The sequence below is a fragment of the Sciurus carolinensis genome, chromosome 7, assembly GCF_902686445.1.
Source record: "Sciurus carolinensis chromosome 7, mSciCar1.2, whole genome shotgun sequence".
Taxonomy (NCBI): Eukaryota; Metazoa; Chordata; class Mammalia; order Rodentia; family Sciuridae; genus Sciurus; species Sciurus carolinensis.
This window is the reverse complement of record NC_062219.1, coordinates 128,156,312-128,213,872: the sequence shown is the minus strand read 5'-3', so window position 1 is coordinate 128,213,872 and position 57,561 is coordinate 128,156,312. Positions and strand designations below refer to the sequence as shown.

The window sequence follows — 57,561 nt, the reverse complement described above, 5'->3', positions numbered from 1 at the left end:
TTCTTCCCTCTTCCCACCTGCTCTCCTGGTTCATCCAGCTCTCTCTCCAAATCCTCCAGTACAGCCACTGCCTCATCTCCATTCATAGGGCGGTGCTGTCTCACCCAGGCCTGCAGTTCATCAGGCAGGATCATCAGAAACTGCTCCAGCACCAGCAGCTCCAGGATCTGCTCCTTGCTGTGCATTTCTGGCCGCAGCCACTGATGGCAGAGCTCCTGGAGTCTTTGAAGAGCCTCCCGGGGACCAGTGGTCTCCTGATAGCAGAACTGCCTGAAGCGTCTACGGAAGATCTCTCTGGTATGAAGGTTATTTCTTGACCGACCAGATTCTTGCCCACAGGCACAGTCCTTCTCTTCCTCCTTTACCTTCACTGCCAGAAGTCCTCCCTGCATCAACTCAGTCTGAAGAGCCAAGGTTATGGCCATTTCAGGTTTTACTACTCAAAAAGGAAGCTATTCTTGATAATTCCCCTTTAATCTTTTCTTCTGGAAATATTGAGTGAGATCTAAAATATAATTCACAGAGAAAAAATATAAAAATGTAGAAAACCTAATGACAAGCAGGCACTGGGAGTATTTATATTCAAATAAGTCATTTTGGCTTATGAAGAAAGAACACTGAATGCATAAAGGTAAGAACCATGCAAACACTAATGCGGGTGAAAGGGTAAGGAAAACACAACAAAGCTCCCACAGTTTACTGAAGGAAGACACCATTTTGATCATCTTAATGAAATAATTCAAATCAGCCTTATCAGCCTTAGTACAGTGGGTTTTTATTTGAATCAAGATACAAGATTCATAGTTTTTAGTTGAATGGAGGTAGACAAATACTTGGGCCCAAGTGGTCACAGATAACACTTAAGAATCAAGAAGAAAAGGAAACCAAAATGGAGGATGGAAGTTAAAATAAAGAAGATAAAAAGAGGGCTGGGGCTATAGCTAAGTGGTGGAGTGCTTGCCTAGCATGTTTGAGGCACTCCTTAGCACTATAAAAACAAGAATAAAGAAAGAAGATAAAAAGAATGAGAAGCAAAGAAATGCACTTGGAGAGGCAGTCCCTCCAGTCAGATGAAATAAGGAGGAAAGAGATCTTTCTGCCTAAACTTTTCATATACATACACACTTATTCACTTAGCAAATATTTATTCAGAGACAATACTATATTCTAAGTAGTGTCCTAGGCATGAGGATACAGCTGTAAGCAAAACAAAGTCCCTAGTCTCATGGAATTTACATTCTAAAAACAATAATAACAGACATTTATAGTGCCTTTAATGTAATAGTCATTGTCTTAGATAATTTATATTAGTCCACTTAATCCTCAAAAAAAAAAAAGAGTAAGGTACCATTATTACCCCCATATTGCAGATAAGAAAATTGAGACACAGAATTTAAGTTACTTGTCCAAGTTTCATAGGTAGTAAGTGGTGAAAGCCACAATTCAAACCCAATAAATCAGATTTCAGAATTCTTAGCCTCAGTCACTGTCTCTACACCACTGTCGCTATCAACTGTTATACTAGTATCTATATGTGGGGGAAAGGAGGGAACAAGAACAGGAAAGGGGACCACAGGAGACAGATAATAATGAAATGTATATAAACCAGTAATAAATATTTTGAGAAAATGAACGTAAAGGATATAGGGGGAAGAAAGATTGCTATTTTATATGTGGTAGTCAAAGAAGGATCTGTGGTAATAGCTGAGCAGAAGTGAGGAGCAAGTCACATGGCTTTCTGGAGAAAGATTGTACCATGCAAAAGAACACTTGAGTACAAATTCTTGGACGTGGGAACATGCCTAGATTTTTCAAGGAAGAGCTAGTATGAACAATGGCTGGAACAGAGAAAGCAAAAGGAAAATGACAGGAGATAAAGCAGGGAGGAAGGCAACATCCTCTCCCAAGTGTTCATCCATTTCAGCCCACCCTATTGCTCATTCCAGCTTTTATATCATGTACTCTATGAGCTACGTAATTTACTCTCAGTTACAACCTATCTTGTGCCGTTACTTCCCTTCACAGTTTTTTCAATCCAAAGAATACTGAGGAATATAAAATTCCTTCAAGTTCTCCCCAGAAATATGTAGTATTTAAAAATTGGAATGAATCTTTCAGTTATTTCCTGTGCATGTTATCTCACACATAGTGGATATAAGCCCATATTTTCCCTATTTATCTGAGATAAGCAGAAGGTAATAGGTAACAGTGGACACAGGCAAATCTGGTTGTGAATTCTGACTAACCTTGGGCAAGTTAACTTTTTTGAGCCCCAATCTCATGTATGAAATGAAATAATGCATATAAAATGGTTTTGCACAGATCAAGGCACGCAATAAATATGCAAATTAACCCTTTAATGAGATAATGGACAATTTTGGTACAATGGTGTTTAATCAATAGTAGTTACCCTTAGGGCCAAGACTAAACTTTTTCATTTGCTCAAAGAAGATGGCAGGACAAGCAGGAAACCCATGTGTACCCACAAACAGCCATTTTATGGCTGTTTCTTCAGATTTCCACACACTCTTAGACATTCCTGTCTTCGGATATATTTTCTAATCTTAAATCCTAATTAGAAGCCCAGGACTACCAAGGTTCAAAAGAGTGAGGACTAGATTAAATTCGAGAAGTAAACTCGTGGGTTGTGGCTGTAAAGACATCACAGAAATAACAAACAGAGTCAGCATAGCAAAGGTTTTAAGAAAGCAGATGCTGAGCTAAACTGCTTAGATATGAATCCTGGATACACAAACCCCTTACCAACTGTATGACCTTGAGCCATTTATTTAACCTCATTTTCTTCATGAATGTTGAGGGGGAAAAGGGTGGAGGGAATCTACATAATAAAGGTGGTTATTACATAGAATTATGAGAATAAATACTTGGAAAGTGCTTTCAGTAGTGCTTGACCGGCTCTTAGTAAATGCTATTTAAATACTCGTTTAAAAAAAAACAAACAGCCACCAGACATCAAAAACCTTCATGTGAATCAGATGAACATACTATGTGAATGGGAGGCTCTGACCTATTTTAAAAACTATCCTAGTTCGTTGTTTAAAATAAGTCGATAGTAGAGAATGACAGACTTCAGAAAATACATTCCTCCTCTATATCCGAATGTATTTGGATTCCAAGCTGCAGCTGGGGACGGTTCGTAGGGCACCAGTACTAGGACAGAGGTTAAGGGCTCTGGAAGAGCCTAAGCGGGTGGTGGGCAAAGACGTTGACTTCAGCCAACAAGGTCCTACCGGGCTGGAGCAGCCTCTTCTGCCCCTCGCTTGCCCCGTCGATCTCTAGCAAGAAGCCCCCTCCACCTTCTCCCCACACCCGGCCCGTAGTCGCAGCGCACAAACCCGCCCCTTCCGAGGGCGCTCAGCGGTAGTCCCACTCCGAGGCTCACCCAGGCATCCGTGAGAGAAGACGCTACCCAGCCCAGGTCTGACCACCTCTGAAGCCTTGACAACCGCAGCCAAGAGAAAGATAAACTACAAAGGCCGGAAGTGCGTCACAGCGACTGGCTTTCCGAGGAACAGCGGTCCTGGCAGCGTTCCTTCTAGGAAGCCCGGAGGTTTCCACACGTCTGTGATTACCTTGCTGAATCCCCGCTCTTCCAAGGGACGGCGTGATGGATAACAGCTAGCATATACTGCTTTACACATGCTAATTCACTTACTCTAAATAACAACCCTGCGAATTAGCCTCATCTAACAGATGAGGAAATCGAAGCACATTCCTGCATCATTTGTTGGCATTTCCTGCAAACCAAACCGTCCCTTTTCCTCCCTCATGTTGTTAAAATGAACTGATGTGTTCTCTTAAAATTCAATGTTATAAATACTCTTATTATTTAATGTTGAAATTATTTCAAACTTGGTTCCTTTCAGAGCCCTTTCAAATTGATTTTTATGTCCTTTGATACGTTCTCATCAGTTTCTGTGCGCTTTATTTTCCCACACAAGAGATTCCAGTCTCATTTTACACTTTCCTGCTCAAGACCAAGAATCCTTCATTGCTCCATGAAGGTATGGTTCCTTTAAGTGGAGAACTGTATACAGAAACCCAAGAGATGGTTTTGTAGGCCCTGTTAGTGGATAATAAGAGCTGGGGGAAAGATAACACGGGTTTTTTTTGTTTTTGTTAAGTATAGGTCAGCTTTTTTTTTTTTATTCCTCTGTTTTATTTTTATGTGGTGACCCAGTGCCTCAGAGGTATGAATGCTAGGCTAACACTCTACCACTGAGTCACAACTCTAGTCCTACATGTATTTTTCTTTAGGATTCTTTGTCTTGTTTTGTTTTTGGTGGTGCTGTTGATTGAACCCAGGGCCTTGTGCACATGAGGCAAGCACTCTACCAACTGATCTATATCCCCATCCCCTTTCATCAGAATTTTATAGGATACTTTCTATATACAAATCCAGAGAATTATTTTTTCATTTTATTTTCATTTTAACCATTATGCATTTGCTTTTCCTTTTACCCACAGTGAAAACATTGCCCCCGATGACCTCAATATATTCACTCAATTTTCTCTACCTTATAAACAAAGTAGTTTCAAAATTAACAATAGCAGTATCAGTAGCAACAATATGTATAGTATGTACAGTTCAAAAATTTTTGTGTATTTTATTTGTTCTTGAGCTATATTTCTAAGGGACTCTAGTCAGAATATTGTATATACCTTATTTAATTCTTTTCTCTGTATGGTTATATTACAAACTTGGTATATAGTTAGGATCATTTGTTTCTGTTTTTATTTAATTTCGGAATTTGCTTTTCTAAATAGACTAAAATGATGTGTCTATTTATTACCAATCTCTCTAAATAGACAATGTGAAGAAATAAGTAATTCTTAAATTATGAATGGAGGATTGTAGGGGATTTTTTTTTTTCTCTTTGAAGAAATCCTTCGAAACACACCCGAAGTCCCATCAGTTTGGGAAGTTGAGGCAGGGGGATTGCCAAGGAGGACAGTCTCAGCAATTAGTGAGATCCTGTGTCAAAAATAAAATTAAATAAATAAATGAATAGGGCCAGGGATGCAATTCAGTGATACAGCACCCCTGGGTTCAATTCCTAGTAAAATATCATTTAAAAATAGAGTTCAACTGTATTTTTTCACAGAACTTTTAAATCTAATGATTACTATTATTATTGAAAGAAATTAAGAGTTTTCTGACTCAGGATTCCTGGAATTCAACCTAGGACTTTTTCACCTTTGAGCTTCTGAGTTGTTGCAATTACAGAGTATGCTTCAAACGATTTTGTTAAGAGAAAAAAAAATTCCCTACAATCCTCCTCAGTTTTCTGAATAACTGGAGTTACAGGTATGTCTCAAAGTCCTGGCAGTTTTATTTTATTTTATTTTTACAGTCTGCATTTTGATTCATTGTACACAAATGGGGTACATTTTTTTCTTGTGCCCCACCTCTTTCCTTTCTCCTTGCTTTATCCCCATCCTGGTCTAAATATCCACTAGAACACCTTTGTATCTCCTACTTATAGTATTGTTACTTGTATCCCTTATTCTTTCATTTATCTGCCCACTGATCTTTCAGCACCCACTTGAGAATTGGTACATGTACTCCAGAGTTTGAAATGTCATACCTTTGTTTGGCACTATTGAAAAAATTGCCTACTGAATAAGTATTTTCTCCCTTTCATCAAATAACAGACTTTTATCTAGGTATATTGGCACCTGGAATAAAGATTACATTTCTCAGCTATCCTTGCAACCAAGTATAGTCTTGTGACTAAATCCTGCCTAATTAGATACAAGAAGAAATCTGTTCATTCTTAAAAGGTTCCTTGCTGGGAGTCGGGAAGCTGGCTTAGCAAGGCACAGTAGCCTATGTCTGTAAATCCTGGCTACTTGGGAGACTGAGGCAGGAAAGTCTTTTGAGCCCAAAGTTTGAGGCCAGCCTGGGCAACATAGCAATCCCCTGTCTCAGGGGAAAAAAGTTTACTTAACTAGGATAATCCTTCTTTTCTACTTTTCTACAGACTGAAATACAGAATTGATTGGCCAGAGCTTTAACAGTCACAGGAAAAGAAATTGTATGCAGAGGACAGGAACGAGGTGGGTATTGGATCTATAATTCCATGGAGCAAAAACAACTCCTCTGTAAATTTTGCTTTTATATCTCTTTTATATGATAGGACTGCATATTTTATAGTTTTCAGGCCTTTGTTATTAATAGCTAATCATAAATTCTGATAGTTATCTATGTTTTGAGTCCCTATTTAAGATTTTCTTTCCCTTATTTTTAAAAAGTGTGACCTTCATCTCTGATTAAACCCAGAATCTGTTTCCTTCCCACAAGCACTAATATCTAGGGAATATAAATTTGGGGGTAAGGGGGCAGAGAATTAGAAATGAATTATGTTTACAATGACAGTATAAATGTTGGTAGTCGGAAAAAAAAGGAAGCGAGAAAAGGAAAAAGAGAGAGATGAAGAGAATAGAGAAAAAGTACGTACAGAAAAGGAGCAAGAGAAAACTTGGGCAAGATTGATATTACACATGAACTCAAGATTGATATTGTATTAGGTGGTTCATCAGACATTCAGTAAGTCATAATGTTCAAAACACTATATTGAGCTGGGTGTGGTGGCATGCGCCTTTAATCCCAGTGGCTTGGGAGGCTAAGACAGGAGGATCATGAATTCAAAGTCAACTAAGCAGCTTGATGAGGCCCTAAGCAACTTACCAAGACTCTGTCTCTAAGTAAAATATATTAAAAGGACTGGGAATGTGGCTCAGTGGTTAAGCACCCCTGGGTTCTATCCCTGGTACCAAACAAACAAACAAAAACCCCACTATATTGTCATCACAGTCTTACTTGTCCATAGCTTGAGTACCTATCCCATTTGGAGGATTAAGCTCTCACTTAGAAGCCTGAATGAAGTTCAACATCTGAACACTTGTAAGTATACTGGCTAATCACATCAAAAGGACAGCTCTATCATTAACATTACAATGTCAGACTCAACAGAAATAATAGTGAGGGTCCTAAGACTTACTTAGTCCCTGAAATAAATTCATTTTCATACGAAAGCCATACTGAAGGAGGATATTTCTCTGGTTGGCTTATGGCTTTCCCTGATTTGAGCCCTGCTGCATGTCCTCTAATCCAGTGAGATTCCTAGGTTACTTTTTAAAAATTTTTTGTCTTATTTCACCTTTTGTTTCAGGAAGATCTTGGAATTCCTGTCCAGCTCCAGCTGATTTTTCTCTTCATGACCATAAAATAAAGGTACCTAGCTGAGCCCAGTGGCTTGCACCTATAGTGTCAATCACTGTGGAGGTTGAGGCATGAGGATCACTTCAGCCCAAGAGTAAGAGACCAGCCTGGGAACAATAACAAGGTTCCATCTCAAAAATAAATAAAAGGAGCACTTCTTAGGATTATTCTACCTGGATGTATATCACACAATGATATCAGCAATTTAGAGAATCCTCTGGAAAGGAGCTCCCTCTGACTCTCCTTACAGTCTAGCATATGTCTGGGACAGCATCATAGGCTCCCTCCTCAGGTAGGGTGACCAATGCCTCCTTGAGCATTAGTCTTTTTTCAATATCTCCAGAAAGGGAATTGTTCTTCTCTTCCTCAAGGAATAATACCTAATTTTTAGAAGACAAACCATTGTCACCAGATTTAATGAAATCACACAAGTAAAGCTTCCCAGGCTCTTAAGGGTAGGTGGCCAATGGTCACCGATCTTTATTCCAAGGTCATTTTTAATGACACATTAGAGTAGCACTACACCACCTCTGGGAAGCTCACCATTCAGAAGGCTCGTTTATTCTAAATGGGGTTACAGTAAGAAATATATAAAATCTAGTTGCTGATACAACAAAGAGGGCATTCAAGATGTGAAGAGGGAAGAACAGAAGATAAAGACATAAAAGCTCATGTGGTGTTAAAGTGGCTAGGGAATGTAAGATCAATATAATAGGAATGGAGAGCACCTGGAAGATAGTAAGGGAAAATAAACAAATAACCCTGGAAATATTGGGATCAATTTATGAAGCATGCTCTTGAATGTCACACTGAGATATTAAGTACAGAGGTATGACAGCATTTTTTAAATTACTTAATAGTAGAGGTGAAAAGGACTGTAGAGAAATTGTATGTTCTAATTACACAACTCATAAAGAGGAGTCATCTAAGTCTAAGCAAGTGTGAATGACTTGCCTAAGATCACACAGTGGTTTTAGAGAATACTAGAACCTAGTACTTTCCTTACACACTATCATTCCTCTTTTTTTTCCCCCCAGTAGTGGGGATCAAACACAGGGCTTTATACAAGCTCAGAGTGTACTCCACCACTGAGTTACATCCCCAGCCCTATCACTCCTCTTTCTAAAGCAGTATCTCAGATAAATTACTAAGGTGTTAATCACAACGTATTTCTAAAGCAAAGGAAAAAAGTAAGGAAGAAAAAGCAATGCCCAAACCTTTAACTACTCACTTGAGATATGTGATGGCACTTTCGATTCTGGATTGTGGGTGTGTAATTTCCTATAAGTTTAATTGTGACTAGGATGAAATTGGCCATTCTGAAGCTTTATATTTTAAACTAGCTATCCCTGAGACCTGGAAATAGAAAATTGGTCTTAGTTAACCTTGAGAGAGAATCTAGTTTGTGGCTACTCTGATGTCAGAGGAGTTTGACATTGAAAGTGCTCAAGCAATTTCTCTGAATTCTGCAAAGAAAAATATCATTTTTACTACAGTGATTAAAGCAATGTGGTTTTGATTAATTATATGTGTGTGTTTAATGTTGAAAAAGACCTGACTTGTTTGAAGGATTTTCCACACTTATTACATATATAGGATTTTTCTTTGTTGTGGATTCTCTGGTGTTCAGTGAGATATGAGTTCAGATGAAAGATCTTTCCACACTAATTACGTTGATAGGGTTTTCCCCTAGTGTGAATTCTTTAATGTCTTGTAAACTCAGCACTTCCACTGAAGGCTTTTCCACATTTGTCATGATGTAGGACAGATGAGGCTGGACACCCTAGAAATTTTCAGGAAGTAGGTATATTTTAACTGCAGTGGTCCAGAGGGGCTAATGCCTAAAAATCTCTGTACCCTTGGTCTAGAAATTCTTTTATATTTGTACTCAGTGGGGTGGTTACATGACAGGTACTCTTTGTCCCATATTCTTAGGCTAAACAGGGATTTCACAAGTTTTTACCAAGAAAATAGAAATAGTTACTTTTTGTACAGCAAACTCTCTTAAGACAGAGTCTACCATACCTTTTGTCTGCAAACCTGGCATTTACAAGAAAAGGAAGCTTCAAACCACAATAATCTTTCTACAGAAATCGTGTTGACACTCTTGGTAAAATATTGTTGACAAGGAGATTGATTATGGTGGGGATCCCTGGAGAAGCTTATATATTACAATTGTGGTAAGGGTCTCTTTGGTGGGGATAACTGGTGGTTGCGTAAGTCACACTCAGGGTTTCTCCTGAATGAATTTGCTGATGTTTAGTAAGGTTCGAACTTTCCCTGAAAGTCTTCCCACACTTCTTGAACTGTGTAACATTTTATTAAGATATGGTATCTCTGATGCTGGGTAAGTCCTGTGCTTTTACCAAAGATTTTACCACATTAATTGCACTCAGAGAGTTTCTCCCCTCTGTGATTTCTCTAATGTTTCATAAGGATGGAGTCTCGGCTAAAACTTATGCCACAGTGATTATATTGATAAGGTTTTTCACCAGTATGAATAGGGAGGTGTTAAAAAAAGGTCGAGTTTTGACTAAAGGCTCTGCCACATTCTTTATACTGTTTAGATTCTCTGATGTCCAATAAGATAGATGCTGCACATGAAGCTTTTCCCACATTGCTCACATCTGTGTTTTCACTCCTTTGAATTTCCTTGATGCCTCTCAAACCTGCCTTTGCATTCTGCAAAACAGTTGGTATGGACAATGTTCCTGCCTCTGCAGAGCCTACTGAATCTGAATCTCATCCTCTCTGACTCCACTCCTTGGGATGCTTCCTGCTTTGGAGCCCATTTTCCAGGAAATAAATCATGCAATTGTCATTTTCTTTTTAAACTTTTCATTATAGAAAATCTTAAACATATGTAAAAGTAAACAGAATTAAAATATCACCTTTATGAACTGATGAAAGAGTAAACTCCTGAGGTATCATTTATTTCTTTTTTAGCTATGCTCTCCCAACAATCAAGAAATATCTCTTCAGTTAAGGAAGGAAAGTGCTATAAAGAAAAGATGAAAAACATATTCTGTGAATAGATGATCTATGTAATGCTTACTAAGATGGAACTGGGAACAATCCTTACCACCAAAAAGGTGAGCAAATCATCAAAGCATATTGAAAAAGTCTGTATGGAAAAAAAAAGACTTAAAATTACAAATGTTATAGCAGAAAGGTAAAAGTATATTCATCCTATTGCTTGGAAAGAAAAGTCTTTGTCTTAGTCTTCCCCCAAATAGTTCATTGCTTGCAGAGTCAATTCCATAATTTCTTTACAAACATGAGTCAGTATTCTTTTAGGGACACTATAAAAAATACATTTTAGGGAAATTTGGCCTGACGGAGATAAAGTAAATGTCCCATTAAGCTCATTAAAATGGAGATTCTACATGAGCTCACAGGAAATAAGGGAATAGGATTGGTTTCTTGGTCCTCTTAGAGAGACTACTGTTGTTTTCTAGAGAGATTCTGAAAAAGGTTTGGATATAAAAATAGTCATACTTTGTACAAATATATAGAGAATGTGGAAAGGAAAGCGGGTACCTAATCTAGACTGTAATGACATGAAAGAGAAGGTACTGACAAGAAAAAAAAAAAAAAGAATGTGATGTGGAAGGAACAAGAAGAAATGAAGTCAAAGTGAAAGGTTTAAAATGTGACTATTACTGATGGGTAGAAAAAAGGGGAAGAAGAAGGCATAGAGACAAGGAGGATATTTAGGTCTCTGCAAAAGGAAAGGTGGCATAAAAAAGTATCAGAATGGTGTAATAAATTGATGCCTTAATGAAAAGCAAAGATGCACATATGAAAATAAAGAATATAGAAATATTTTGTTTAAGAGGACTAAAATAAAGTTTGTACTTTATAATGAGTCTGGAAGAGTTCTAGGGGAGAGTTTGGGTTAGAGATACTGATAAAGCTATAAAAAATGACTTTGATTGACAGAGCAAGAGCCCCTACCTCAACCTACTTCCTCAGATAGATTCCTCCTCAACTCTCCTTGTAGGGAATGGGGTTCAAGTTATGCTTGAGAAGAGTCTCCAAATGCTGGGTGACTTGATGACTTCTGTGCAGCTCCTAGAGATACCACCTCCTCCCAGAGCAGTTACAGTCCATCTGCATGAGATATGCCCTAAACATATTTAGAGATCATTAGCTTCAGAGAAAACTGCTGTGAGAACACAATGAAACTTCAAACAATTTCCCAGGAGACAGAACAGGGAAAAGTGACCCAATGGGCTAAAAAGAGATGAAGTAGAAAAAGGAAAGTGACAGAACTAACAAAGGCTAATAATGACAAAAACTTGGTAATATTGTCATCACTAATTTCTTACTGACCATTAAATGCTGCATTTTGCCACCACACCTTTCCTTCCTACCTGAAATTCTGGATCAACAAGTTCTCTCTCTTAATCTTCGCGAAGACAGCCTCATCTTCATTCAACATATGATGTTCCCGTACTGAAGACTGGAGCTCCTCAGGCAGGATGAATTGGAACTGCTCAACTCCAATTACCAGGAGTTCTAGGATCTGCTCCTTGATGTGACTTTCTGGTCTTGACCCCTTATAACAAAGTTCCCAGAGTTGGCTTAGAATCTCCCTGGGTTCAGATGTCTTCTAGTGGCAGAATTGTCTAAAGTGTTGGTGGGAGACTTCCTAGCTAGACTGGTTGTTCTGTTGCAAATTAACTTCTTGTACAAAAAAAAAAAAAATTGTCTTCATCTACCTTTAACTACCATAGGTCCGTCCTGTTTTGCTCCATCCTGGATGATATAATCTATATCCATTTTCACTCAGGAGAGGGATCCCTACAGATGGGTTTATGCTCCAGGGAAAATACCCTTCAAAAATATAAAAAGTATCATGAAAGAGAAAAACTGTCTTCACTTTAAAAATCTACTTGTAATATTAAAAGTTGTCTATGCCATACTATTTTAAGAGAAGCATAGGAAAAAGATTTCTGAAGTTTTGCTAACAGTAATGCATTTGATTTGAGGATCTCACATTCTTAGTAATGGAAATTTATATGACTATTAGAATAAGAGTATTTTTTCCTACTAATGTTTCTGTGCTTATTCTACTTCAATTGAACCCTTTTAGACATATCAAATGCATACCATTTGATGGCCTATCTTCTTGGAATGCTCTTACTCTGATATCTGCATGGGGCATTTATTAGGTATGGAAAATGAAAAACCCCCAAAATAATGTGACCTGGGAAAAGGTAGTGAAAAAGAAGACCATACACTGACAGCTTTCATCTCCCAAGACAAAGGGTGTCCAGATGCCGACTGCAGACAGGGAAGAAGTGTTTTATCACCCCTAAAGTGACAGTTCCTAGAGGGCATTAATCCCCTTCAAAGATAGATCCACAGACTGTTGACCCAGAGGGTCAAAATCCTAAACTCTTAAACTGACACATTCACTGATCCCCAAACTCCTGGGTGCCCAAGAAAACTGATATGCTCACTAGTCAACCCCTCAAAATCACCTATATAAACCTAGTCCCTTTCTTTGTTCAGTGACTCACTTTCCACCAGGAAAGTGGGTCCACTGGTGCCATTTCATCCCTGCATCTCCTGTTCCTGTGTGAAACTTAATTCCTGAATAAACAGCTGAGCTGATTCGTGAAGTTTGCAGCATTCGGGTGGCTCTGTGCTAACAACATTCCTTCACTTCATTAAAGTATGCTGCAAACTATTTCCTCAAAGGGGTATATCTATTCCACTCTATATAAAAAGCTCTCCCACCACCATCCATCCTCTTCCTCTACTATATTTTTCTTTGTAACACTCACCACCACCTGACATTAAAACATAATATAAAGCAAACAAAATTCGCTTTTCATGTGTTACCTCCACAAAAATATAAGTACAAGAATTTTATGTGTTCTATGCAGTGCAGTATTCCCAGTGCCTACAAGTGTCTGATACATAACATTAATTAACAATCTGTTATTAAGAACCAGAATGATTAATAAAAGCTATTAACTGGTAAGATGGTCACAAAATTTGTTCAGGAATTGTTTCCATTATGCAGTATGATAAATATGATTTGAGACATAAGACATGTTTATTAAATAGAAGAAGTCCACAGTCTTCTTCCCACAAATTTTAAGTCTCCCAAAGTTCTGAAAACCAAGAATGTTTTCATAAATCATTTGATGTCAAAAACTGAAATGACACACTTATTTTTTAACAAAACTTGACTTGAAATGACATGCAGCCATAGTCTTTGAGTATTCACGTTTTATTATATCAGTAGTTTCGAATATGGGAATCCCCAGACTCCTGTGGTGTTACACATTCAAAATATCATATATGCATAGTTTGCTTTTTAAAATCTCTCAAAAATCTTATTTTGAAAACGCTTCTGACCCCAAAGATTGGGCATAAACTTCCCTGCTTCTCTGTGTCAAGGGCCTTCCAGATTCCAAGAACACCCAGGAATCCTCTGCTTCTCTGAAACTTCCGGAGAAGGGGAGCCTGACTTTCAGTCCCCGAGACAGGCCTGGTTGGGACGCCGAAGACAGAGTCGAGACCCGGCACGAAGCTCCGTCGCCCTGAGGGGTCCGTCCAGAGAAACCAGCTCACGCAGCCAGGTTAGAAAATGGGAGGGAGGTCAAACCCGGCCCTGGGGCCGCCTGGGTAGACCCCGAGCCGCGGCGGCCGATCCTCCCCTCTCCTGGTCCCAGAGGTGGGCCAACTCCCTCTCCTCCCGAAGTCCGGAAAGTCCCGGGCACGAGCGGCCGGCCGGTATCCCGGAAGCGTCACCGCCCCCTCCAGGAATAGCCATTTCTTTGGTTTGCTCCCTCTACCGTCCTCCCCCTACTCCTTTCCGCTTTATCCAAGAATTCTGCAGCGAGCCGCGTCCTTTCCAGGACAACTCGTGATTAATACAGGAATGGCCACTTGGTATAGAGATCTCGATCTTCTCTTCCGGCCTCCCCCTTTTTACTTGGCTTTATTCCCCTCTATTCAGCTCCCGCCATTTATATCATCACCTTCCTATTTTCCCAACCTACCGCAATCCACCGGTTTGCATTCTTCCATATTTTCCTCCCTGCCCGAGCAATCATATACAAATGTGTATACATTTACCTGTAAATGCAGAAAGACGATTTCTTAAATCTTCATCGCTTTCTGCTAATGATCAAGTTACTTAATCTTTGTGTGCTTTATTTTTCTTACTTTTGAAATTAGAATGACAATACATACATCTGGGAGTTATTGAGCACAGTAGACCCCAGGAGCACAATAGACGCCAAAAAAATGTTGGCTAATTATATACCTATATATGGACTTTTTTTGAGGGGAGGGGAAAATTTTGTTTTGTAAAAATAAGGTAATGTTTTTATATATGTTCGTGCATATTTTCTTCCAGGTCATCTGGAATAATTTTTAGACATTATTATTAGTGACCCCATAGTGTTTTTACAGTATCCAACTTACTACCAATAATCATACCACGACATAATTCTATGAAAATCACTGCAATATACATTCTTACATGTGATCTCTTCTGCACAGGTGCTTTTAGGGGTTAAGTTCTCACAGATGGGATTATTCAGTGTAAGAATATATGTATTTTTAAATTATTTTTTATTTCTACAGACTGCATTTTGATTCATAGTACACAAATGGGGTACATCTTTTCGTTTCTATGGTTGTGCACGATGTAGATTCATACCATTCGTGTAATCATACATGTACACAGGGTAATGAATGAATATATGTATTTTTAATAATTGGTGCTATTAGATTGCTTCCCAAAAGGCTGTAACTCCTCACATTTCTAAGAACAGCAGGTATTATATGGTGGGGGATTTTTTAGATTTTTTTGTCAGTTTAGTGTCACCTCATTTTAATTTTGTTCACTGATGTGTCCCAAATTCATATCTCCAATTTTTTTTTCTGAATGGTATGATTGTTTATCCTTCTACACTTAGATGTCTCAAAGGCATTTCAAGCAAACCTTAGTTGAAGCCAAATTTGTGATCTCTTCCCCAGACATGATCTTCTTCCAATGCCCCTTTTGTCCATTTGTCCAAACCTGGAGTTATGTGAGATGTGAGGTGTTCCCCAAAAGCTCATGTCCAGAAGTGAAATGATCAGGTTAGGAGAACCTTAACCCAATCAGTGAATTAATTCCCCTGATAAGGATTCACTGAGTGGTAACTATAGGCAGGGAGGGTATGGCTGGAGGAGGTGGTCCCTGGGGTTTATATTTTGTCCTTGTTGAACAGAGCTTCCTGGTGCCATGTTCCCAGCTGCTTTCCTTAGGCACACCCTTCTGTGACCTCATCTCAGGCCCCAAGGAATGGAATTGGTCTGGAATGAGACTATTGAAACTGTGAGCTCCAAAATAAACTTTTCCTTCTCTAATTGTCTGTGTCAGGTTTCTTTGGTCTAAAGAACCGAACTAAAATGCCTGGGTACGCGTCTCCCTCCACCCCTTTCATGCTGCATATTGTATCTGGGGCATCAGGCATGCTAGTCAAGGTGCTCTACCACTGAGCCACATCCCCAATCTGACTGTCACTTTAACCTCACACAAAATCCATCAAAGTCCTGTCAAATTTACCTTCAAAGATATTTCTTGAATGCATTCATTTCTCACCATCATCTCTGCCTCCATCCCATAAATTGCCATCATATCTCCCTTGGACTATTGCAATAACCTCTTTTCTTTCCCCCTACCAACTGCTGTTGTCCTGTAACCAATTCTCCACAGTAGTTAGCTTTTAAAAAGACTAAGTTTCTTTTGGACTTTTATCCATAGTTATCTCATATTTGTCAAATATCAAATGTCAAATATCTCGTATTTGTCTAGCAAAGGTGCCAAAAACATTCATTAGAGAAAAGAGAGCCTCTTCAAAAATGTTGCTGGGAAAACTGAACATCCACATGTAACAAAATGAAATTAAACCCCTATCTCTCTCTGCACAAAACTCAACTCAAAGTGTATTGAAGACTTAGGCACTGGAACAGAGACCCTGTGCCTAATAGAAGAAAAAGTAGACCCAAATCTTCACCATGTCAGCTTAGGATCTGACTTCCTTAAGAAGACTCCTAAAGTGCAAGAAGTAAAATCAAGAATCTATAAATGGAATGGATTCAAACTAAAAAGTTTCTTCACAGCGAAGGAAACAACATGAAGAGAGAGCCTACAGAATGGGAGAAAATCTTTGCCACATGCACCTCAGATATAGCATTAATCTCCAGGATATATAAAGAACTCAAAAAAACTCAACACTAAAAAATAAATAAATAAATAACCCCATTAATAAATGGGGTAAAGGACTGAATAGACACTTCACAGAAGAAATACAATCTATCAACAAATATATGAAAAAATGTTGAACATCTCTAGCAATTAGAGAAATGAAAATCAAAACTACTCTAAGATTTCATCTCATTCTAGTCAGAATGGCAATTATCAAGAATACTGCAACAGTCAGCAGCTGGAGAGACTGAGATAGGAGGATCCTGAATTCAAAGTCAGTCTCAGTAAAAGTGAGGCACTAAGCAACTCAGTAAGACCCTGTCTCTAAATAAAATACAGAGTAGGTCTGGGGATGTGGCGCAGTGGTTGAGTGCCCCTGAGTTCAATCCCTGCTACCCCACCCCACAAAAAAAGAATACAGCAACAATAAATGTTGGTGAGGATATGGGGGGAAAGGTACACTTATACATTGGTGGTCAAATTGGTGCAACCACTCTGGAAAGCAGTATGGAGGCTCCTCAGAAAACTTGGAATGGACCCACCATTTGACCCAGTCACCCCACTCCTAGGTTTATACCCAAAGGACTTAAAATCAGCATTCTACACTGACACAGTCACATCAGTGTTTACAGCAGCTCAATTCACAATAGAGATTCACTATGGAACCAACCGATGCCCTTCAACAGATGAATGGATTTAAAAAAATGGGGTGTATAAACACAATGGAATATCACTCAGTCTTAAAGAAGAATTTAATTATGGCATTGCAGGTAAATGGATGGAGCTGGAGAATACCATCCAGAGTGAAATAAGCCAATCCCAAATAAACAAAGGTTAAATGTGTTCTCTGATATGTGGATGCTAATTCACAATAAGTGGGTGGTGGCCTGAGGAAAAATAGAGGTGCTTTGGACTAGGCAGAGGGGAGTGAAGGGAGGGAAGGGGGTTTGGAGGTAGGAAGTATAGTAGAATCAATTGGACATTATTACCCTCTGTACATATATAATTACACGACCAGTGTGATTCTACAACCTGTACAACCAGAAGAATGAGAAGTTATACTCCATCTGTGTATGATGTCAAAATGCATTCTACTGTCATGTATAACTAATTAGAATAAATTTTAAAAAGAAAAAAAAGTCCATTTCTTAGGGTTACATCTTGACTTATTAACAGATGAAGTTTATATGATGTCTGTCATCTCCTCTGAAATAACACAAAGAGTGGCATATTGAAGATTGTGGTAAAGGTAGTCTTGAGTTGGTAAATTTTAAATCTGGGTAATAGGCACATGTTTGTTCATTAAGCTAACATTTCTACTTTTATATTTGCTTGGAAATGTTAGCAATAATAATTTTTAAGGCACATAATAATAAGTACCTCTGTATCCTCTATTCAGTTTACAAAATAAAACATTCTAGATAATACTGTATTGATAGATCTCTTCTTGACCCCCTTGCTGTCCCTCCACAGAAGTAATAACTATTCAGATTTGGTGGTGGTGGTGGTCATGCTGTGTGCGTGTGTGTGTGAGTGTGTATGTGTGTGTGTGTAAAATTTAGATCCATAAATCCATAAATCTAGCATGCACATATAGTACATATACCTTCACTACTTTTTTTACTTAATACTTTGTTAGCTTGTCATTACTATAACAGAAATACCTGGGATAATCAACTTAAAATGAAAAAAAGTTTATTCTGGCTCATGGTTTCAGAGGTTTCAGACTATGACCAATTGGCCCCATCACTTTGGGCCTGTAGCAAAATGGTGAGGAGCCCATCATGGATCAAGCTGCTTATGTATTGTGACTGGGAAGCAAAAAATGCCTAAGTCCTTGATCCACTTTGGGTTGAGTTTTATCATGCTGGTGTTCTTTTTTTTTTTTAATTTATTTTTATTGTAAACAAATGGGATACATGTTGTTTCTGTTTGTACATGAAGTAACAGCATACCATTCGCGTAATCATACATTTACATAGGGTAATGATGTTTGATTCATTCTGTTATTTTTTTCTTCCCCCCACCCCTTCCACCCCTCTTTTCCCTCTATACAGTCCTTCCTTCCTCCATTCTTGCCCCCCCACCCCCCATTATGTGTCATCATCCGCTTATCAGCGAGATCATTCGTCCTTTGGTTTTTTGAGATTGACTTATCTCACTTAGCATGATATTCTCCAACTTCATTCATTTGCCTGCAAATGCCATAGTTTTATTATTCTTTATAGCTGAGTAATATTCCATTGTATATATATACTACAGTTTCTTTATCCATTCATCAATTGAAGGACATCTAGGTTGGTTCCACAATCTGGCTATTGTCAATTGAGCAGCTATGAACATTGATGTGGTTGTATCTCTGTAGTATGCTGATTTTAAGTCCTTTGGGTATAGGCTGAGGAGTGGGATAGCTGGGTCAAATGGTGGGTCCATTCCAAGCTTTCTAAGGAATCTCCACACTGCTTTCCAGAGTGGCTGCACTAATTTGCAGCCCCACCAGCAATGTATGTACCTTTTTCCCCACATCCTCACCAACATCTATTATTGCTTGTGTTCTTGATAATAGCCATTCTAATTGGAGTAAGATGAAATCTTAGGGTGGTTTTAATTTGCATTTCTCTAATTACTAGGGATGATGAGCACTTTTTCATATATTTGTTGATCACGTGTATATCTTCTTCTGTGAAGTGTCTGCCCAGTTCCTTTGCCCATTTATTGATTGGGTTCTCTGTATTTTGGGTGTAAAATTTTTTAAGTTCTCTATGAGCTTTGGAGATTAGTGCTCTGTCTGAAGTGTGTGAGGAAAAGATTTTCTCCCACTCTGTAGGTTCTCTTTTCATATTATTGATTGTTTCCTTTGCTGAGTAAAAGCTTTTTAGTTTGAAACTATCCCATTTATTGATTCTTGCTTTTATTTCTTGCACTATGGGGGTCTTGTTAAGGAAGTCGGGTCCTAAGCCAACGTGATGGAGATTTCGGCCTACTTTTTCTTCAAAGTTCATAGCAGCTCAATTCACAATAGCTAGATTGTGGAACCAACAGAGATACCCTTCGACTGATGAATGGATAAAGAAACTGTTGTATATATACACAATGGAATATTACTCAGCCATAAAGAAGAATAAAATTATGGCATTTGCTGGTAAATGGATGAAGTTGGAAAACATCATACTAGTGAAATAGGCCAAGCCCAAAAAACCAAAGACCGAATGTTTTCTCTGACAAGTGGATGACAATATCTAATGACGGGGGCTAGTGAGGGGAAGAGAAGAATGAAGGAACTTTGGATGGTGTAGAGGAAAATGTGGTGGGAAGGGGTGAGGGATGGAAAGATGTAGAATGAAACAGACAGTATCACTCTATGTACATTTATGATTACATGAATGGTGTGAATCTACATTGTGTACAACCATAGAAATGAAAAGTCGTACCCCATTTGTGTACAATGAATCAAAATGCAGTCTGTAAAAATTTTTTAAAAATTAATAAAAAAAGAATAACATATTTAGAAATAAATTTAACCAAGAAGGTAAAAGATCTGAACACTGAAACATGAAACATTGATGAAAGAAAGTGAAGATGATGATAAATAAATGGAAATATATCGTTTGTTCTTGTATTGGAAGAATTAGTATTCTTAAAATATTCATACAACCAAAAGTGATCTATAGATCCAATGCACTCCCTATCAATATTCCAATGGGCTTTTTACAGACACAGAAAAAAAACCTTAAAATCTATATAAATTGTCACTCATACTTCAGATAGAGCACTAATTTCCAGAATATATAAAGAACTCAAAAAACTCTACATGAGGGGGCTGGGGAGATAGCTCAGTTGGTAGAGTGCTTGCCTTGCAAGCACAAGACCCTGGGTTCGATCCCCCGCACCAAAAAACCAAAAAAACAAACAAACAAAAAAAAACTCTACACGAAGAATACAAATAACCCAATCAACAAATGGGCTAAGGATATGAACAGACACTTCACAGAAGAAGATCTTCAAGCAATCAACAGATATATGAAAAAATGTTCAACATCTCTAGTAATAAAAGAAATGCAAATCAAAACTACCCTAAGATTCTATCTCACCCCAATTAGAATGGCAATTGTCAAGAATACAAGCAACAATAGGTGTTGGGGAAAAAGGTACACTCATACATTGCTGTGAGGTTGCAAATTAGTGCAGCCACTCTGGAAAGCAGTGTGGAGATTCCTTAGAAAGCTTGGAATGGACCCACCATTTGACCCAGCTATCCCACTCCTCAGCCTACACCCAAAGGACTTAAAATCAGCATACTACAGAGATACAGCCACATCAATGTTCATAGCTGCTCAATTTACAGTAGCCAGGTTGTGGAACCAACCTAGATGTCCTTCAATTGATGAATGGATAAAAAAAATTAATATATATAATAATATATATATTATATATATCATATATATATTATATATATATAATGGAATATTACTCAGCCATAAAGAATAATAAAATTATGGCATTTGCAGGCAAATGGATGAAATTGGAGAATATCATGCTAAGTGAGATAAGCCAGTCTCAAAAAACCAAAGGACAAATGATCTTGCTGATAAGCGGATGATGATACATAATAGGTGTGAGGGAGGCAAGAATGGAGGAAGGAGGGACTGCATAGAGGGAAAAGAGGGATGGGAGGGGTGGGGGGAAGGAAAACAGAATGAATCAAACATCATTACCGTATGTAAATGTATGATTACACAAATGGTATGCCTCTACTTCATGTACAGAGAAACAAGATGTACCCCATTTGTTTACAATAAAAATAAATTTTAGAAAATCTATATAAAACCCAAAAGACCCAAAGTAGTCAAAACAATCTTCAAAAATAAGAATGAAACTAAAGGCATCACATGTCCTGATTTCAAAATATAACATAAAGCTATAGTAATCAAAACAGTATGGTACCATCACAAGCACAAAAATATAGACCAAAAAAAAAAAAAAAAAAACAGAATAGAGCTGAGAAATAATTCTGCATTTACAGTCAACTGGTCTTTGATAGGGGTGCCAGGAACACTCAATGGGTAAAGGAAAGTCTCTTCAATAACTGGTGCTAGCAAAACTAGATATTCACACATGGAAAAATGAAAATAGACCCCTCACACTATAAATGAAATTCAACTAAAAATTGATTGAACACTTAAATGAAGATCTGAAACTATAAAATTACTAGAAGAAAACATAGGAGGAAAACTTCATGATATTGGTCTGGGTAATGTTGGGGTCTTTGTTTTTGGATATGTTCCTAAAGCACAGGACAAGAACAAAAATAGACAAATGGCATTACATTAAATTAAGAAGCTCTGCACAGCAAAGGGACAGCAGAGTGAAGAGACAATGTATGAACTGTGAGAAAATATTTGCAAACCATGCATCTGACTATGAGTTAATACCCAAAATACATAAAGAGTCAGGTATGGTTGCATATGCCTGTAATCCCAATTACTCAGTAGATTGAGGCAGAAGGATCACAAGTTTTTGTTGTTGTTGTTGTTGTTGTTTTTTTTTTTTTTTTTTTTTTTTTTTTTAATGTGGTGCTGAGTATTGAACCCAGGGCCTCACACATGCCAGGGAAACACTCAATCACTGAGCCACAACTCCAGCCCCAGGATCACAAGTTTAAGGTCAGCTTGGGAAATTTAGGAAAATTCTGTCTCAAAAAATAAAAATGGCTAGGGAAGAAGCTCAATGTGGAGCATCCCTGGGTTCAATCCCCAGTCTTGCACCAAAATATAAAAAAATATTATGTGTGTGTGCTTATAAATAGACATGTAAATAAATATCTATAGCTATAGCTATATCAAGAAACCAATAACTGGGGCTGGGGATATAGCACAGTTGGTAACCCAGGTTCAATCCCCTGCACCATGGAAAAAAAAAAAAAAAGAAGAAGAAGAAAAGGAAACAAGTAACCTAATTTAAAAATTGTGAAAGAACCTGAATAGACATTTCTTGAAAGAAAACTAATGGCCAATAGGTATATGAAAGTGTGCTCAACATCACTATTAGGGAAATTTAAAACATCAATAAGATATCACCTTAACACCTGTTAGAATGGCTATTATCAAAAAGACAAAAGATAGCAAGTGTTGATGAGTTATAGACTAAAGGAATCCTTATACACCATTGGTGAGAACATAACTAGTCATAATGGAAAACAGTGTAGATGTTTTTTTCAAAATTAAAATAGAATGTCCCTATAATCCAAAATTTTACTTCTGGGTATATATTTAAAAGCAATGCAATCAATACCTTGAAGAAGAGATAACTGTATTCTGGTGTTCTTTTCAACATAATTCAAAATAACCAAGATATAGAGTCAACCTGACTGTCCATTAACAGATGGATGGAAAAAAAACATGTGGTTTTATATAATATACACACACGTATACACAAAGACACTACATAATGGAATATCATTCATTCATCCTTAAAGAAGAAAATACTGACATTTGTTATAGCATGAATGAACCTGGAGGACATTATGCTAAGTGAAATAAGCCAGCCACAGAAACACTAAACACTGCATAATCTCTTTTACATGTGAAATCTAAAAATGTTTAATTCATTGAAGTAGAATAGAATGGTGGTTGCCAGGAGCTGGGGATTCGAGAAATGGAGCAATGTTGATTTTCTGTTTTAAAAAGGTACAACTTTGAAATTAAGCAGGATAAAAAACTCTAGGGATCCAATGTACAGCATGGTGATTATAGTTAATAATACCAGACTTATACTTGAAATTTTTTAAGAGAGTAGATCTTAAGTGTTCTCACCACACACACACACACACACACACACACACACACTACATATGTGAGGTGATGGACATGTTAATTTGCTTGGTTTTGGTATTTCATCATGTGTACATATGTTGAAACATCACTTTGTACACTTTAAATATATACAATTTTTACTTGTCAATTATATTTCAAGAAATCTGGGAGAGAAAAGAATGTACTCTGTGTTGTGTTCTAGAGCCACCTAAAACTAAGAGGCTTTTTCTTCCCCATGTATGCTGAGGTTACCAACTTGATATATAGTGAGGTTTTTATTTCAGGTTTTTTTTTTTTTAGAGACTTCTTTTAAAATATTTTATTTAAATGTTAGTATTGAAATATTTAGGGAACGGAACTGGCCCGCTAGTGAGAGCCTTTCTGACCAGAACAAGCTCCGAGTCCCGGAGCCACTGCAGCGCAGCGTACTCCGAACCAGCGGAGAGCCTCGATCTGCAAGCAGCCTCTGGGATTAGGGCAGGGCAGCCAGAGACCTCTTCAGGCGGCTCTGCCCACTCCGGCCGCAGGCTCTCTTCACGGGGCGATCCAAGATGGCGGCCTAGAGGTAGACTGCACCCCCAGTCGCTCCAGAACCCAGGAGTTAAGAAGGGGAGGCATTGAGAGACTCGGACTGAAATAGAGCCACGGGTGAGTCTGCCCACTGGGTAAAGCTCGGCCCGGGTGACAGGCCCAGATAGAGGTGGCTTATCGGAGCCGGGCAGGGCAGCTAGAGTCATCCACAGGCAGCCCTGCGCACTGCGGCGGTGGGCCCCGCCCACACAGCCAGCTTCTCCAGGTTCTCGGAACGGAACTGGCCCGCTAGTGAGAGCCTTTCTGACCAGAACAAGCTCCGAGTCCCGGAGCCACTGCAGCGCAGCGTACTCTGGCAATGAACCAGCGGAGAGCCTCGATCTGCAAGCAGCCTCTGGGATCAGGGCAGGGCAGCCAGAGACCTCTTCAGGCGGCTCTGCCCACTCCGGCTGTAGGCTCTCTTCACGGGGCGATCCAAGATGGCGGCCTAGAGGTAGACTGCACCCCCAGTCGCTCCAGAACCCAGGAGTTAAGAAGGGGAGGCATTGAGAGACTCGGACTGAAATAGAGCCACGGGTGAGTCTGCCCACTGGGTAAAGCTCGGCCCGGGTGGCAGGCCCAGATAGAGGTGGCTTATCGGAGCCGGGCAGGGCAGCTAGAGTCTTCCCAAGGTAGCCTTCCACACTCCAGCAGTGGGCTCCTCCCAAACGGCCAGCTGCACGGTGCAGGCCCACAGTGAGAGCATTTCCGCACAGAGCCAGTTCCAAACCGTGAAACCAGTAGGGGGCTAGGGGCAGTTTTCTTCGGATGAGCTGCTTTATCAGATTCCTCCAAGACATCAGGCTACTGAAGGCTGGGAGGTGATACACTGGAAATCTACTGGGACACTATAAGCCAATAGTGGAAAACTGCAATATCTCAGGGTCCCACTGACAACTGACCAATATGAGAAAACAAGGGAAGAAAATGTCCCAAACAAACCTAGATACTACATCAATAAAACCCAATGACAGCACAGCAGAAGAAATGTCAGAAAGGGAGTTCAGAATGTACATAATTAAAACGATCAGGGAAGCTAATGAGGAGATGAAAGAGCAAATGCAGGCATTGAAGGAGGAGATGAAAGAGCAAATGCAGGCATTAAATGATCGCACCAATCAACAGTTAAAAGACCAAATATGGGAAGCAAGAGATCATTTCAATAAAGAGTTAGAGACACTGAAAAAAAAACCAAACTGAAATACTTGAAATGAAGGAAACAATAAACCAAGTTAAAAACTCCATAGAAAGCATAACCAATAGGATAGAACACCTGGAAGACAGAACCTCAGACATTGAAGACAAATTATTTAATCTTGAAAGCAAAGTTGGCCAAACAGAAAAGATGGTAAGAAATCATGAACAGAATCTACAAGAATTATGGGATATCATGAAAAGGCCAAATTTAAGAATTATTGGGATTGAGGAAGGCTTAGAGAAACAAACCAAAGGAATGAACAATCTATTCAATGAAATAATAACAGAAAATTTCCCAAATCTGAAGAATGAAATGGAAAACCAAGTACAAGAGGCTTATAGAACTCCAAACATACAAAATTACAACAGACCCACACCAAGGCACATTATTATGAAAATACCTAAAATACAAAATAAAGACAGAATTTTAAAGGCCGCGAGAGAAAAGAATCAAATTACATTCAGAGGGAAACCAATAAGAATATCAGCAGATTTTTCAACCCAGACCCTAAAAGCTAGAAGGGCCTGGAACAACATATACCAAGCCCTGAAAGAAAATGGATGCCAACCAAGAATCATATATCCAGCAAAACTTACCTTCAAATTTGACGATGAAATAAGATCCTTCCATGATAAACAAAAGCTAAAGGAATTTACAAAAAGAAAGCCAGCATTACAGAACATTCTCAGCAAAATATTCCATGAGGAAGAGATGAAAAACAATGATGCAAATCAGCAACAGGAGGCGCTAGCCTAAAGGAATAGCCAAATAAAGGAGAAACCAAATCATGTCAAAAACAAATATGAGTCAATTGACTGGGAATACAAATCATATCACAATAATAACCCTGAATGTTAATGGCCTGAATTCATCAATCAAAAGACACAGACTGGCAGATTGGATTAAAAAGAAAAATCCAACAATATGCTGCCTGCAAGAGACTCATCTCATAGAAAGAGACACCCATAGACTAAAGGTGAAAGGATGGGGAAAAACATACCATGCACACGGACACAGCAAAAAGCTGGAGTATCCATCCTCATTTCAGATAATGTGGACTTCAAACCAAAACTAGTCAGAAGGGATAAAGAAGGACATTACATACTGCTTAAGGGAAGCATAAATCAGCAAGACATAACAATCATAAATATCTATGCCCCGAACATTGGCTCATCCACGTACGTCAAACAAATCCTTCTCAATTCCAGAAATCAAATAGACCACAACACAATAATAGTAGGCGATTTTAACACACCTCTCTCACCACTGGATAGATCGTCCAAACAAAAATTGAATAAAGAAACTATAGACCTCAACAACACAATCAGCAATTTAGACTTAACGGACATATATAGAATATACCATCCAACAAAGAACGAATACACTTTCTTCTCAGCAACACATGGATCCTTCTCTAAAATAGACCATATTTTATGCCACAAAGCTACTGTTAGCAAATACAAGAAGATAGAGATACTACCTTGTACTCTATCAGATCATAATGGATTGAAATTAGAAATAAATGACAGAATAAAAAAACAGAAACTTCTCCAATACCTGGAGATTAAATAATACACTATTATATGATGAATGGATAACAGAAGACATCAGGAGGGAAATAAAAAAATTCTTAGAAGTAAACGAGAACAAAGACACATCATATCAAAATCTCTGGGACACTATGAAAGCAGTACTTAGAGGAAGATTTATTTCATGGGGTGCATTCAAAAAAAGAAGTAGAAATCAACAAATAAACGACTTAACACTACAGCTCAAAGCACTAGAAAAAGAAGAACAGACCAATACCAAAAGTAGTAGAAGACAGGAAATAGTTAAAATCAGAGCCGAAATCAACGAAATCGAAACAAAAGAAACAATCGGAAAAATTAACAAAATAAATAGTTGGTTCTTTGAAAAAATAAATAAAATTGATAAACCCTTAGCCACACTAACAAAGAGAAAGAGGGAGAAAACTCAAATTACTAAAATTCGGAATGAACAAGGAAACATCACAACAGACACGAGTGAAATACAAAACATAATTAGAAGCTATTTCGAAAATCTATACTCCAACAAAACACAAAACCTCGAAGACATCAACAAATTTCTAGAGACATATGAACTACCTAAACTGAACGAGGAGGACATACACAACTTAAATAAACCAATTTCAAGCAATGAAATAGAAGAGGTCATCAAAAGCCTACCAACAAAGAAAAGTCCAGGACCAGATGGGTTCTCAGCCGAGTTCTACAAAACCTTTAAAGAAGAGCTCATTCCAATACTCCTCAAACTATTCCATGAAATAGAAGAGGAGGGAACCCTCCCAAACTCGTTCTATGAAGCCAATATCACCCTGATACCTAAACCAGACAGAGACACATCGAGGAAAGAAAATTTCAGACCAATATCCTTAATGAACATCGATGCAAAAATTCTCAACAAAATTTTAGCAAATCGCATACAAATATATATTAAAAAGATAGTGCACCACGATCAAGTGGGTTTTATCCCAGGGATGCAAGGTTGGTTCAACATTCGGAAATCAATAAATGTCATTCACCATATCAACAGACTTAAAGTTAAGAATCACATGATTATTTCAATAGATGCAGAAAAAGCATTTGATAAAATACAGCATCCCTTCATGCTCAAAACACTAGAAAAAATTGGGGTAGTGGGAACATTCCTAAACATTATAAAGGCAATCTACGCTAAGCCCATGGCTAATATCATTCTAAATGGTGAAAAACTGAAAGCGTTCCCCCTAAAAACTGGAACAAGGCAGGGATGCCCTCTTTCACCGCTTCTATTCACCGCTTCTATTCAACATCGTCCTTGAGACTCTAGCCAGAGCAATCAGACAAACCAAAGAAATTAAAGGGATACGAATAGGAAAAGAAGAACTCAAACTATCCCTGTTCGCTGATGACATGATTATATATTTAGAGGAACCTGGAAATTCCACCAGAAAACTTTTAGAACTCATAAGTGAATTCAGTAAAGTAGCAGGTTACAAGATCAATGCTCATAAATCCAATGCATTTTTATACATAAGTGATGAATCTTCAGAAAGAGAAATTAGGAAAACTACCCCATTCACAATAGCATCGGAAAAAATAAAATATTTGGGAATCAATCTCACAAAAGAGGTGAAAGACCTCTACAATGAGAACTACAGAACACTAAAGAAAGAAATTCAAGAAAACCTTAGAAGATGGAAAGATCTCCCATGTTCCTGGATAGGCAGAATTAATATCGTCAAAATGGCTATACTACCTAAAGTGCTATATAGATTCAATGCAATTCCAATTAAAATCCCAATGATGTACCTTGCAGAAATGGAGCAAGCAATTATGAAATTCATCTGGAAGAATAAAAAACCTAGAATAGCTAAAGCAATCCTCAGTAGCAAGAGCGAAGCAGGGGGTATTGCAATACTAGATCTTCAACTCTACTACAAAGCAATAGTAACAAAAACGGCATGGTATTGGTACCAAAATAGACAGGTAGATCAATGGTACAGAATAGAGGACATGGACACAAACCCAAATAAATACAATTTTCTCATACTAGACAAAGGTTCCAACAATATGCAATGGAGAAAAGATAGCCTCTTCAACAAATGGTGCTGGGAAAACTGGAAAACCATATGCAATAGAATGAAATTAAACCCCTATCTCTCACCCTATACAAAACTCAACTCAAAATGGATCAAGGACCTCGGAATCAGACCAGAGACCCTGCATCTTATAGAAGAAAAAGTAGGTCCAAATCTTCAACTTGTTGGCTTAGGATCAGACTTCCTTAACAGGACTCCCATAGCACAAGAAATAAAAGCAAGAATCAACAACTGGGATAGATTCAAACTTAAAAGCTTTCTCTCAGCAAAGGAAACTATCAGAAATGTGAAGAGAGAGCCTACAGAGTGGGAGAATATTTTTGCCAATCATACTTCAGATAGAGCACTAATTTCCAGAATCTATAAAGAACTCAAAAAACTCCACACGAAGAATACAAATAATCCAATCAACAAATGGGCTAAGGAAATGAACAGACACTTCACAGAAGAAGATGTACAAGTAATCAACAGATATATGAAAAAATGTTCAACATCCCTAGTAATAAGGGAAATGCAAATCAAAACTACCCTAAGATTTCATCTCACCCCAATTAGAATGGCGATTATCAAGAATACAAGCAACAATAGGTGTTGGCGAGGATGTGGTGAAAAAGGAACACTCATACATTGCTGGTGGGGTTGCAAATTAGTGCAGCCACTCTGGAAAGCAGTGTGGAGATTCCTCAGAAAGCTTGGAATGGAAACACCATTTGACCCAGCTATCCCACTCCTTGGCCTATACCCAAAGGACTTAAAATCAGCATACTACAGAGATACAGCCACATCAATGTTCATTGCTGCTCAATTCACCATAGCCAGATTGTGGAACCAACCTAGATGCCCTTCAGTTGATGAATGGATAAAGAAACTGTGGCATATTTATACAATGGAATATTACTCCGCAATGAAAAATGATAAAATTATGGCATTTGTAGGCAAATGGTCGAAATTGGAGAATATCATGCTAAGTGAGATAAGCCAATCTCAAAAAACTAAAGGACGAATGATCTCACTGATAAGCGGATGAGGACATATAATGGGGGGTGGGAGGGGCTAGCATTAGGTTTAGGGTTAGGTTTAGAGTTAGGCTAAGGAGAGCGGTAAGAATGAAGGAAAGAAGGACTGTGTAGAGGGAAAAGAGGGGTGGGAGGGGTGGGGGGAGGGGAAAAATAAAATAAACATCATTACCCTATGTAAACGTAAAAAAAAATAATAAAAAAATAAAAAAAAATATTAAGCCTAAAAAAAAAAGAAAAAGGCAAAAAAAAAAAAAAAAAAAAAAGAAATATTTAAGGGCTTGGAATGTAGCTCAGTGGTAGAGGTCTTACCTAGCATGCATGAGGCCGTGGGTTGAATTCCCAGCACCCCAAAAAATAATAAATAAATATTTTAAAACACTATGTAAATTCTTTTTTTTTATTAATCAATTTATTTTATTTATTTTTTTTTCCTTTTTTTATTGTAAACAATGGGATACATGTTGTTTCTCTGTCTGTACATGACGTAAAGGCATACCATTTGTGTAATCATAAATTTACATAGGGTAATGTTGTTTGATTCATTCTGCCATTTTTTTCCCTTCCCCCCTCCCCTCCCACCCTTCCCCTCCATCTATACAGTCCTTCCTTCCTCCAATCCTGCCCCCCTCCCTAAACCCAACTCCAACCCCAACACTAACCCTTCCCACCCCCCATTATGTGTCATCATCCACTTATTAGCGATATCATTCTTCCTTTGGTTTTTTGAGATTGGCTTATCTCACTTAGCATGATATTCTCCAGTTTCATCCATTTGCCTGCAAATGCCATAATTTTATCATTCTTTATGGCTGAGTAATATTCCATTGTATATATATACCACATTTTCTTTATCCATTCATCAATTGAAGGACATCTAGGTTGGTTCCACAATCTGGCTATTGTGAACTGAGCAGCTATGAACATTGATGTGGCTGTATCTCTTGTAAATTCTAAAGTACAAATTATGTAATAAAATGTATTTAGAGATGTCTAATTCTCATCCCTGTTCCTAACCCTAACCTACATTCTCTTCCTGTACCATAGGTATACATTTTCTTAGATTTGCTTTATGTTTTCAGTTATTTCCCTCAAATACAGGAACATTTATTTTTATATTGTATGTTACCCCTTCCTTATAAGAGGTTATATTATGTACATTGAGCTGTGCCTTGCTTTCATTTCTACTTAACGCTACATATTTGGGTTCACTCTATAGAAGCATTTAGTCATTTTCTTCATCCCTTTTACAGCTGCATAGGACTCCATTTTACTTGTATTATCCAAACTTGGTTCAGTCAGTCTCCAACTGATAGAAATTGGAGTTATTTGGATATTTTGCTATTAAAATAATAACATAATATGCTACTATGTTATTTCTTTTTTGCCAGTAAATTACTGAATTCAAAGGATGAATATATATTATATTTTCCTTGCATTTGCATCAGTGATGATAAAGGGGTAAGGATCCTCTCACGTCATATGGGAGAGAAGTTTTCCAAGATTATGCTCTAGCCTTAGTCCTTGAACCTCTTTGGAGTTTTGTTTAGGTCCAGATAACAGGACTCAGCTAACTTCCATATCCCAAAACATTTCTCACAATTTTTAAAATATTAGTTTCTGAGCTCCATCATTCTTTCATGTTTATGATATCTCACAACTTGAATTGGCAGAAAGATCTAGAAACCCATGTCAGTTTGAAGTCTTGCCTACTTTTTAAAAACTTACCTGTAAGACTGAGTTTTGTCATACAGTGATATCTTGCCTATGTTCCTTCATACATAAAGTTTCTATGTATTTCCTCATTTACTGTTGCTTGTTTAATGATTTTATGCATACATATTAATTATATATAATGATTATGTACATTATATATAATCATATACATAATCATGTGTTATGTATATAATGTATTGTGTATGTAATCATATGTATATGTATAATCATATTCATAATCATTATGCATATAAAATTATACATGTGTTATATATATATATATATATCTCCCTACCTACCTGTTAGGTTTTTAAAAGAAAAAAGTAATATTGACTATGGTTTTTATAAACAATAACTTCAATTTTAATGTGTAGTTTGTGATACACAGTTCTCTCATTTCTATTCATCCTGTTTTGGTTTTATTTTCCATTTATTTGGTTCTCAGAAATATAGTTCTCTTCCACAACTGTGATAGAAAATGCATTTTATTTTTTGATGGAAAGCATTTTAAATTTTTAACATTTTGATTCAAATATAATTTATTATAATTTGTGATATGAAGTGTATACCCAAATTTATTATTCACCATACCAACATCCTATGGGATCACCATTATTTAATAATAGTGTTTCCTTTGCCTGTTGACATTTTGTTTTGCTTATTTGGTAAGTACCTAAAAATTAAATGTAAGAACTCATAAAAAAATTTTTATATTTTACAGAGAATTTCATGCACTTTCAATTTTTATAGATTTTTAAATCACAGTGAGACAATTTTCAATGCAATTACTTTCAGTTTTGTTTATTCCAAAAGTTCAGATGCCCTTAGCATTTTTCACTGATACCATACTAAAAGTATAAAAGTAGTTTCAACTTATTCTTCAGTGTTTTGTTATGAAGGTGCTTATCTTCATAAGTAAAGTTTAAGCATGATTTTCAAGAAACATATATTGAGAAGATATTGCAGATTATTGTTGGGCCTTCTCATTCAAAACAAGGCATCATTTTCTCATATTCTTTTAGATGAAATGGCCTTCCTTAAAAACCTCCTCACAGCTTCTATAACTTCCTTGTTCCTCAGAGTATAGATGAATGGATTGGCCATTGGAGTAATAACACAGTAAAACAGGGTCAAAACTTTGATAAGGTCTTGAGAACCGTTCCCTGAGGGCTGCATATAGATGTAGATCCCAGGTCCATAAAATAAAGACACCACCAATAAGTGTGACGAGCAAGTGTTGAAAGCTTTAAGTCTCCCAGAAGTGGAAGGGATTCGAAATACAGCTCTGGCAATGTGAATATAAGAGATAAGAATCATGGAGAGGGGACCCATTATCAGGAGGGTGGCCACAACTGCTAAAATAATTTCATTGACTGTGGTATCCCCACAAGCCATCTTAATAAGACCAGGCAGCTCACAGAAGAAGTGGTCCAGTACTTTGTTCCCACACAGGGGCAGCTGGACTGTGAGTGTGGACTGCAGCAGTGAATTAGCCAGACCAGTGAGCCAAGCAATATTGGACAGCTGTAGGCAGAGCTTATGGTCCATGATTACAGAGTACCTCAGAGGCTTACACACAGCCACATAGCGATCTAAGGCCATGATACCAAGCAAGACACATTCCGTACAACCTAGCCAATGAAATATATAGGCCTGGGTCATGCAGCCTATATAAGTGATGTTCTTGTTGGGCCCACCTAAGTTGAACATCATTTGAGGTACTGTTGTGGTGGTAAAACAGAGATCCAGAAAGGAAAGATTGGTAAGAAAGAAATACATGGGACTTTGGAGTTGAGAGTCTAGTTGAGAGACTACAATAATAGCAATGTTTCCCAACAATGTGAACGTGTAAGAGACCAGGAGGACAAAGAAGAGAGGAAGATCCAGCCATGGATATTTGGTAAGGCCCATGAGAATAAAATCCTCTGGAAGACTTTCATTCGTGTTTTTCATTGAATTTTGAAAGAAGGTACCTGCTAGAATCAAAAGAAAGAAAAGGTTGATTTTAACTTATTCTGAGTTGGTAAAAGTTCTGAAAACACTAGAAAAAATATATTTCATGGGGGAGAGATAGTATATAGAAATCACAAAAATAATATTGGATAGAATAGTTATTATAATTAACAATGTAAAGAAATATTTGAAAAGTTCTTTCAGTACAGAAAATGGTTTCACTTTTTTTCCCCTAAATCAAAGCTCTATGTGACAGATTAGTGGACACTAGTTGTCATGGCTTTTCTCTTTGATGAAACAAGCCAGTGGAAGGTGGTCAATGTATTATTCTCCAAGACACCTAGATTTAGTCAATCAGATGCTCCTATTCAGGATTTGAATCTAGTGAAATGATGTAGAGAAATGAGGAGAGAGAAAGGGATTGTCGTAAATTCAGAGCAGCTAACTTCCCTATAAAGTTCCACAATGACAATACCAAAAGATGTGTCCTACACAGTCCCTTCCTGGGGTAGGATCTTGTTTGTGCCTTGCTTCTCGTCATTTCTATTTTTTTTTTTTTTTGCCAGTTTTGTTCTTCATTCTTAACATTGATTCTGTGAACTACCATTCTTTTGATATTCTATTTCTGCTTATGTTATCAGAATTACTTTTCCTCATTTACCAACAAGACAAATACAGAAAATGGTACAAGAAAGTGAGTTGAAATATTCTGCAGGTGTCTTGTGAGTCAGAGAACTGAGGAAGATAGACTGGGACTCCAAGAATTAGAATGAGAATCTGTAGGGTATCCAAAATGTTCAAGATTCCACATCCCCCACCTTCCCCTTGTAGCCAAGGCGGTCTTCCCCTTTGATCTGATAAAGTTATCTTGCTTAAGATTCTATATCTTTCAAGCAAATGAAAAGACAAGTCACATACTTGGAGAATAATACCTGCAAAAGATATATCATATAAAAGACTGCTACATATATACAAAGAGTTCTGAAACTCAACAATAACAAAATAGACAACCTGATTTAAAAATGGGTCAAAGACCTTTACACCTTTACTTCACCAAAGCAATACAGATGGCAGATAAGCATATGAAAAGATACTCTACATCACATGTCATCAGGGAAATGTAAATTAAAACAGTAATGAGATAGCAGTACACACTTATTGAAATGAACGCTGACACCACCAAATGCTGGCACAGTTGTGGAGCAACAGGAACACCCATTCATTGCTAGTGGGAATGCACAATGGCACAGTTACTTAGAAGATAGTTTGGCAATTTCTTCCATAATTAAATAACTAAACATAGTTTTACCATATGATTCAGCAATTGTTTTTTTGGTATTAACCAAAGAAGTCAAAAAATTATGTTCACACAAAAACTTGCCCATACATGTTTATATGCTTTATTCATACTTGACAAAACATGGAAGTAACTGTGATGTCCTTCAGTGGGTGAGTGGATAAACAAACCATGGTCTATCTAGACAATAAAATATTAAATTCAGCACTAAAATTAATGCATTATAAAGCCATGAAAAGACATGGAGGAAACTTAAATGCATATTACTAAGTGAGAGAAGCCAATCTGAAAAGACTACATACTGTATGATTCCAACTATATAACATACTATGAAAGACAAAACTACGGAGAAGTAAATTATTCAGTAGATGAATAATTGGAGTACAGAGAATTTTTATGCAGCGAAACTACTCTTTATAATCTTATGATGGTAGATACATATTATTATAAATTTTTCCAAACCCATAGAATGTACAACACCAAGAGCAAACCCCAATGTAAACTATGGACTTTGGATGACGATGACGTGTCTATATGTTGGTTCATCAGTTGTAATAAATGTACCATTCTGAAGGGCAAGGTTGATAATGGGGAAGTCTATACATGTGTAGGGGCAGGAGGGTTATGGGAAATCACTGTACCTTTTGCTCGAACCTTAAATTGCTCTAAAAAATAAAGTCTTCAAGAAAAAAGGTTATACCTACTCACTGAGAGGAATATAGGCTAAAAGGAAGTCAGTGCTCCTCAAAACCCTCTCCATAGTAAACAAGGTTAAAACCCTCCAAGTAAATAGGGTAAAATTCCGGCAGGCTTTGTCAGGGTCAGTTACAAGACAATCCTGAGGAAAAGGTAATTCATTAACAACAACAACAACAAAAAAAAAAACTGCAGGATTTTGCTCATTTAGGGCAGAGATTTGGAGACTGTATATGGGAAAGAATTCTGAGATTGCCTAACCAAAGAAATTAGATATAAACTTATCATAACCAGAGAGACTTATTTTGATTTACTGGCTAAATCTATGAAGTGGTTTTAATTTTTTTTTTCTGTTAGGTAACTAAAATACAGTCTTTAAAGTATCAACTTAAGGGATGTTGATTTGCCAGAACTCCTTTAGTGTATGATAAAGTTATATGTAATATTTATGTTAAGTCACTTAATGTGAGCAGACTGGTGATGAGGACAAGATCCTTTCAGTTACTTATGAACCAATGCATTCACTCTTCATTATTTCATTTCACTCTTATAGGGTTTTGCCTTTATGCACTTATTTAAGCTATTTCATCTTTGCTTTATAATTGTTTAATTAAAAATTCAAAATACATATTCATCTCTCTCATTTTCATAGGTTTTGATTCTGTAAGCCTTTAGTGGATCCAGGAATCAGCATTTCCTGCCAGTATTTCTGATGATTCAAGTGACCTTTGGATCACAATTTAAGAAATATTCATATCTTAGGAAATTATTTATTCAATAAGAATAATTTAATACTTATTATGTATTAGTGACTATTTTAGGTGCTGGAGATACATAACTGAACAAAAATAGAGATCACTCTCCCAGATTTTAAAATATAGTTGGAAGGGTCAGAAACTAGAACATAGGCAAATAACTTTATAATAGTTCATGTGATGGACAGCACTAAAGAATAACTCAGCATAAAGGGGGATAAAGTATGGTAAAGGGATTTTAAAATTTTATGTAGGGAGAGTAATGAAGTCCTCCCTGAGTAAATTTGAGTAGCAACTGGAATGAAGAGCGGGAACAAAGAGAAAAATGAAGCATGAGGAATTTTTTGGGTAAAGTTTTTTAAGTGGAAGGTACAGCATAAATCCTGAAGCAGAGATGTTCTGGATGTAATTGAGTAGAAGGAAAAATGTCCTGCAATAATAATTTAATATAATAATTGTATCCTGCCTGTCAGAACAAGCAAAAGTTATAATTGTCCATATAGAAAAAAAAATTAGAATAGAAGAACTGATAGAAGGTTGTAAGAAGCACCAGCACAGTGGTGAAAATCTGTAATCCTAGTGGCCCAGGTACAAAAAAAAAAAGAAAGAAAAAAAAGGTTCATAAGAATTCCATTATCTTTCCAAACTGTAAGTCTTCAATGACTCACCAATATACCTCATGTCTCCAAACCCATCTTCCAGATGGTACAAGAATCCTACGAATGGAAGAATCTAATTTGCTTTACATCTCCTCTACCTCTCACCTAGAAAAAATTGTTTTTGAACACTTCATATCTGAAGAGCAAGGTAATAACTATAAGAAATGACATAAAAGAACTAAAATGTATGAAAATTAACATACCAATAATTCCCAAAACAACTGTAGTCTCAAATTCAGAGAATATATTGGTTCACTATTCAGTTATTTATTCGTACATTCATTCATTAAATTAATGTAGCTTATACGTATTCCAACCTTAATGCACTGTGTTAAGCACCACTGGATGAGAAAAACAATCAGACCCATTATCTGTTCCAAGAAAACTTTGCACCAGGACCTCTCTTCATGTACTAAATAACTAATAATAATTTAGAGTGTGTTAAGTGTGTGGTATGGTGGCATATATCTATAATCACAGCAACTTGGGAGGCTGAGGCAGGAAGATTGCAAGTTTGAGGCCAACCTCAGCAATTTAGTGAAAACCTAAACAACTTAGCAAAACCCTGTCTCAAAATAAAAATCTAAAAGGAGTGGGAATGTAGCTCAGTGATAAAGCTCCTCTGGGTTCTATCCCTAGCTTAAAAGAAAAAGAAAAGAATGTGCTAACTGTTATCCTAGATGTACAGAGGTAAAAGAGAAAGAGTGTTTGGAGACACAAGAAATTACTTGTAGGTAAGGATCTAGAAGGTGGTGGAATCATGAAAATAAAGATCTTGAGAATTGGACCTAGATTTCGGGTAAATATAGCCTATGCATTTGTCTCTACCTATTAAAATGTCACTAAAAGGGTAAAATAGGTACAAATCATAAATAAAAAGAGAAAGAGAAAGAAGATAGCAAGAAAAAGGAAAAAAAAAAAACAGTGCATTTCAGAGAGTTGATGAGCAAATCTGAGAGAAACCCTAGAAAGACAAAGGAATCAGAGGACCCAGACCCCCAAAAGTGATGGGTGTGATATGAAATTGAAAACAAGAAGATTGTCTGAGAGACTAGCTCCAGACACTCAGATTCTTTCATGTTATCAGATTCTTTCATGTTATCAGATTCTTTCATGTTCATGTTTCTTGTTTTCCCCTACCCTGGATGAAGTCTGGAATAAAGGCACTCTGGACTGGGGGACACCAGGCAAACATAAGAACAGCAGTAAATGAAAACAATGAAATTGGAACTATTAAGTGGCAGTTTGCTTATCAATTTGTGAGACACCTTACTTTCAAGCCCTCTCAATTATCACAACATTGATAGTCATGCCTAAGCTACACAAGATTTTGGAGGATTTGTCACTTGCGAAACAGTGGCTAGAAAAGACCTACAATTTCAAATGAAGATTTTTGAATGAAAAGCTGCATCCATATTTAATTGACCTACAGTGAAACCCATCTACCACCAGCTCCATATATTCATGTGTAGCTACTAATTAGCATTTCAGTTTCTCAATTTGAAATACTAACAGGCCAGGTTAACCAAATATCTGAGGAAAGCTTCTAATTAAAAGACAAAACACCACAGTCATGTATAACCAATTAGAATAAATGAAAAATTTTTAAAAAGATAAAAAAAAACATGTGGATAAAAAATAGAAAACATAACTCAAATATAACAGACTGTAGAAAGGAGAAGACATCTGAGGATATTACAACAATGAAACATGAATAAAATCTCTAGAAATATGAGTGCTGTTTTTAGAATATGAAATCACAGTTTAAAGTAAGAATATGATATAAATAAAAGATTAAATAAAATGACCGAAAATTTGTGGAGAATTTTCAGAAAATAGAACAAAAAGAAATGGAATGCAATAGATAAAACATTAAGGAATCAAACCAAGAAACAGGTCAGGTTTTAAGGGGGTTAATTAATAACACTTCTTTCCTCTGAATTCACAGCACATGAAAAATGGACACACATGCCAGAGACATGGAAATCAAAATGTTCACCTTATTGTTATTAGTGCTAGTTGTGGTTTTACTCATGCAAATTAAATCATCTTGTTTTCCATCTTGCTTCCCCATCTGATTGATACAGTTGGACAGTCATACTGCACACACACACACACACACACACACACACACACACACACACATACCAACCATATTAGAGAGAGATCTAGAGCAAAATGGAGGAGCAGAGCAAAATGAATCCTGAAAACTAGATTCAACCAGAGAGAAAGAAAGTGACTAATTCAAGTATGATCAGTTCTATCTGTCCAATTTACTGTGTTGGTCGACTTTCTATCACTATAATATAATACCTGATATAATCAACTTATAAAGAAAAAAGGCATATTTTGGCTTACAATTTCAGAAGTTCCAGTCTATAATCAGTTGACTTTGTTGCTTTGGGCTGTGGCAAGTCAGCACATGGTGGCAAGAACATGTAGCAGAGTGAAACAGCTGACCTTACAGCCAAGAAGCAAAGAAGAGTGCAGAGGGGACTAAGGTCACATAATCCCCTTTGAGGGCACACTTCAAAAACCTAAATATCTCCCACTAGACCCCACCTCTTAAAAATCCCACTAACTCCCAATTATATCACCATGGGAACCAAGACTTTTATTCCTGGGTCTTTGGGAAACATGCAAGATCCAGATCACAGCATGTACTAATCAGAAAAATTCCTCTTCCTTTCTAGAAACTATGAATGAAACTACAGGAACGATACTGAGAACATTAGCTGGGATACTGGCATTGGAAATCAAGAACAATGCCTGGGTATAAGATAGAGGAAGGAGTTAAAAGAAACTGAAATTTTAATCTGAGGTGCTAGGAAAAAGGAAATGCAATGAACAGAAAGGGACACACATGTAAGGATTGTGTATTTTAATTAATTTAATTAAAAAAAAAAGATCTCTTTCAAAAGGTAAATTTTGGGCTGGGGTTATGGCTCTGTGGTAGAGCCCTTGCCTAGCATATGTGAGGCACTGGGTTTGATCCTCAGCACCACATAAAAAATAAATAAAATAAAGGTATTGTGTACATCTAAAACTAAAAACAAAGTTGTTTTTTTAAAGGAAAAAAAGGTTAATTTTACGTTTGACCTGTAAGGATTAGCTTGAAGGTTCATCCCAAGATGGATTCCTGCCTCTCCCAGATACCTCTACGTCAATTTAACCAGTTATGCATTTGCAAAATACCATAAAACTACCTGAATCCATTGCTAAGATCTTTTGTTGCAGCTGTTTAACCACCAAGGGCAGGGACTTGGACACACATAGAGGTAGAGACACTGGCAAGGAAATATATATAAAACAGAGAAGATAATAAACTATAATTGAAAGAAAGTCAACTATTTGATTATAAAGTAACAGAGGGAAAGAACAAATCAAGATTCTGTCCCCTCAGAAATGTTTTGGTTCACTGGTCATTGTATTGTTTGATACTAAATTGATCTTTAGAGTATTGGCTTTTAGAGAATTGGTGTTTAGTGACTTGACTTGCCTTTTAATTTCTTCTTTTCTTTTAGATAACTGGATCTTTTGAACATACTTCTGAGATGGAGATGAACAAGCTACAGCCATTTGTTTTGGCATGAGAATTCAGTTAGCTCACTGAAGCATCTTAGCCTGACTGATCTCCCACAACTCAGAACTCTCATTTTCTCTCTTAAAATGAAATAATCCAGTCCCCCATCCCCCTAAAAAAACCAAAAACTGAAACAAAACACCCCAGGCTATCTAGTTGGTGTTGGTGGCCAGAGACATCACAAGAACATACCTCTTTTCATTTGAACTTATATTAAGCTATAGAAGCCTAGTCAGGAGAAAGGTTGCAGAAAGATCAGATTCCAAAGGTCCTGAGAGAGAGAAGCAGGTATAATCAGGCCTAATAGGAACCTCCAAAGGTCTTGATGTAGATGGTGGGGGTGAATGAATTCTGGAAGCAGAGAATATTCTCTCTGGGTTCCAAATCTGAGTCAAAGGAAAATAAAACCAGTTTTCACCCGGTGTGCCAGTGTGCCCTTAGAGACTATCATTGGTGAATGAATCTCCCTAGAAAATTCCCATCAGTCACATTTACCATTTTGGCTATGATTATAGATTGCATCAGTTTTGCACTCATTAATCTCATCTTAATAGTAAGGGAAAGTGGGAAAGTTTTCAGAAAGTAAACAAATATTATGTTACTAACAATGATGGTAATGATTTAACACATTCTAGACACTTGACCTTAATTATCTCATGTCATGCTCGTAACATCTCATTGAAGCAGGCACTTTTATTGTCCTCATCATATAGTTGAGGAACTTGAGATTTAATGAAATTAACTTGTCCCAGGTTTACAAGACTCTCACATTTCTAGCATTCAAATATGAAGTGATTGCTTTGCAAATATTATGAGTAAACATTGGTTTTGTTATGTCTGTAGTGTTTGGTGCATTTGGCTTGTTTGATCTTTCCAATCATACTGAAAACTCTTTGAAGACAAGAGCCATGTCTTCTTGTTCAACTGGTTTTAACCATGGTGCTAATTAAATTCAGAGTCTATTTTTGTTTCTTACATAAGCTTATACAATTTATCTATCATATGAAGAATATCTCAGAAGAAATCACTCCTGAGGATAAGGTAGATTAGAAGCAGAAAATTGTACAGTGCTTCAAAGGCTAAATTCTTGTTTAACTACTGGGCAATACTTTTATGTCAACACTTTTTTACATCCATAAAACTCCAGGCTGTCTCTCAGCAGTTATTAGATGCTGTCATGACCAAGCTGTTGTTCAGAGATACGGCATACAATCCCTCTTACTTTTGAATTTAAAAAATCAAGGGATAAGCAGAGCATGTCCAAGGTGGAGCAGATAAAGTCTTAGATGTGAAGATTAATTTAGTTTGTTATATGGTCTTTTCATTCTTCTCAGAGCACCTCCTACATATTTGAAGTTTTATTTCATATTTTATTTCTCTGAGAATAAAATAAGTTAAGCAAACTGTTGACTAGGTTAGTATCTTCCCTTCATAGAGAGGAGACAACAGAAAGTTATTTCAGGTTTGCTATCCCAGACAGTTTGATACCAGTCTAAGTCACTTAATTCTGTTTCACTTTATGACCATTAACTTCACCTCAACTCTAATCAAATAGAAGAAAGACACCAAGAGAAAAGCACGGGTTCCAGTGGACTGAATTTACTCCACTGTCTATGGTATCGTGAACAATCACTGATCCTGTTTCCTCATCTTCAAAGAGGTGATTATTATACATATTTTGACAGGATTGTCTAGTTAATTAAATAAGATTGGGTCTTAAAACACCTGGAATATAGATTTCTAATAGCCAACTCCCCTTCTCTCCTTGATAAAAGGGCAAATGAAGTGTTGATGGCATAGGTGGGTCTCACTTTTTGTTCATCCCTTTGTGTAACATTTTAAGTCAGAATTTTGCAAATGTGATTCATTTGCTTCAAAATCTCTTGAAGCCAGGTGTGATGTGTGCCTCTAATCCTAGCTACTCTGGAGGCTGAGGCAAGAGGATCACAAGTTTGAGGCCAGCCTAGGAAACTTAGTGAGCTTCTATCTCAAGAAGAAATTTAGGGGAAAAAAAAGAAGAAGAAGAAATTTAGGGGACTGAGGATGTAATTCAATGTTTGCCTGCTGTACATGAGGCCCAGGGTTCAATTTCCAGAAGCACAAAACAAGCAAAATCACTTGGAGTACATTAAAACCCCAGGGAATTAGTCCCAAGAAACTAAAACTAGTTCCCTGGGTGATTCAAATGTATACTTATGTGAAGACACAGTACATTCTGTTTTTTAAATTGCAAAATTTCAATTTCCAGTGGGGCCAATTTATTGATTTCCTTGAGGACTAAAGACATAAGCAAATATTTTATTATTGTTATCATTTAGTAATACTTGGGAAATCATTTGTAAAATAAATAACAATACTGGTTTTCTAGAATCAATAATAAATTATATTGAAGTTCAGAAAAAGGCTTCAAGGATTGGGAACATTGTTCTTGTTCTTCCCTTCCCCTCCCCACCCACAGAAAAAGAAGAGGACAAGAAAGAACTTCAGCAACGATATAACAAAGAAAATTCTGTAGATTCTGGCATTCATGGGGATTCTGAAACAAATCCTTTACAGATACTGAGGTATGAGGTTACCATGAACTACTATTTATTCAGTGCTTATTATGTGCTACATAGTTGATAGATTTTTTTAATCCTTAAAATTAGTCTTTAAAAGCCAGGCACTGTGTCCCACTCCTGTAATCCCAGGGGCTTGGGAGACTGATCAGATAGGAGGATAACCAGTTCAAAGTCAGCCTCAGTTAAAGCAAGGTGCTAAGCAACTCAGTGAGACCCTGTCTCCAATACAAAATAGGGCTGAGGATGTGGCTCAGTGATTGAGTGCTCCTGAGTTCAATCCCTGGTACCCCTCCAAAAAAATTAGTCTGTAAAATATCTGTGTGAATGGACATTAATTCTATGTTCCTGGAATATGCCATCATAAATGTTTTTTTCTATATAAGTCAATGTAATATTAAATAAACTTTTAAATTTAAGATAATATCAATTTTTAAAAGCACTGCCCATTTTTTTCTCAACCTAAATAAGTTAATTATATAGTTTCAAAGACAAACACATAAGAATAGCTAGGGAAACTCTCTAAAAGAAGAGCAACATAGGATAAGCATCTAACCCTGTCAGATAATAATCTATCTTATAAAGCCTCTATAATAACACAGTGTGTTGTGTGAACTTCCACCCTAGATTATGATAGAGTAACTGGATAATTCAAGGTCTGAATTCATTTTCCCTTTTAAATAACTAAGAACTGGACAACAATATGCTATGTGGTTTTCAGACATTGGACAACAGACAATTCAGGACGATCTCTGAGAAAAGGAAAATAAGCGAGTAAGGACTATGATTGTTTCAACTCACTGCCTGGAGAGTTCTAGGTTATAGCTCAGGACAGGGAAACCTAAACAGAGCAAAATAATATCCCTGAGTTGAAGAGACAGAACTCAATATTTAGGGGAGCCGACGTGACTAAAATTCACAACAGAATACAAAAGAGAAGAGGGACTACAGAGAAAGAATCTTCAAGATCAGCAGAGGGTTCTGTGGCAACTGGGAGGTCTTTCAGTTGGTCCTACACCCTTGACATAACCCCATTTTATGTTTTTTTTTAAACAGGGGTTTTTAAATATATATATATATATATATAAATATATATAAAAATTTATATATATTTATATATATATTTAATATATCTGATGGACATTTATTTATTTATATGTGGTGATGAAAATCGAACCCAGTCCCTCATGCATGCTAGGCAAGTGCTCTACCACTGAGTCACAACCCCAGCCCAAGTTTTTGAGCACTTTCTTGCTTTCCAGCACTACAAGATTCTCCAAAATTTTCTTGCGTATTTCCTGCCCCAATTCGACAGTCAGGCCTCCAAAGAGGCCTGGTTCCTGGTTTCATTGGAGAACAGTAATAGAAACCAAGGTCAGGGCCCTAGGTGTCCTTATTACTAATGGGTGTTTTTGCTTGTAGGCTCTCTCAGCTGACAAAGCAACACTGTGTGTGTGTGTGTGTACGTACACTATGTATGTACATGTATATACATGATATATAGATATATATGAATAGTTGTAAATTCTTCTATATATCTAGAAAATTGTTTGACTGTGATTTTTTGACTGTCATGGTCTGAAATGATACACATTCAGTAGAAATCCTACTTCACATTTTGAATTTTGATCTTCTCCTGGGTTACATAGCACAATTCCCTTTAAGATGTTCAGCAGTGTCAGAGAGCTGCAACTCTTGCCACGCAGTAACAACTGATACTCTACAGTGTACTGTGTTGCTAAGCTAGGATGATTAATAGGTTAGCTATATTAAATGCATTTTCAACTTATAATATTTTAGTTTATGAATTTATCAAGGCATAACCTTATTCTAAGTCAACAGTATCTGTATATTGATCTGTATCTATGGTAAACTAAATATGAGTTCATACTGATATCCCCAACTCTACTTTTTTACCATATGGATCTATCTAGTCTCTTTCCCTTTCTTTCCTGTACCCTTCTACACCAAAAGTGAGATACCTGGGTCTCACTATCATTCATTTATTTGATTTTTCAATTCCAGTGTATATGTATAGTGATTTCAGAATTGTTAATCCATACCCCCATAGTAAACAACTTTATCGACTAGAGTACTATCCTATGAACAGTTTTTTTTGTCTTAGTCTATAGACTACTAATTTTGCAAGTTACTTAAGTGAGCATCTTTCCATTTTATTCCCTTCAGTGAAGTTTATTCAAAGATATGTAATACAGTTATATTCTTTTGTTATAGTATTTCATCCTGGACTCCTGATAGGAGAATCCTTGCAACTTGTGTAAGAAAGCCTTTTGCTCTCAAGCCCTATTATTTTTGGCTACTTTTTCAGCAGGTTATGACATATGAGCTAGTTATGAGGCAAATGATTTTTGATTATCAGTAAATTCTGCAGTACTGGAATAGCTGTGCAGTTTTCTCAAAGATATAATGTCTACTATCCCTCTATCCCTCTTTTTAAATATTTTTTTAATTTTTATTTTTACAGACTGCATTTTGATTCATTGTACACAAATGTACAACTTTTCTTTTCTGTGGTTATGCACAATGTATAGTCACACCATTCATACATGTACATAGGATAATAATGTCTGTCTCAGTCTACTATCTTTCCTTCCCCCACCCTGTCCCGCCCAATTTTCCTCTACACCATCCAAAATTCCTTCATTCTTCTCTTGCCCACCCTGCCACAGCCTGCCCCCCATTAGGTATCATCATCCACTTATCAGAGAAAACATTCAACCTTTGGTTTTTTGGGCTTGGCTTATTTTACTTAGCATGATATTCTCCAACTCCATCCATTTACCAGCAAATGCCATAATTTTATTCTTCTTTATGTTCAGTAATATTCCATTGTGTATTTATACCAGTTTCTTTATCCATTCATCAATTGAAGAGCATCTTGGTTGGTTCCACAATCTAGCTATTGTGAATTGAGCATCTATGTACATTGGTGTGGCTGCATCACTGTAGTATGCTGATTTTAAGTCCTTTGGGTATAAACCGAGGAGTTGGACAGCTGGGTCAAATAGTTGGTCCATTCCAAGTTTTCTGAGGAATCTCCATACTGCTTTCCAGAGTGGCTGCACCAATTTGCAACTCCACCAGCAATGTATGAGTGTGCCTTTTTCCTCACATCCACACCAACACCAATTATTGCTTGTGTTCTTGATAATAGCCATTCTAATTGGAGTGAGATGAAATCTTAGGGTGGTTCTGATTTGCATTTCTCTAATTACTAAAGATGATGAGCACTTTTTCATATATTCGTTGATCACCTGTATATCTTCTTCTGTGAAATATCTGCCCAGTTCCTTAGCCCATTTGTTAATTGGGTTCTTTGTATTTTTGGTGTAAAGTTTTGTTTGAACATCATTACAAATATATAAATACATACATAAATACATAAATCATTCATGCATTGCCTATTGTGTCTTTGAATAAAGAAGAGTTATGAAAGTGGCAGCTGTAATTATACTCAGCAGGAATTTGACATGTTGAATTTGACAATTTTTTCTTTAATATTTTTTTTGCAGTGCTAAGGAATTGAACCCAGGGGCCTTCTGCTTGTGAGACAAGCACTTTACCGAATGAGCTATATCCCCATCCCCAATAATTCTTTTCTTTTTTTAACATTTTTTTTGTAGTTGTAGATGGGCAGCATGCCTTCACTTTATATTATGTGGTTCTGAGGATTGAACCCAGTGCCCCACACATGCCAGGCGCCCTGCCACTCAGCCCCAGCCCCAGCCCCAATTATTTTCTTAACAATGTTTCATTCATTGACAGTTCTGATATTTTTCATTGTTTTCCAATTCTATAAAAATGTGTCCGTCAGATACACTATTCAGATAGCAGTTTGAGATCCAGAAATTTAATGATAAACAAACAAACAAACAAAAAAGAAGCGTAATTCTACCTGTTAAACATATATGTCATTAAACTTAGAAATTTTCCAAGTGTTTCTGCATATCCAAATGTCTAATGGTCATAATAAAAAAACACACATAAATGAACATTTATGCACTAATTTTTTGTGCATAGCACATTGTAATTCAGAGAAAAGACTTGGCAATGTGCTTTCTGGAAGGAGTTTCTTAACTTGGGAAAACTAGAAAAAAAATCTTTCAACTTCAAAAATAATGAAAAGGAGTAGCTGCCTGTAATAATCATTTTGCTTTTTAATTTAAAATTAACACCTGCATATTCAAAACTACAATAAATTGTCATTTTACATTATTTTTATAGTCTGAACAATATTTATAAAATCAAAGTAGAATATTTTCTTGAAGTACTTGAGTTTTATTAATAAGATAATATCTGGATATTAATTAGTAAAATATCTAAATGGAAATAAATGCTCTAAATGAAATGGAATAACCAAAAATTAACATTGTACTTAAAAGTTCATATTCTTAATGTTATGGGTGTTGATTTTACAAACAGATTAGAATGCAATATAATAATTTTGTGGGATGTGGTTGGTCACATCTGTAATCCCAGCAGCTTCGGAGGCTGAAGCAGGAGGATTGTGAGTTCAAAGCCAGCCTCAGCAATTTAGCAAGGTTCTAAGCAACTACCAAGACCCTGTCTCTAAACAAAATATAAAATGGGTTGTGGTTCAGGGGTTAAGTGCCCCCCTGGGTTAAATCCCCAATACAAAAAAAAAGCAGCCATATAATAATTTTGATTCTGCCTTTTATTATTTTATAATTTTATGAATATTTGTTAGCTCAAATAGAATATATGAACCTATAACTTTCACGTACATTTTTTTTCCCAGTCCTGAGGATTGAACCTGGGGTCTACCACTATTACTAGGTAGGTGCTCTAACACTAAGCTATACTCCCAGAACTTTCTAATTTTACTTTGAGACAGGTTGGTGCCAGATTTGCAATTCTCCTGACTCAGCCTCCTGAATAGATGGGAACACAGGTGTGTACCACCCTACTTGACTTCATGTACTCTTGATAATTTTATTTAATTGTCCATCTATTTCCCTAATAACTGTTTAAAAGTTCTTTATTGCTTCTATACCCAAATCAACAGGAAAAATGATAGATTTTGTTTACTTTTTAAAAGTCATTAAATTTTTAAACTTTGGAATTTTCCTTAAAGTGTTGTTTAAAGAACTAAACTCTTGGTCCCAAAGAATTGGTTCAAATACTAATAATGCTGAAGTTTATTGATGAGCATTTTGTAAAAAGTGATTACTTGTATTTATTCTTCAAATGTTTACAGCCATTCTATTATCATCAAACACAAAAGGGAAGTGAGGTTCAGTGGATTTATGTAGTTCATAACAAATGCATGGCTATTAAAGGTGGCAGTTGAGAGATGCACCAAGGCATTCTGACATAACTTCAAAAGGATTCCTACCACAGGATCACTAACAGGGTGTGGCAAAAGTAAAGCTAAGGGTCAATTGACTGTATAAGGATGCTACTTATTCTTACTAGAGTAACATGGAAATCAGTCATTTTGTGAGTACTTGTCATGTAAATGACAGGGGAAAAAAAAAACAGATCTGTTAGTAGAAACAGAAAAAAAAAAATCCTGTATGCACACCATCCTCATCTTCCTTCTTTGTTTTATTTTTCTTCACAGAATTCATCACAATCTGACATACTATTTATTTTGAGTTTTTATTTGTTTATTATCCTCCTCACTTTATTAGATTTTAAGCTTTCAGGGAGTGGGGTGGGCATAGAGGGTTGTCTTCTTTAAAATGGCTCTATTCTTGGCACTGGTGCATAGAAGTTAGAAGATAATACTGTGTTGAACTAATGGTTAAATAGGAGGTGAAAACACATGAAATTAAACAAATCAACTAAGGTTGACACTTGTTAATGTCAATATTTTTTAAATTTCCTCAATATGCTCTATACTTTTAGCACCTTTGTTTCAACCCCAGAGGTGCACCAGCTTCTGACAAATACAGCTTTTAATTGACTATTAATAGGGATTTACAATCATTTTCCTCTCCTCTCCAAAAGGCAAACGTGATCCTGCAGATACCATGATTTTCCTGTCAGTTTAGTGTGCATTAACCATTCATTAATTTATATGTACTCTTCTGAAATCAGTTACAGAGCTGGACCTTGTTGAATGATATAATTTACATTTATATAGGTTTCCAATCTTTGCATAACATAAATTTCAACACATACTGGTCAAGGAAAAAGAACCATCCCTGTAATTCATTTAACTCTCCCTTTTGGAGTGATAACTATATAGTCAAAATTGCTTATAAATTTTGGAATTTATAGTAGGCTGAAAATTGTGGAGAGTTTAGGTATAGTAGGGGATAAACATGAACTATTTCAGAAAGAGAAAATAGGAAGGAGCTCAGGCTCCACTGGGATTTGAACCCAGGATCTCCTGTTTACAAGACAGGCGCTTTAACCAACTAAGCCATGGAGCCTACAAGTATGAGGCTCTTTCCATGTCTTATATACATGCTATTAAACATTCTTCCTGCTAAGTCCATGATTTACAGTTTATAGTGAGAAAATGAATAAACTCCAAGGAGACATTCTGCTTAATTAGATGCACTGCCAAACTAATACAAGTAGAAAAGTTTTGGTAGCTTGAATAACGCTTCTAATGAGTCCAGGGATACACACTTTGTCCACATAGGATATAGTCTTCTAAAAAGTGAACTTTACTGTTAAGCATATCATCTTCTTAAACTTGGATTCTTCATTCCAATGTCCTAACTGGGGATCTCCGACCAAGGTACTCAACGGAGAGACCACCACGTTGGGCACGTAGGTGTCCTTACATGCACTTTTGCTGTGATTTGGAGTGATTTGGAGGGGAGGGTTCTGGAGCAGCAACCCCTATCCGAAGTGAGCATCAGTGCAGCCTTTGCTTTCTGGGATTTGGAGTGATTTGGAGGGGAGGGTTCTGGAGCAGCAACCCCTATCCGAAGTGAGCATCAGTGCAGCCTTTGCTTTCTGGGTTTATTTTTCTTTAGATCTGGTCTCAGCAAACACTCAGAACCGGGATGCTTCTGTTTTACCTCATTTCCCTGACTGCATCTAACAAGACCCAGGGATCTGTTTAAATATGTCCCTTGGTTAGGAAAGATTAGAGAATACATTTAGATTAAAGGGAATTTTTGAGAGTTCTCTGTAATCTCAATCTTGTTTCCAAAAATGGATTATTAGAGCAATTAATTCTGAAGTGTCTCACAGATTTATAATTTTAGAGTTCAAGTGTGAAGATCAGAAATCAACCTTTTCTCTATCTGTTGCCTAAGGTAAGGTTGACAGTGGCCCTGTAACTAAGATCCTTTGAAAGAAGAGACAACAAAATCAGTTGTCAACAGTCAGTGTAACCTATTTAATAACATGAGTTTAAATTGGTTACAACCATGTATTACTATTAGAAATTTATAAGATAAATATCTATGTTATAAAAGCATTAATAGGGACTGGTAATGCCTTTGAAGCTAACTTTGCTGCTTTATAAATAGAATTGTAAACACACATCAAACACTATTCTCACACTTCAGCTTTATATCAACACAGACCCTTTAGTAAATGATACATTCATAGTAAACAAGCCATTGTTAGTTGAGCCACCTAAATAGTACTTATTCTAATGGAAATACCCATAAATTGGAAAACAAAATGTTTCATTTGTAATACTCCATTTGTAATCAATGTAGCAAAATAAAAAGTCTAAATATAAGGGGAATAAATATATAGGTATGAGTATATGATGAAGGTGGCAATTTGAATCAATAGAAATAGATGATTTACTTAAAACATGATGTTGGGCTAACTGGATAGCCATCCAAGAAAATGAAAGCTTAATATGCTACCTGTGATACTAAAATTACAAATAGACACAAAATTTTAAAGAATGGAAGCCCATATTATAATTGCCAGAAATGTGAAGACAGGTCTTTTGTTGTTTGTTGTTGTTGTTTTGTTTGTTTGTTTTTTATAACTTTGTTGTAGAAAAATCTTAATATGGTTGCTCAGGAGCCAGTATCCCTTTGCCCAGTGGAACTGGGTAGAAGAGAGTAGACTTTCATTATGAAGGTACTTTCACATTGTGGTAATTTTGAATCATGTATTTTACTTTTTTCTGTATGAACATCTTAAAAAGTTGCACAGAACAAAATTGTTCCCTTGGACATGAAGTCTTGTTCTTGGATATGGAGAAAAATTTCCTAGGACTACCTCATATCACAGAATATATAACCACCTTATAGCACTCTAAGTTAAGAATTGTTCTTTCAGCTGCAGAATTCCTAGGAATGAACCTGAAACTTTTTCTGATTTCAGATAATGTTAAGTTATAGCGGAGTTTGCAGATTCACACTCACACCTCCCAAAGGGAATGGAACCTTAATCTAAGCTCTTAGACCTCTCCACCACAGGAGCAACACAGGAACTCTTTTGGAATTCATTCAAAAGAAGATATAAAGGGAAAGTCACGTATTTATTTAATCAAGGACAGAATCCCAGAATTATTTTGGTCAATAGTTATTAAATATTCAGAACAACAGTGAATATGTAATAATGTAATATGCATTTTCATGCACCCTATCATGAAAGTAACATTTCAGAAATGGCACACGAACTTAAAAGGAAATTAATTTATTTGTCAAAAGCCCAAGGAATCCAGTGCCTTCTTAGCGCAGCAGGCAGCGCGTCAGTCTCATAATCTGAAGGTCCTGAGTTCGATCCTCAGAGAAGGCAATGTGGTTTTTCTTTCCCTGCGTAGAGCACTTCTTGTCACTTCTGTATTAAGGAAAAACTTCTCACAGCAGAGAAAAATAATCCAACCCACCAAACTTTAAGACATGAAATCTAGATCTTAATGCAACTGATAAGGCTACAGTCCTTTCCTTCACGGACTTTCCCAATTTCCCTGGGTACTAGTTAGCAGGACAGTTTTTCGTTTGTTTTTCCCTGCAGCACTGGGGATTGAACCCAGGGGCATTCTACCACTGAGCTACATCCCCAACCCTTTTTTACTTTATTTTTTATTTTTTTGTAAGCGTGGGGGAGAAAGGGCTTTTGGGAAAGGCAGTCATGCTGCAACTTATTCAACCCTGGCACAGTTGCATAAAGGCATGCTTTAGGGTCGGAACGTCTTCTTACACCGATGTGTGGGACCCTCCTAGCCTAATGGTTGGCTTATCACTTTGGGAGAATCCCTGTACTGGTCTTAATGTGTGCTTCTTTATTCTACTTAAGTTTATGCTTGGCCTATACCACTACTGTAACCATTGTTGGCTGGAAAAGAGCTGGGTCCTTTACATAATACAGAAGAAGACTGTAAAAGGGCCACCTTCTTTTATTAGCTACAAGGCAAGACCTGCTGGCCACAGGGCACCTACACCACACTATTGAAGCTAGGCTCTGTTCCCTGTTTACTATCATCCCCACAGTGGGACTCCTCCCCCTGGGGGTGTTAATGTGTCACTTTCTGGGTATGGTATTTCTCTTGTTTTAATTTTACTTTGTAATTGTTCACTGTGCAGGTCTTTTACATGTTTTTAAACTTATCTTTTAATATTTCATAGTTTTGAAGATCTTATATATAGTACCTTTTTTATGTCCAATTTTTCTTTGCTTTGAACATTATATTGAACTTGGATTCTTGGAGTTTAATTCCTGCCTGGTTATGATGTATTGTCATCTTACAAATGATAAATCCTGGATTTGATTTACTGATAATTTTAAAGATTATTTTCTTTTTTGTGAGGAATGTGGGTCTGCAGTTTCTTTCCTATATGACTTTGTCTGGATTTGATATTAGGGTAATGCTATCCTTATAAAGTGAGTTCAAATATGTACCTTCCTCTTTTACTTTCTGAAAGACTTTGTGTAAAATTGGTATTGTTCATTGCTTGAATAGTTGGTAGAATTAAACTTGAAAACCATCTGGGTCTAGTTTTTTCTTTGTAATCTCAAAAGACAAAATTATAATTTTGATTAAAGATCTTAATTGGTCAGGCACAATGGAGCACTCCTAGATTTAATCCCTAGTACAAAGAAAGAAAGAACAAAAAGAAAAAGAGACTGGGTAAGGTGGCATTCACCTGTAATCTCAGTGGCTCAGGAAGAGGATTATAAGGTCAAAACCAGCCTCAGCAATTTAGGAGGGCTTCCTAAGCAAATTAGCCAGACCTTGTCTCAAAATAAAAAAATAAAGAGGGCCGGGGTGTGACTCAATGGTTAAGCATGCCCCTGGGTTCAGTCCCTGGTAACAAAACAAAACAAACAAAATCTTAATTGGCTTTATTTTCTTTTTCCATTTTAAAATTAAATTTATTTTTAAGTAATACATAAGAATGTACATATCATTCAGTTAGCATGGTAATTTGCTTTATCTATTTTTACAGTAATGGGAACCAAACCCAGGGTTTCATGTGTCATAAGCAAGTGCTGTACTACTGAGCTATATCCCCAGCCCTAATTGGCTTTATTTTTTATTGTAGAATCAAGTAATATTTCATTTCATAAAAGAGAATAATTGTTCTGATGAGCTGAATGGAAAAGTTTGGTTTTACAGACAGAAAACAGTTTGAAGAAAGCAGAAACAAAAACCAAGAATCAGATTGCCCGTTTCATAGTTACTTTCCTTGTTCCTAGGAAGGAACAGGAAGACCTAACAATAGGAAAATAATTGATTAGTTAATATCAGGTTATTTCAGGGTACTTCTTTTATATAGGATTAACATAGAGGACATCATTATCATTCTCACTGAAACTGGCCTATTTTGGAAATTTGGCAGTTATCTTTCCAATCCTAACTTCCCCAGAGATCAAGCAGCTTATTTTCAGCTTGACAAATCGAAGCTTTACCATGAATAACTCCATTTTGATTTTTGAGTGTTGTGAGTCCCATGCAAGAACAATGGCCTACTATAATTTTTACTTAACACTGGCAATTCTTGGTGTTCTCAGTTTGTGGTCAATAATTGAAATCTCTGCTGCCACTTTCACGTGGCCTTTTCCCTGTATGTCTGTGTTATCTATGTTTAAATCCCCTTCTCTCTCTTTTTTTGACTGGGGATTGAACCCAGGGGTGTTTTATCACTGAGCTACATCCCCCTTTTTTAAAATTTTGAGACAGGATCTAGCTGAATTGCTGAGGCTGGTCTTGTACTACGGATCCTCCTGCCTCAGCCTCCTGAGTGGCTGGGATAACAGGCATGTGCCACTGAGCTGACTCCTCTTTACTCATAAAAATCACCAGTCACTGGATGATGGCTCCCCTAATCCAGTAGTACCTTCATCAAAAATTGACTACTGCCAGGTTTGGTGTAACACACCTATAAAATCAGCTCCTTGGGAGGCTGAGACAGGATGATCACAAATTCAAGGCCAGCCTGGGAAAATTAGGAGCTCCTATCTAAAATAAAATAAAGGGGCTGGGGGCATAGCTTAGTGGTAGAGCACTTACCTAGCATGAACAAAACCTTGGGTTTAATTCCCAGAACCTCAAAAGACAAAACAACCACAAAAAAAGGACAGGAAAGAAAAATCTTGATGACTTCTGCAGAGTCTATTCCCCAACAGAGTCACATTTACAGATACTGGGAGTCAAGACTTCAATATATCTTTCTGAGGGACACAGCTCAATCCACAACATCATTGGAAGTTTTATCCATATAGTTAGAATAATACCTCTGAGTGTTTTAAAAGGATTGACTACTTGGCCTCAAACAATTATTTAATAAATGATAATAACGATATAAACAACAATGTAGTGAAGTTAACTGATTGCTTTTTTATGTGCCAGGCAAATAAGCATCTTCCCCTTCCTCAGGATGGGTCATAATTCACTGGTTTTTTTAATATCTCAATTTTTTGTTGTTGTTGAAACTGGATATTAAAATACCCAGCTTAGCAAAAAAATAAGCATTTTAAATATTTCTCAAATATTTTATGTATGTTTACTCTTCAAATTCCCCATCAATTCTATTAGGTGAGCATATAACTGTTTTCCTTCTACATATAAGGAAAGTAATCTGCTAAAGATGACTTAGTCATCATGTAGACCAGCTGATTTAAGTACAGGCAGTGGGACCTACATCAACAAGATCTCAATCAAAATGAACAGAGGTGAGATCCAGGCATAAAGGATAATTTTAGAATTATTTTATCTTGCTATGTATGGTACTTACAGTAATTTAGTAGTCATCTTTTTCATTAAAGTGAAAACATAATTTTAAAACATTTGCCAGTGATTTTATAGAAGACACAGGCTATGCTCTCTGATTACCGGCCCCATCCTATGCACTACCTTGCTTTGCTTTATTTTTCCTGCAGATTTTGTCAGTATCTGATAAGTTTACTTATTGTACATATTAATATATACTTATTGTACACATACATATAAAATCTATCAGAGCAGTGATTTTTGTTAGCTTTTTTTCACTGCTGTATTTCTTGCCTTCCGAAGTATATCTGGGACATAAAAGACAGGCAGTCAGTGTTTGTTGAGTTAAGGAATGAACAAATGGAAAACAAAAGGCATTAGAAATTCCGTGAATCCCAAAGTTAAGTTGCTTTAAATACTTGGCACAATTCTTCAATCTGCTCTTTTCTCACAGCTTGTTATCCTACCTAGGAGTACTTGGGTCTAGGAAATTTTAGCTTCCAGTCAATCATCATTTGCAAGGTTTTCCAGTTCTTTCCTTGAGAGGATTAACATGGGCAAAAAACTGTTCATGTTTTCTTCAAAGTGGCAAGCAGAGTTGGCCACATAACTCAGTGGCAGAGTGCATGCGGGAAGCCCTGGGTTTAGTCCCTAGCAAAAAAAATAAATAAAAAAAAGAAAGAAAGAAAGAAAGAAAAAAAAAAAAAAAGACAAGACGAGGCTGCCCCTGCAAACATTCTAGTTTTCCCTTTAACAGTGGATTGATTATTAATCAATCTTGTCTTATGAAATAAATTATAGAATTGGCGATTGGTAAGCTCTAGAGACATATAAAGCTAAGAGTGTTAAATTGAACACACTGTAGTGGCTCAAAAACACTATATTTTAATGCAAAACAGGTGAAAAGTGATAGAAATAAGTGCATGCATCCTACTTCCACAAGGTATATACATTTGAATTGTTATGCCCTTAAGAATTTACTTCTTTTCAAAGTGAAGAACCTGTTATGTTTGATGTGAATCTGGGGCGGTGGGGGGGTATGGTAATGATCAGTAACTGGCCAACATAAAATGATTTTCAGGAAGAGCTTGTTTGCCAGGATAAGAAAGGTGAAAGGCCCTACTGGGAATCGAACCCAGGATCTCCTGTTTACGAGACAGGCGCTTTAACCAACTAAGCCATAGAGCCACATGGGAACCACAAAAAGAACTGAATCTATCACATTTTATTTGAACTACATGTTAAAAAATTAGTTTTCATTATCTGGTGTTATCAGTTGTCCTCACAAGATGTACCAACTCCAAGAAGACATTTCACTTCCTCTGGATGCCCTGAAGACATAAAAATACACCAGGAAAAGTACTAAGTAGTTAAAGTGTCAAAGAATTTTTCTCTATTATTTCAAGGGAAGTCATTTCAGTAAGTCAAGACAATGCAATCTATCATAAAGACCATTACAAACAGAGAAAGTACACACACACACACACACACACACACACACACACACTCCTCTGACTCTTCAAAGAGTTGCACAGAAAAAGTGCCTTGAAAGTACCTGAAACTGCCAGATTTATCTGGGGCCGGGCGTTAAGACAAGCTTCAGCTCCAAGTGTCAGTCCGCTTAGTTACTCTTCGAACCTCATAAAGTCTTTTTTCAAGAGGACCATGGTAAAATCCGTTCCACTTGGAACCAGCCTCTCGAGAGGGGTGCGAAGACGTAGGAGGGGGGTGGGGAGATAGCTCAATCGGCAGAGTGCCTGCCTTGCATGCACAAGGCCCTGGGTTCGATCCCCAGCACCAAAAAAAAAAAAAAAAGAAGATGTAGGAGGGGTAGCTTCCTCCTCAAGGTATCTATTTGGTGAACACTTGAAAAACCCCACTAAGGGTTGGGATTTTGGCTTGGTGGTAGAGCATGTGCCTAGCATTTGTGAGATTCTGGGTTTGATCCTCAGCACCATATATAAAAGCTATTGTGTGCATCTACAGCAAAGAAAATATTTTAAAAAAAAGGAAAAATTCTACCAAGAAAAGGTCATGTGTTTTGACAGGCGTCCTCTCGCTCTTTGTCATCTCCTGCAGGTTGTTTTTTGTTTTCTATTTCTCACTCTGGCAGTTCCAAAAATCATTTCACAGAAGTAACAACTTGCCTCCAACCCGGTCTTCCAGCCCGTGGTGACCTCTGCTTCGCTTCCCGCTGTCATCCCCCAACAGAAACTAGGGATCACGGGCTGTGAACCTGATCGCTGCTGGGGGCTGGGTCAAGGCCCAGGAAGGGCGGTGGGCGTGCTGGTGAGTCTGCGGGCCCCACCCGCTGGGAGCGGCAAAGGCTGAGAACACTGAGGGATGAGGGGCAAGGAGCAGAGACCCAGGCACTATGCCGACCGCGTTGGTGGGGTTGGAGCCGGCAGGATTGGTCTTCCCAAGGCCTGGGAGTACTCTTCCCGGGATGCAAACGCTATCCTCCCCGAACTTTGGGAAGTAAGGCCTTGAACACTTTCAACAAAAAAGTAGGTCTGTCTGCACAGAC

At 37.1% G+C, this 57,561-nt stretch overlaps 2 protein-coding genes, 1 long non-coding RNA gene and 3 other non-coding genes across 7 annotated transcripts in view; 2 read left to right on the top strand and 4 right to left on the bottom strand.

Moving 5' to 3' along the window:
• Zscan23 (zinc finger and SCAN domain containing 23) overlaps window positions 1-3,499 on the bottom strand; it is a 6,446-nt gene extending 2,947 nt beyond the window's left edge. Inside the window, exons 1-2 of one of the 2 annotated variants that reach the window (XM_047557164.1) lie at window positions 3,404-3,499; window positions 18-505 (exon numbers count right to left, since the gene is read on the bottom strand). In XM_047557164.1, the coding sequence (XP_047413120.1) occupies window positions 18-425 (408 nt within the window). In that variant the 5' untranslated portion in view covers window positions 426-505; window positions 3,404-3,499. The remainder of the gene's footprint in view (window positions 1-17; window positions 506-3,403) is intronic. The other variant, XM_047557165.1, reaches the window with a different exon arrangement.
• A 3,696-nt stretch (window positions 3,500-7,195) lies between these two features.
• Window positions 7,196-12,234, top strand: LOC124988545 (uncharacterized). The gene is made up of 3 exons (XR_007109441.1): window positions 7,196-7,258; window positions 10,193-10,338; window positions 11,250-12,234. It is a non-coding gene; the product is annotated as an uncharacterized LOC124988545 (long non-coding RNA).
• Window positions 12,235-32,411: 20,177 nt separating this feature from the next.
• On the bottom strand, window positions 32,412-33,356 carry LOC124988540 (olfactory receptor 2B11-like). Its single transcript, XM_047558101.1, has one exon. It carries the CDS (start codon window positions 33,354-33,356, stop codon window positions 32,412-32,414), a length of 945 nt encoding a protein of 314 aa, XP_047414057.1.
• A 15,896-nt stretch (window positions 33,357-49,252) lies between these two features.
• Trnat-ugu (transfer RNA threonine (anticodon UGU)) lies at window positions 49,253-49,326 on the bottom strand. The gene has a single exon. It is a non-coding gene; the product is annotated as a tRNA-Thr (tRNA).
• Window positions 49,327-51,546: 2,220 nt separating this feature from the next.
• Window positions 51,547-51,619, top strand: Trnam-cau (transfer RNA methionine (anticodon CAU)). Its single transcript has one exon. It is a non-coding gene; the product is annotated as a tRNA-Met (tRNA).
• Window positions 51,620-56,148: 4,529 nt separating this feature from the next.
• Window positions 56,149-56,222, bottom strand: Trnat-cgu (transfer RNA threonine (anticodon CGU)). The gene has a single exon. It is a non-coding gene; the product is annotated as a tRNA-Thr (tRNA).
• Between the last annotated feature and the right edge of the window lie 1,339 nt (window positions 56,223-57,561).

Coding starts and splice junctions, on each gene's coding strand:
- LOC124988540 (XM_047558101.1), bottom strand. CDS start 33,356: ATGAAAAACACGAATGAAAGTCTTCCAGAGGATTTTATTCTCATGGGC.